This window comes from Phodopus roborovskii, unplaced genomic scaffold (assembly GCF_943737965.1).
Source record: "Phodopus roborovskii unplaced genomic scaffold, PHOROB, whole genome shotgun sequence".
Classification (NCBI taxonomy): domain Eukaryota; kingdom Metazoa; phylum Chordata; class Mammalia; order Rodentia; family Cricetidae; genus Phodopus; species Phodopus roborovskii.
The window spans coordinates 21,181,264-21,236,318 of record NW_026126448.1 but is presented as its reverse complement, the minus strand read 5'-3'; the positions used below and the strand labels follow the sequence as shown (position 1 = coordinate 21,236,318).

The 55,055-nt window shown below is 48.8% G+C and overlaps 4 protein-coding genes across 7 annotated transcripts in view; 3 read left to right on the top strand and 1 right to left on the bottom strand.

Moving 5' to 3' along the window:
* The first annotated feature begins 5,475 nt into the window (after positions 1-5,475).
* On the top strand, positions 5,476-17,347 carry Nudc (nuclear distribution C, dynein complex regulator). Its single transcript, XM_051189041.1, has 8 exons — positions 5,476-5,660; positions 9,401-9,478; positions 14,126-14,329; positions 14,421-14,486; positions 15,340-15,654; positions 16,363-16,446; positions 16,534-16,652; positions 17,086-17,347. Exons 1-8 carry the CDS (start codon positions 5,580-5,582, stop codon positions 17,135-17,137), a joined length of 999 nt encoding a protein of 332 aa, XP_051044998.1. The 5' UTR covers positions 5,476-5,579; the 3' UTR covers positions 17,138-17,347.
* Positions 17,348-19,441: 2,094 nt separating this feature from the next.
* Positions 19,442-29,622, bottom strand: Kdf1 (keratinocyte differentiation factor 1). Of its 4 annotated transcripts, none has more exons than XM_051189039.1 (4): positions 29,571-29,622; positions 20,973-22,040; positions 20,372-20,446; positions 19,442-19,952 (listed from the first exon to the last, which is right to left on the bottom strand). In XM_051189039.1, exons 2-4 carry the CDS (start codon positions 22,006-22,008, stop codon positions 19,867-19,869), a joined length of 1,197 nt encoding a protein of 398 aa, XP_051044996.1. In that variant the 5' UTR covers positions 22,009-22,040; positions 29,571-29,622; the 3' UTR covers positions 19,442-19,866. The 4 variants fall into 4 exon arrangements, with proteins under 4 accessions (XP_051044996.1, XP_051044995.1, XP_051044994.1 ...); XM_051189038.1 differs by having other exon boundaries at positions 29,513-29,574; XM_051189037.1 differs by having other exon boundaries at positions 20,973-22,250; positions 29,513-29,571.
* Positions 26,151-29,528, top strand: LOC127225098 (uncharacterized protein SPEM3-like). The gene is made up of 2 exons (XM_051188355.1): positions 26,151-26,221; positions 28,799-29,528. Exons 1-2 carry the CDS (start codon positions 26,151-26,153, stop codon positions 29,526-29,528), a joined length of 801 nt encoding a protein of 266 aa, XP_051044312.1.
* A 21,621-nt stretch (positions 29,623-51,243) lies between the features above and the next one.
* Trnp1 (TMF1 regulated nuclear protein 1) overlaps positions 51,244-55,055 on the top strand; it is a 6,234-nt gene continuing 2,422 nt past the window's right edge. The window contains exon 1 of the mRNA XM_051189042.1: positions 51,244-52,188. Coding sequence (XP_051044999.1) covers positions 51,357-52,040 — 684 coding nt within the window. The 5' untranslated portion in view covers positions 51,244-51,356 and the 3' untranslated portion in view covers positions 52,041-52,188. The remainder of the gene's footprint in view (positions 52,189-55,055) is intronic.

The window sequence follows — 55,055 nt, the reverse complement described above, 5'->3', positions numbered from 1 at the left end:
CAGTCACTCCAGCCGGAAGGGACAGAGCACAGATAAGTCTGGCCAGTCTGACCTCAAAGGCATCCTGGTTTGCCTTGTAGTCGTCACTGCCCACCCAACCAAATCAACTGTGCAGTTAAGTGCCATTCCCAGTTCATGTGGCTCGCAGCTGTTCCCGCCCCCACACCCCTATCCCCTGCCTGGTCTGCAGGAGTGCCCCACCTATGGTGCGATTGGGAACACATGTCTGCTGGTCCATGGCTTCTCTGTTCTGGATATTTGTCTTCAGTGGTTAGAGGTGAGGAATGAGGGAAATGGGAGGTCTTCGGTTGTGTCAGGTTCCTGACCTTGGCTGGCCCTGCCGAGCAGGTTTGCTGTCGCCACACTCTTGGGCAACCTGGTGCTCTGGATGAGGAGCCTTGGCATCTGGTCTTGGCTGCCTGCTTCCCAGTCACAGTGTGACTGTCAGCCCTCTCCAAGGTTCTGTGAGCCTTGGTGTCTTATCTGAGACGACCAGGCCTCCTGAGGTGTTGACTTGAGGACAGAGCGAGGTCCTGCACAGGCTTCAGAGCTGGCTGGCGTCCTGCTCTACCTTTGCAGACAGGCAGGTGTGCTGTTTTCACTGGAGTACTGGGCCTCAGCCCAGGCCTCCTTAGGAAAAGAGCAGACAATCAGGTATGGCAAGGAATGCGAGCATCGAGAAAGCAAACACAGATGGACTGACAGACTGGGTGAGGTGCTCCACACATGGTCCTCCATGTTACATTCAGGTCTCTTTCCTAGGAATGACACCAGAAGGATGGTGCCCCATTTCTTTTAATTTTTTGAAAGATTTATTATGCATGCCGTGTTCTGCCTGTATGTATGCCTGCAGACCAGAAGAGAGCGCCAGATCTTTAACGGGTGGTTGAGAGCCACCATGTAGGTGCTGGTGAACTCAGGACCTCTGGAAGAGCAGGCAGTGCTATTATCTTCTGAGCCATCTCTGCAGCTCTGATTCTCCATTCTTTTATTGTTTTATGCTGTTGCTCACTCTGTAGCCCAGGCTAGCCTTGAATTTGCCCTGTGTTGCCTTAGCTACCCAGCTGCTAGAATTACAAGTCTGAGCTACCACAGCAGCCAGCTGGATGCTGCTCCTTTTAAATTTAATTTATTGGATATGATGACTGTTGCAAAATAAAAAATAAAATAAATATTTGTGTGTGTATGAACTGGATTTAGTTCTACCTTCAAATTTATGTGGGTTCCAGAGATCAAACTCAGACAGCCAGGCTTGTCCAGGGGAACTGCTTTGATCTGCTGACCCATCTCATTCAACCATTTTTTTTAAAGGTTTATTTATTATGTGTACAGTGTTCTATCTGCATGTATTCCTGCAGGCTGGAAGAGGGCACCATTTACTCAACCATTTTTTCTTTTTCTTTTCTTTCTTTTTTTCTTTTTCTTTTTTCTTTTTTTTTTTTTTTTTTTTTTTTTTTTTGGTTTATTTGGCTTATACTTCCAGATTGCTGTTCATCATCAAAGGAAGTCAGGGCAGGATCCTGGACACAGGAGCTGATATAGAGGTCATGGAGGGGTGCTGCTTACTGGCTTGCTCAGGCTTTTTTTCTTTTGTTTTTTTCAGACAGGGTTTCTCTGTGTAACAGTCCTAGCTGTCCTGGAACTCACTCTATAGAGCAGGCTGGCCTCAGAACCTACAGAGATCCTCCTCCTCTGCCTCCTGAGTGCTGGGACTAAAGGCTTGTGCCACCATTGCCTGGCCTCACTCAACCATTTCTAAAATGCTTTTTATTTGGGACTGGAGAGATGGTGCACAGGTTAAGAGCACTTACTATTCTTCCAGAGGACTTGAGTTCAATTCCCAGCACCCACATGGTGGCTCACAGCCATCTGTAATGAGATCTGGCATCCTCTTCTGCCCTGTAGTCACAATGTAGGCAAAATACTATATACCTAATAAATCTTTAAAAAAAATTGCTGGGCAGTGGTGGCACACACCTTTAATCCCAGCACTCGAGAGACAGAGGTAGGCACATCTCTGTGAGGACAGCCTGGTCTACAGAGCTAGTTCCAGGACAGCTAAGACTGTTACACAGAGAAACCCTGTCTGGAAAAAACAAAACAAAACAAAAAAAAAAACCTATCAACCAACCAACCAAACAAACAAAAAAAGCCTGAGCAAGCCAGTAAGCAGTACCCCTCCATGACCTCTATATCAGCTCCTGTCTACAGGATCCTGCCCTGACTTCCTTTGATGATGAACAGCAATCTGGAAGTATAAGCCAAATAAACACTTTCCTCCCCAACTTAGACCCATTGTATGTTCTAGAAAGATCAAGAATCTATCCACCTCTGCCTCATAAGCATGTGCCACTGTGCTGAAAAAATATATATAGTATCATGCATATAGACATCAGAGGATAACTTCTGGGAGCTTATTTTCTTCTTCCATGTGTGGATCCTGGGGATTGAACTCACATCATTAGGCTTGTCGACAACTGCCTTTATTTGCTGAGCCATCTTGCTATCCCAATGTGTGCGTTTATATGGGTTTGAATTCATGGCCTCCCATCTAGTAGCTTATAAAGTGTTAATATCATTTATACTGTTGAACAGATGATTATATTATCACCAATTTGGAAATTTGCTGTGTGTATGTATGTATGTCATGGTGTCTATGTTCTTTTGATCTGCAACATTGTTCTGTGACTACGCCTCTGTCTGCTGTTATAACAAGACATCCGTCTTCCCAGTTCCTAGAATCAGCCAGTGTTCCAGTCTGACTCTGGCATGGGGGTATAGTTAATGGAGAGAGCTTGCCTACCATGTGCAAGGCCCTGGCTTCTGTAACATGAATTTATACAGATATTGGGGTTCAAACTTCAAGCTGGAGATCAGAGAAGCAAAGCAGCCAGCCACTAGCTCTTACCTCTACCTCAGGCAGAAAAGGCTGTCTTGTCTCTATGAATCTCCAGAGACAATGCTATCTCCATGAGTCCTCAGAGGCAAAAGCTCTGCGTTCCTATCTCCTCCTGCCTTTTATTCCTTTCTCTGCCCAGCCAGATCTTTCCTGTCTCCACCTCCCTAGTGCTGGGATCAAAGGAGTGAGCTCTCTGTTACTCTTCACTCTTGAGTAGGTCAGGGTGACCTTGAACTCAGAGACATCCATCTGCCTGTCTCCTGAGTCCTTTGATTAAAGGTGTGTGCCACCACTGCCTGACTCTATGGTTTGCTAATATGGCTGCTGGGATTAAAGGTGCCTATCACCATTGCCTGATCTCTATGGCTTGTGACTAGTTTTGCTTTCTGAACCCTCAGACAAGCTTTAATAAATCATAAATAATATATCACCATAGGCTTCTGTACTCAACCAGAGCAAGAGGGGTTAGAAAGAATGATCGAAATCTCAAGAGTGGGAGGTGGGAGGTATCAATGCAGAAAGAACAAAACCCAGAACAAATCCTATTATATTGGGTGGGAATTGGTGATAATCACCTTCATTCATTCATATACATATATACATATACATATGTATATGAATGAATGAAATATGTATGTATGTATATGAATGAATGAAATGAATGTAGAGGGTGAAGAGATGGTTCAGCAGCTACTGCACTCAATACTCTTCCAGAGCACCAGGGTTCAGTTCCCAGCACCCACATGGCAGCTCCCAACCACACATCAGTAACTCCAGTTGCAGGGGATCCAACACCACCAGTCACTGCACAAACATCGTGCACAGGCATCCATGCAGGCAAAACACTTATATACATAATATAAATCTAGAGCCAGGTGGTGGTGGCACATCCCTTTAATCTCAGCACTCAGAGGCAGAGGCAGGAGGATCTCTGTGAGTTCGAGGCTAGCCTGGTCTACAGAGCGAGTTCCAGGACAGCCAGGGCTTCAACAGTGCTCCCCTTGTTGTCTGTGGGGCTCAAAGCAGACTCGGTGCAGCTGGTGCACTACTCAGGCTCTCCCTGAAGGCTGGCATTCGTCACTCTTGCAGCTGTCACCCCTATTCTTTGGAAGAGGGAGCTGAGGAGGTAGAACCTCTGCCAGGCTGGAAGCTAGGTCCCTCTCACTGTGGGGAGCTGTATTTCCTCTGCCCTGGATCCGATTTAAGGCCAGATGTCATTTCCAGAGTCCCTGGACAGGGAGAGAAGGCTGTAGCTAGGATTGCTATAGGCCAGAGCCTGACTGGAGTCAGATGCTCAGAAAAGTTCAGAGCTTCTGTCCTAGGGTTTCTATTGCTGTGATGAAGCACCATGACCAAAAACAAATGTGGGAGGAAAGGGTTTAATTGGCTTACACTTCCACATCTAAGGAAGTCAGGACAGGAACTCAAGCATGGCAGATACCTGGGGGCAGGAGCTAATTTAGAGGCCATGGAGGGATGCCGCTTATTGGCTTGCTCCTCATGGCTTGCTCAGCCTGCTTTCTATAGAACTCAGAACTACCTCCCCAGGACGATACCACCCTCAATGGACTTGGCCCTTCCGCATCAATCACTAATTAAGAAAATGCCCTACAGGTCTACCTCTGTGGGATCTTGTGGAGGCATTTTCTCACCTGAGGCTCTCCTCTCTGAGGACTCTAGCTTGTGTCAAGTTTACATAAGACTAACCAGTACAGCTTCTAACTGCAGAGGGCACAGACCAGCCTTCAGAGACCCAAGTCTGACAGGGGAATTAAGTCCTGCTCTTTGCAAGTGTTTAGCTGAGGTTCAACCCTCTTCTGAGTCCCTATTCCTAGGAGAGAGATACAGCCGGTCTCTCAATAAGTGTTTGGTAATAATCTTCCAATAGTATAGCACTTCCAGGTTTACAAAGTTAAAAAATAAATGCGCACGCGGGGGTGGTGGAAGGCTCCTCAGCTGATACACATGGGCAATCTCATTGCTTGGAGATGAAGGCCGGTGGACCAGAAGTATAAGTTCGTCCTTGCCTCCTATAAACCGTCCCTGTCATAGCAGAACAAAGCAAGCCATCACCCCCACCCTCACCCCAAACCAAACAAAGAACAGAAAAGTTAAGAATTTCCAGACAGTAGGGGAAGAGCATTAATCCAAGTGCAAAGTTTTAAGGCTGGGGCTCTATATAAACTACAGTTTTGTATGCTTTCCCAAAAGCCTGGTCCAGTATGATGGAGTAGGTTTGGTGAGTGCTTTCTTCCTGGATCTCAACTGTCGCTCTTAGGGAAAAGAAAGCCGAAGGTACTGCTTGATCAAACTTAACTTCCAGCCCTATCAAGATGTGAGCTCAGAGCTTTCTAGAAGGCTCCCAGGTGTCTGGTGACCATAGCAACTCAAACCAAACTCTGCGGCCGCAGGCCCCGCCCACCACTTTAGGGTCGCGCCTGTTGATTTGCTCCTCCCGTTAGCCAATGACCGGTGAAGCAGGCTGTGTTCCGGGAGCACAATGGCCACCGACGGGCTGGAAGGCGGGAAGAGAGAAGGGAAGGGCGGACCCGGGCGGACGGGACCGTGCGTGTTTCCGGCTCCGCTGCGGAAGCCCAGCCGGGGAACCGTTGGGCCCGACGCGAACCGTGCCGAGCGCGGGCATCGCTGAGCGCGAGTGCGGAGCTCGGAGTGCAGCGCGATGGGCGGGGAACAGGAGGAGGAGCGCTTCGACGGCATGCTGCTGGCCATGGCGCAGCAGCACGAGGGCGGCGTGCAGGAGGTAAGCGGCGTGGCCCCGCGCCCTAGCCCTTCTCCGCCGTGGATCGCCGAGACCTCCCCCACCCCGGCCGCGCGGGTCCCCGAGGCCCCGCGGATTGTCCTCGCGCCCCAGCTTCGCCTCGCGCGAGCGGAGCCTCGCTCCACGCCATCAGCGCCCTGCACCTGGCCCCCAAGAGCAATTTTGTTGTTGCAGAGTGACCCCAGAGCTTCCGCATCCATTCTGTGGTCCACGCGGGCTTGTGCTTGCCTTTTCATAACTCCCTAGAGCATCTCTGGACCTACTCTCCCAGACGTGATTTCCATCTTAACCAAAAGCGGAGCCTACCTACCACCTATTGCATCCTGCGTGGGGTAATGAGAACCGGGGTGAGGTCAGCACGTGGCCTCTTCAGCGTGAATCGAGGAAGTGAACCGGAGACCTGTAGACTTCTCAGTTGCCTCCTCCTAGGTTTAGCGTCCCGCATGCTCTAGCTTTTGTGAGGTGAAATTTAGGAATGCCAGGTCTTGGGTTTTGCTTTTGTTTTTTGTATACCCCTGGCTTGCCCAGATCTTATTATATAGGCCAAGGTTGACTACCGATTTAGGGTCATCCTCCTGCCTCTGTCTTCCCAGTGCTGAGATTCAGGTGTACGCCTAGCTTTCTTGAGTTTTAGGAGGAAGTACTTAGAAGGGAAAGGCCAAGTTCATAATAATAAGGTTTGTTCATAAGTACTTGTCATTATCTTGTACCAGACACAGAAGACTGGATCCTGGGGATGCAGACCCAGACGGAGACCAGGCCTTGCCTTTAGGAAGTTACTGACATACAAAGAAAACTTCTTGTTTAAACACACACATAAATTATTTGGAGCCAGATGTGCCTTTAATCCAGCACTCAGAAGGCAGAGGCAGGCTGATCTCTGTGAATTAGAGGCCAGCCTGGTCTATGAAGCTACATAGAGAAACCCTGTCTTGAAAAGCCAAAAAAAGCACGTTGGGGAGGAGAGGATTTACTTCACTCAGTTCATTATCAAAATCAGTGAGAGCAGGGACCTGGAGGCAGGAGCTGAAGCAGAGGCCATGGAGGGGTGCTGCTCACTGTCTTGCTCCTGGTGGCTTGCTCAGCCTGCTTTATTATGGAATTCAGAACCACCAGGCCAGGGGTGGCACCACCCACAATGGCTGGGCCCTCCCACATCAGTCAGTATGCAGGCATTTTGTCAACAGAGGCTCCCTTCTCATATGACTTTAGCTTATGTCACTACACATCCAAGTCTTTTTCTCTAGGTGCTTGTGTTGGTCAAGGACTCCTGGTAGGGGGAGGGTGTGTCAAATGTGCAAGTGTGAGTGTGTCAAATGTACAAGTGTGAACAGCCTCCTTGTCTCCATTTCCCTAAACTGATGTAAAGTGGATTTGGGTGTGAGTTCACTTTCTGTTTCAGTAAACTTAAAGTGCCTAGAAGTAGGGATTGCACATAGTGGGCTAAATTCTCATGTCAAATTTAGAACCATAGAGGAACCTTGAAGACATTTGTGCTAAGTGAACTAAGTCATATAAGAAAAGGCAAACACTGCTGTGGGGGAGGTGTGTGGGGGGGGGGTGGCACACGTTTTTTAATCCCAGAACTCAGGAGGCAGAGGCAGGTGATCTCTGAGTTCGAAGCCAGCCTGATCTACAGAGTGAGTTCCAGGACAGCCAGGGCTACACAGAGAAACCACAACTTGGCCTTATAGTGCACTGCAGAGTATTGTCAGTTTGCTTTTGTGGTGGGATGTCGGGCTGGGAGCTGCCTCTGCTTGCCTAGGATTGCAGGACAACATCATCTGTACACACAGCCCGGCAGTGACCAAAGGGTTCAATTTCTACTCATTCGTGCTGCTGTTGTACCAAGGTGAAGTCTAAACTCTTAAGGTGCCTACCATCGTCAGCTGGTGCTGTCTGCTCTGAGCCATGGCTACTGAGTCTTATTTAGGAAGAGTCTACCATCCACTAGCTCATCTCTCTTTCTGTGCCAGACACTTGATACCAAGGGTTACTGTGTAAATAGAGAAAGTAAGCAGAGTCCCAGCATTCATTGTGCTCAGCTTTCCAAGGACACCATGTGACCATCTGCCCCAAGCTTCTGCTCCTGCTCTTCTATCTGTGATGGACTGTAAGCCAAAATAAACCCTTCCTCCCCTACAGTGATTTTCTGTGTCCTACCCCCTGTTTCTCTGTAACAGCCTTAGCTGTCCTGGAACTCATTTTGTAGATGATGGTGACCCTGAACTCACTGGAATTAGTCTGCTTTTGCTTCCCAAGTGCTGGGATCAAAGGCCTGTGTCACTGCCACCCAGCTCAGGTTTTCCTTTTTTTTTTTTTTTTTTTAAATATTTATTTTTATTTTATGTGCGTTGGTGTTTTGCCTGCAGGAATGTCTATGTGAAGGTATCAGAACTTGGAGTTACAGACAGTTGTGAGCTGCCATGTGGGTGCTGGGAATTGAACCCAGGTCCTCTGGAAGAGCAGTCAGTGCTCTTAGTCACTGGGCCATCTCTCCAGCCCCCAGGTTTTCCATTTTTGTTTTTAGTCACAGAAACAGGGAAAACCAGACAACACTGGGGAAATAAAATGACTCTCTGCTCTTTAGAGACAGAGTCTCAGTAGAGCGCTGAACCTGACCATAAGTAAACCCATGATCTTCCTGCCTCAGCCCCCTGAATATTGGACTTCTCTGCTATCATCCTTAGTTTATATTTTAATTTATTTGGGTGTGATGCTGCACACTTTTAACTCCAGCACTTGGGAGACAGAGGCAGGTGAATCTAGTTTGAGGCCAGCCAGGCCTATGTAATAAGACCATGTTTCAAAAACTGGTTAGAGAGATGGCTAAGTTAAGAGCACATACTGCTCTTCCAGAGGACCTGAGTTTGATTCCTGGTAGCTTATAACTGCCTGTAACTTCAGCTCCAAGGGATTCCTACTTTGGCCTTTGTGGGCATGTGGGTCTTTGAGCCAGATGCTCCTGAGGGCTTACTTTGTTGGTTTTTTAAAAGATTTCTTATTTTTACTGTATGTGTGTGAGTGTTTGCCTGCATGTGTGTATATGCACTATGTGTGTTTCTGGTGCCATGGACACTGGAAGAGGACATCAGATCTGGAGTTAACAGATGATTGTGAATGACCAGCTTGGGAGAAACTGAATCCAGGTCCTCTGCAAGAGCAAGAAGTGTTCTTGGTGGCTCAGTCATCTCTCCAGTCCCATCCTACAGGCTGATTTCTTAATTCTGAGTGCAGAGATTAAAGGTATCTGACACCATTGCCAGGCACATGTGTACACCACAGCGTGTGTATGGCAGTTAGACGACAACTTTCAGGAGTTGTTTCTTCTATTGTGGGTTATGGGCAATTTAACCCAGGTTGTTAGGTTTGCACAACAGAGGCCCTTACCCACTGAGCCATCCATCTCTCTTGACCTTTGGTCTAGTGATGAAGGCTTGGTTCAGGCATTTCAAGTCCCGGATGTAGAGGAAGTGTCTGGCTGGGTCCAGCACCACTGCAAAGATGGATGTGTACACATACACACAAGAAATAAGAGTTTGTGTTTCCCGTTGAAGGTCCTGGCAGCAGGAACTGAAGGGACTGGTGGGGTGGCTGGCTGTTAGGTGAGAGGTTCAGAGGTAAAGGCTCAAATTCAAATTCTCTCCTAAACTAGGACACTGTCTGCAGCTAAGGGCCCCCATCCTGAGCCCCAGGCTTCAGTCCCCTCTTCTGTCTTTCAGCTTGTGAACACCTTCTTCAGCTTCCTTCGACGCAAAACGGACTTTTTCATTGGAGGAGAAGAGGGGATGGCAGAGAAGGTCGGTGCTGGGGACCCTTTTCCTTGGGTGGGTCTGTTGCCAGGAAGGAAGGCTTGTCTGCCTTGTCTAGGCAGGATCAGGGTACTAGCAGGATGGGGACTGGGAAGGGGAATGAGCTGTCACTGAGGACTCCCTCCTGGACGTGTCCTTTGTTCATGAACTTCCTGTGGCTCTTGAGCAGTTTCACGGCGTCAACCCTCCCCATTTTAGGGGTGAGGAAGTTCACTCGGGGGTGTTTTACAGTCTGCAAATCCGGAGCTGAGCAGTAGAAACACCATGGAAACCATCTGCTGTACACTTGCCTTCTGTCTCTGAATCACCCTCCATCCCCACTGGGTTTTTATCAATTATCTGGCTGGGAGATGAGTGGACAGACATTACAATTTGAGGCCAGCCTGTGATACACAGTGAATTCAGATCTGTGGTATGAGTCGCCATCTCAAAAAAGAAAGCAAATTTACAAAATTTACACAGCAGCCTAGGCTTGTAATTTCAGCACTTAGGAGTTGGTGGCTCAGGTCCATCTTTGGCTACATAATCAACCTGGGCTATATCACTAGATCCTGTGTCAGACAGCTCTACTACTGCCAGTGAGCTCCTCATTCAAACAGCTTCCATCAGAAAGACAGAAAGCTGTGTGATGGAGCTACGCAAGGTTACTGTGGCAGCTGAGGCAGGAGGGTGGCTTGAGCCTGCAAGTTTGAGACTGGCTGGTATGTTTGAAAACTGACAAAGATGTGCAGAAGTTGGAATCACTGGACACAGCCAGTGGGTTGTCAAGTGCTTCATCTACTATGGCAAAGAGCCTGGCGGCACCTCGAGTATAAAAATAGAATCACTATGTCCAGCAGTTCCATTTCTGGGCAAGATGGGGAAGATTTGCTTGCACATGCCTCCGTTCCTGGTAACAAACATTCAGAATAAGCAGAAGGCGGGCGGGATCTGGAGAGAAAGCTCTGTGTAAGGGGGCTGGCTGCAGCTGCTCCCAGCACCCACATCAGACAACTGCATGTAGCAGCTTCATGGCATCTGACGCCCTCTCCTAGCCTTCTTGCCCATTTGAACTCAGATGCACATAATTAAGGTTTTTTTTTTTTTTTTTTTTTTTTAAACTTGTTTTTGTTTTTCAAGACAAGGTTTCTCTGTGTAGTCCTGGCTGTCCTGGAACTCGCCCTGTAGATCATCAGGTTGGCCTCGAACTCAGAGAGCTACCTGCCTTTGCCTCCAATTGCTGGGATTAAAGGTGTGCGCCACCATGCACTTCTCAAGTCCAGTACTTACCCAAGCTCAGGGGTTTGCTTATTAGACTGAGAGCTTGGGAAGAGTGCTTCTACTGACTATTTTATTATGAGAGATACCGGGAGGCACTCAGGTGGCAGAGGCAGGAGGATCTTTATGAGTTTGAGAGTAATAGTATTGAGTTCTAGGCCAGTTCTCTCTATTTCTTCTCCCCTCCCTCCCTCCCTCAGGAATAAGCCACACAGAAGCAGAGCATACGGCAGGGTTGAGGATATGGCATCTCCATACCCTCTCTGGGTTTGCCTTCTTCCCAGGATCTTCATGTTCAGCAACCAGGAATGGTCCTGACGCCTTGTTTCAGGATTTTATGTGTGAGCGTGATTGACTACCACGTCACTGGCTGTTGCTCCTTCAGTCTGCAGCTTTTCCTCATTGCCTTTCTCCACTAGGGAGTGGCTTGTAAGGTCCGGCCTCAGCTCTTGCTGAGTCTTCCTAGCAGCTAGCTGGTCCTGAGCTATGAGACGGGATTCGAACAGGGTTTCAGTCTAACAGAAGATGCATCCTTACGTGTCCATCCATCTGGAAATACCAAGGACTTAGGAGCTTTGTGTTGGGAACCTGGGACAAACACTTGGTTTCTTACTGTAGCTCACGTTCCCCTTGTGTGTTTCTTCTTCTTCCCTACAACTACACTGTGGATAGACAGGACGCACAAAGCATTGAGTGGGTTCTCTCTTGGCACTGGCAGCTGTTGGTCATGCCTGGACCTATCGTTAATGATGTTCTTCCTCTTTCCTTTGTTTGCAGAGGCTCCCATCACTAACTTTGCTTCTATGCAGGAAGAGCCCATACTCCTGCTTTCAGAATTACTAGTGCATTTCCAAGGTGACCCACGAGGTGGGTTTTTTCTCTCCTGTTAAAACTCATGGGCTTGAGTAAACATGTTCCAGGGTTGTTACAAGTCAATCAAGAGGGAAATCTGTGTCAAAGGACAAAGGCCAGTTTGGCTTTGCATACTAGCGTGAGACTCCATCCATATTAGCTTCTGTCCCCGGCCTCATGTAAACTGCTGCCAGCTTCCACCTCATCTTGGGAGCGTGTCATACTATTGTCATCTTGCTTTCCTGATTCCCTCTACCTAGCTTAGGTGAGCCTCCCCTGCTCCAATCAGTTCTTTGTCTTTGAATTACTTTTGTGTGCGGTACTGGGGACTAACCCTTGGGCTAGGTGCCATGCTAGGAAAGTTCTCACCCCACCCCCACCCCCAGTTAAAGTCTAGGTATGGAGGAGCACAATGGCCTCAAACTTGCTCTTCCCTCTCTGCCTCCCAGCGCTGGGGTTACAGGAGTGGGGCCACCATGCCTGGCAGCGCCATTGATTCTTTAAAAAAATTCTTTAAGTTCTGTAATTGTTTGAACAGATGTACATCCTAGTTAGCAGCTTAATAAGAGGTGTTTTGTACCGCCAGGCGGTGGTGGCGCACGCCTTTAATCCCAGCATCCAGGAGGCAGAGGCAGGTGGATCTCTGAGTTTGAGACCAGCCCGGTCTGCAAGAGCTAGTTCCAGGACAGGCTTCAAAGCTACAGGGAAACATCCCTGTCTCAAAAAAACCAAACCAAAAAAAAAAAAAAAGGAAAAAGGAAAAAAGGGTGTTTTGTAAAACACCTTCAGAAAAATAGTTGAGATGCTATAAAGAGAGTCAGGCAGGACCGGAGGGCACGAGCAGAGCCCTCATGGTGCCACTCAAGTGAGGAAGGTGCCGGCAGCACGGTCAGGTGCAGGTCAGGGGCCTTGTTCTTCACCCGACAGGGGACTTGGTGACAGGGGACTTGGCGAGAACAGAGAAGGTCGCTTGAGAGCTGCCTCAAACGGGCGGGGCTAGCCCTGGACCAAACGAGGCCGTCCCAAGTAAAGGAAAACAGCAAAAGCAGAGCTGCATGCAGGAGAAGCTGCATGGACACGCACATGCTTGCACGGGTCAGTGACTGAAGCCTGACTCCAGAGCTCCACAGCCTCTGCGGAGGCCACCTCTAGCCTGTCCTTTGGTGGGAGGGGACTGGGAAGGAGAGTCAGGGGCTGTTCTGGTTGGCTTTGACTCTGCCTGGTGGTGGCTCATCTCTGTCCTCTTTTAACCCCCCCAGTGGCTAGGAAGTGATAGGACAAGTGGATTGTGACATGATTTATGGGGCTGGAATAGGGGAGGGCCCTGTTCCTGTCCCTCCTTGGCCAGTGATTGTCAAATGGCTTGAGTTCAAGGTCCCCACGATTAGAAACTGGGGACAAGGCCCTTGGGACAGCCTCGGTTACAGTTGCTTCACCGTCTGTTGTTTCTCTCCACAGCAGCATGGCCTCTGAGTGCCAGTCATCATTCACTGGCTTTTATGTGTGTTGTTGTTTTGCCTGCATGTATGTCTGTATGTAGGTGCTGTTACAGACAGCTATGAGCTGTCATGTAGGTGCTGGGAATTGAACCTGGGTCCTTTAGAAGAGCAGCCAGTGCTCTTAACCACTGAACCATCTGTCTAACTCCCCATCATTACTCTTAAACTTGCTGGCACTGTGGTGTCTTCTATTCTTGCAGAGTCTGAAGCTGTCTCAGCGCTGCGAGGGGCTGGGGATTGGGAGGGACGGTCACAGATGAACCAGAGTCTGGGGGCATTTGATGGAACCTTGTGTGTGGGAGACATGGGTGACTGCACCCCCCTCCAGCTTAGCTGCAGAGGTGCTTGGAAGATGGTTTATTGAGTACGGATCACGGGGGTGGCTGCCGTGGAAGATCTTACCTAGGTGTGCACTTTGGAGTGTGGGTGGCCACAGTTGCATTAGGGTCTGCTCATTTCAGAGTCGGCTAGGTAAAACTGGGGACTGGCCAGTAGGACAAAGAGCTCATTCTAGGTGAGAACAGCGTTTGCCGAGGCTGTGTTTAGAGAGAGATAGGGATGACTCAGGGTCATTCTTCAGGCCTGTGGTAGGTGCCGGGGTAGCCCTGGGTGGCAGGGAGGGCATCTGTAGATGCAGGTCCTGCGGTTGAAGCATCATCGGAGACTTACTCAGTGGATATGAAAGGACTTGAAGATGGAAGCTCTCTGTTTAGGAAGGAAAATAGCCTCTTCTCGAGAGGGGAGGAGTCTACTTGCTGATTCTGGGTGTGACTTTAAGCGCTGCCATCTGCAGCTGTCTGCCCAAATGGATATAGGCAGGAAGAGGGAGAACCAGGGAACAGGAAGTGTAGACCTGGGTGCTAGAGGAGGCTGAGCCTGAGTTCTATTTGTAACAGAACCAGTACTAGCACCATCCTCACCAGTTCGCAGCTGTACCTGGCACCAGTTGTGAGGGAGAGGTGGGCAGGGCTTTGTCCCTGGGCCCTGAGACCCTGTCCCCTGCTCTGATGTTTCGTGCCCTCCGTAGCTCATCACACAGACCTTTAACCACCACAACCAGCTGGCACAGAAAGCCCGGAGAGAGAAGCGAGCTCGGCAGGAGACTGAGCGTCAGGAGAAGGCAGAGCGGGCAGCCAGGCTGGCCAAGGAGGCTAAGGCAGAGACCCCTGGGCCGCAGATCAAGGAGCTAACCGATGAGGAAGCAGAGAGACTGCAGCTGGAGATTGACCAGGTGAGGCTGGGGCGTCCCTCCTCTTCCCATCCCTGCCTGCATCAGTCCTGGGGAGTAGGGCTCTGTTCCAGCTGTGTACCCTTTGTCACAGAAAAAGAATGCAGAGAATCATGAGGTCCAGCTTAAGAATGGCAGCATTGACTCACCAGGAAAACAGGTAAGACAGACTAGCAGGGGGCTGGGCACAGCTTCCTCCCTTTAACAGAATTACCTCCTCACCCTCCCCTGGCCCCAGCCTTGAGGACTCTTCCCAAAGACATGGAAAACAGGGCTAGTGTGGTGGTCCACACCAGTTGTCTGAGCACTTAGGGAGCTGAGGCAGAAAAATGGATGTAAATTTGGGCTATATAGTGAGAACCTATTTCAAAAGAAATTGAAGTAATACTTTTTTCAACCCAGGCATACATAGTGGTACAGGCCTTTAATCTTAGTGCTCAGGAGGCAGGGGCAGGCCAGCCAGGGCTCTGTAGAGAGACGCTGTCAATGGTGATGATAATATTTTTGATAACTGCCCTTAAGACTGAGTGGGACAAGAAAACCCACAAGTGGGCTGAAAAGTGGTTAGGAGCACTTGTTGCTTTGCAAAGGTTCCAGGTTTAGTTCTCAGCACCCACATGGTGGCTCACAACCATCTCTAACTTGAGTTATATGCCCTCGTCTGTACTCTGGGGGTGCCAGGCACGAATATGGTGCACATACACACAGGCAGGCAAAACTCACAGACTTAAAATATTGCTTAAAATGCTCACAAGTCAGGGGGCACCATGAAGGGTGGGCTGAGGGGCGGGGCAGTGAGCTCACCACATCCTTCGTCACAGGATGCATTTGGAGCCCTTCTGGTGGGGATCGGGATCTGTTTTACCTTTGGTTCCCAGTGACCTGGGGTGTGTGGGTGTGTAATGCTTAGGTCTGCTCTCTTGTGGCTGTTGTGTCCAGTGGCAGTTCTGGGCCTGGCCTGGTGGAAGTCTGGTCTGTCAGGTAAGTCACTGAGCGCTTCTGACTATGAGCAGGATGCTGAGGAGGAGGACGAGGAGGAAGATGAGAAGGACAAAGGAAAGCTGAAGCCCAACCTAGGCAATGGGGCTGACCTGCCCAACTACCGCTGGACCCAGACCCTGTCAGAACTAGATCTGGCAGTACCCTTCCGAGTCAGCTTCCGGCTGAAGGGGAAGGACGTGGTGGTGGACATCCAGCGGCGGCACCTCCGGGTGGGCCTCAAGGGACAGCCACCGGTGATTGACGGAGAACTGTACAATGAAGTAAAGGTGGAGGAGAGCTCATGGCTCATCGAGGATGGCAAGGTGGTTACAGTGCACCTGGAGAAGGTACGGGAGGCCCAGCCTGGCCTGGGTGCTGACTCCACGACTGTGCAGCCTTGGGGACTCACTGTGCCCTTGCCTTCATCAGGAAATGCTTAGGGCAGGGCAGGCAGAGTCAGGTTGAGCAGTCTTACTTGTCGAACCTCTTCCTTTCCATCATGCTTGCACATGGGTTCAGTTCCACACATGCTTGAATACCTACTGTGTGCCAGGCATAGTTCTCAGGACTGGAGAACAGTGAACAAAGCGTAGAAGAATTTTCCCTCATAGAGTCCACTTTGTCTCCTACATTGCCTTCCTAGAGGTAGGGTATTTACTGGGTAAACAAAGGTGGTGTCTGCAAAGGGGCCGAGAGACCAAGCACAGCTTCCCCTGGCACAGAAGGTGACGCGGATGCCGCTCACTCACCTCCGCGCCCCTGTGCTTGGTTTCCCTCCCAGGACTTTTCCCTTCCTTATTTACTGCTCATACCTGTTACTCTAGCCTCTCTCCTCCACTCCGAGTGGCCACTGCATGCTGTCTTGCCCTGGTGCATTGATTTGTAACTGCTGGGTGGACGGAGGTCCAGCTTTTCTGTACCCCTGGCCTCAGCACAGGCCTTCATGGGGCTTGGACACAAGATATGGATGGGAGAGAGTTTGGTTCTAAAAGGGTTGAGGTGTAATTCCTGGGCCGTGGAGCTTTCTTTCCCCATGGATGTCTTCCCCCTCTCAGATCAATAAGATGGAATGGTGGAACCGCCTGGTTACCAGTGACCCCGAAATCAATACTAAGAAGATTAACCCTGAGAACTCCAAGGTGAGTCCTGGTTGGCTGGGAAGTTTGTTGTGGAGCTTGAGGGGCGGGCGGAGTGGTTCATTCATCCCTCTCCCTGCCTCTCTGTAGCTGTCAGACCTGGACAGTGAGACTCGCAGCATGGTGGAAAAAATGATGTATGACCAAAGGCAGAAGTCCATGGGCTTGCCCACCTCTGATGAACAGAAGAAACAGGAAATCCTGAAGAAGTAAGTAACTCAGGCAGGGAGGATTGCTCTGGGGACTTAGGCCTGGGTGATGACAGTGTGGTGATACCTTGCTTGTACAAATAAAGCCTGTCTGGGGGTCAGAGAAGCAAGATATCCTCACATGACAATGCCACTGAATGAGATTCTAGACTGCCCTGCCCCCTTCAGCACAAATCAGCCAAGTTCCTGGTTTTGTGGCCTTGGCTTGATTACCCTGACCACCTTCCAGGGTCACCAGGAAGCCATAGGTAAGAGGCAGTCATCGCCACCTACTGGGCCTCGAAGGGTCACACAGGCTTCATCTGTCTGAGCCCCATGTGGCTTGGCCCATGTTTTCAGGGTCCTGAGGAGATTAGGCCCAGTGTCAGGACGGGAAATAATAGGCTAGCTCAGAGTGGACAGCTCCCTTCACTCTTCTGCTTCTGCTTCCCAGGTTCATGGATCAGCACCCAGAGATGGATTTCTCCAAAGCCAAATTCAACTAGCTCCTGTGTTTGCCTTCCTGAACTCTTAGGATTGAGCCCCTAAACTTCCTTTCCCACCTTTTCCTGGGACCTTGGAACCTTAGGGCTGGGGCAGGCATGGGACCTCCCAGGCACGTGAGCTCTGGGGCTTTACCAGAGATGGGCTGGGTCTTGGGGGTCTTCTCCTCCCCATTTGGCCTGTTACACATTAAAGCTCTTTACCCTACTCTACTTGTGTCCTCCCTTTAGCCCCTCCCTGGCTGCTGTAGGAAGTTGGGGCTTTGGCTTCTAGCCCATATTCTGATGTGTAGAATTCTACCTACTAGGCCAGGTTCCGGGACTCTGCTCTTAACCCCCGCCTCTCCTCCCATGACAGGGAGGACTGTGACACAGGTTTTACGTATTATGAGATAGGGTTTCTCTGTATTCTGAGCTGTCCTGGAACTTACTTTGTAGATGAGGCTGGCCTCTAACTCTTAACACTTGCCTCTGCCTCCCCCGTGTTGGGATCCAAGGCATGCACCCCTCCACTTGACTGTTTTATTGTGTGTAGACATGCTACAGCACATGTGTGAAGTTCAGGGGACAACTTTGTGGGTCAGTTCTCTCTATGTTTATGTGGGATCCAGGGATGAAACTCAGATTGCCAGACTTTTGTGCCTTGCCACTCTGAGCCACCTCAGCCTGCCACATGTGTGGTTCTGGGAGAAGCTGATTCATTCTGGCCACAGATTCCCAAAGGGATCAAGACCCAACAAGATCTAAAGCAGCTATGCTTAGACATCATCAGGAGCCGAGTTCCAGAGTCAAGTATTCAGACTGGGCTGTGTGCAGAGGCAGAAGAGTAATGGAGCTGGGGTGGCATTGCCTGAGCGTGGGAGCTAGGAGGGTGGGGTGCAGTGGAGCCCCACCGTTTGTCTCTGACTAGCTCCTCCTCAGAGCCAGCACCTATACAGTAACAGGCCAAGGAGGGACGTCTGTCCAGATCCGGCTCCCCGCATCTTTCTCCTCCAAAGGGCGGGGATCACTGAGTGCAGGGGCTAAAGTCAGTACCCAGCTGTTTTGATAAACCTTTTCTAGGAATGCAGACAGTACTCCACGAAGCTGTTGGGAAATTGGCTTCTAGGTCAAGGCTAGAGTTTAGGGACTATTAACACTCTTACTCTGGTTTCCCCTGTCTGTAATCTTTTCCTAAAAAAAAAAAAAAAAAAAATACAGATTAACGTGAATGTTTTCATGTATGTATGTATGTTTATGCAGCACATACATGGCTGGTGCCTCTAGTGGTCAGAAGAGGGCATCAGATTATCTAGGACTGGAGCTAGGGATGGTTGTGAGCCACTGTGGGTGCTGTACCCCTTTTGAGGCAGAATCTTGGTATGTATCCCTGGTTAGCCTCGAACTCAGTGACCCTCTTGTCAGTTTCCTAGGTGGTGTTACAGGTGAACACATCCCCTTCCTCTTGCAGAGGTGGAGATCAAAGCCAGGATCCCTCACACATGCTTGGCAACACCAAGCTGCACCCCTACCTGGTTATTCTATTTATGCCTAAACCTGGATAACAGGCAGCTCCCCCAAAAAGGGCTAGTTTGATTGTTACAGCTCCACTGGGGTCCTGAGGTCACAGCCCCAGGGGACCATCTATTGTGTTTCTTTGGAAACTAAATAAGTGATAGTTACCACTTTCCAAAGGGTGTCCCCAACAGACAGCAAACAAGGTGGTTAAAGGAAGAAGCTGGGAAATTGCTCCCTTTGTTAGCTTGTGGTCACTGGAAGATGGGGCCTTACTCCATGGTAAGGAGTTGAACTGCCCAGGTTGACTTTAAACCCCTGTACTCATGGCCTGCCTCACCCTCTCAAGTAGCTGTGATTATAGGACTGCACCAGAGCTAGCGCCTGTCAAGAGCAGCTAAGGAAGGGACCTGGATGGAGCTAGCTAGCCCTGTGCCCAAACAAGGGGTGCCTACTTTTGACTCAGGGAGCTCAGCCCCCAGGTGTGCTAGTTGCTAGCTACAAGGATGTCTTTGAATGCCAGGCTCCCTCAAGTTGCCAGTAAGCAAGATAGGGTGAAAATCAGAGTGCTGTATTAGCTCCAGGGAGAATTGAGGGGTCACTGACATGTGATGAGGTACTTAAGACTGAGGGGTGGCCAGAAGCAATGGACTGGGGGAATGGCAGTCCAGACAAAGCCGCCAGAGTCTTTCCTTTTGGAAGTGAAGCTGTAGTCTGTCTTGCTCCAACCTTGCTTGTCTCCATAATGCTGAACAGTAGTTGGGGCTAGTGGCACAGGAGGACCATTACCTAACCCTGACGACCAGGCGTGTGTGTGCTTGCAACTATGGTCATGTTAACAATATAGAACAGCCAAGGTCCAGTAAGAACTGCTCAGCAATATAACAAGTGGGCACTGCCCAGATTATCACGTATAGAGGCCATGCTTTCCCCAACTCAACCTATGTAGTTCCCATAACTTCAGAGTGCCATGGGAATAGAACTGGGAGACGACTTCCCAAGGCTTTGCTTTCAGGCCACAGGAAGAAGCAGTCTCAGGAGGTCAGTCCAGCTGGAGAGGCAGAGGAGGGCACCATGGCCCTGTGAAATGGACGTGGTCTAAATCATTCAATGAAGACAGAAGCCAGAGGTCACTGTTTCTGGCTTCAGGATCTGGCCTCCACACAAAGGGGTCCTGGTTCTTCAACTCCGCTGGCTATGCTTCTTCCAAGGGGGCTGTGACTGCTGGGCCAGTGGGGTTAGCAGTACACCTGGAGCAGGGGTGCCCCTGAAGAGTCTGTGTCCGTGCCCTGGAAGGACGAGTCTTGGCTGGCTGAGTACCCTGCTCGAGGAGGAAGCAGAGGCTCAGAGAGGGGAAGGAGCTCAGCCAGGGCCTACAGCTAGGGAGAAGTCTGTGGACATGGGACAGAGCAGGGCTTGAGCCAGGTCAGCCGTTAACAGCCTTTACAACCTGCTCCTGATGTTCAAACCCCAGCAGTTGCTCCTAGGAAGGCCCAGAGGACAGCAGTAGAAACCATAAGCTGCAGGCTGGATGGCCTGTCCACCTTACTCCCCCATCACTTCTAGCTCTATTCTGGGAACCTTCTCGCTTCAAGCCAGCTTTGAAGGTTGCAGTGGGTATGTGGTTGCTGAGGCCTTTTTCCATTTCTGATCCCATCCTGACCCACCCCCAAAGGAAGCTGGAAGGTCATCTGAAGGGCCCCTAGTGTAGTTTCCCACTCTCTGGTAAAGTCAGGACCATACCTGGAGCTCCATATGGCCGCAGCTTCCTGGCGATGGCATCTGCTGTCGTCTCCTGGGATATCTGCACTGTCAGTTCTAGGGAGGGAGTATGAATAAGCAGTGGTCATTATTATATTTTATAAAGCTCAGTCCCTATTTCTTGTAGCTCAGTAAAGAGGGTGTTTACTGTACACAGGCTAGAGAAATGCTTAAAACAAGGGTGTGGGTAGGTGGCTGGGACTTTGGCTAGGCCAGGTCAGTGGTGCAAAATTTCTTGGTTTTATTTTTTGAAACAAGGTCTGTAGCCCAGGCTGGCTTGGAACACTTGGCAGACCTTTTTCTTTAGCCTCTAGAGTTCTGGGAATACAAGCATGAACTCCTATCACTAGCCTTTCTTGTTGAAGGCAGAGGTCCAAATTCTTGACTCTTGGGCCAGGCTTGGGAGCTGCTCTGTCAAGTAGTAATAGAGGGAAGAAGGAGCCTGATAAATGCAATAAGTAAGTAAAAAAATACTGGGGACAGTGCAATGGCCAAAATCTGCATGCGCCTCACAATTTTCAGCTGGCTAAGAACCCAGTTATACCCTTCTATATGCCAGAGCTTCCCTACTTGGCACACTTACCATCCTGGCTAAGGCCAGAGCACACCATGGTCTCATGGCCACTGTCGGGGGCTGTGGCAGGGGCTGTAGATCGGGCAGAGCGCCCCTCGGAGGTCTGTGGGCGAGAGCGGCTTTTGCGGGTACTGATGCGGATGATGCCACGCACCAAGCGGCCCTCGGCGTCTTGCTCATCCAGGTGGTAATCCTGTGTGATGCTGCTGATCAGGTCTGAGATCTTGCTGGTCTTCTCCAGGAACACTGTGTCCGATGTGCACTTGGCCAGCTCATCGATCTGGTGTACACTGAACAGCTCTGTCAGCTTCTTGAAAATAAGCACGTCGATCTCCCGGCTCGACATGGAGCCACTGCCCATCTCGGGCAGGTCCAGGTCCGACTCGTGGAAGGAGTAATACTCCTCGGAGTCGCGGGGACTGCTGGGGAGGGTGCTGGGCAGACTGTGCCGTGTTGGGGGAGGCTCGGGCAGGGGCTCCTTGCAGCAGGAGTCCGCATCAGGGACTGGAGAGGTGGCATGGCGGTAGGGGTAGACTGGAATGCCCTTGAGCTTAACGTCAGGGTAGCTGAAGCTGCTGCCCATGCTGGACTTGAGCCGTTGGCCATCTCGGCGGCTGGGGGGTGCACGGTCCGGGCTGGGTGGCACGCCATTGTGCTCCTTGACCCAGGTGGCTTCATCAGCTCTCTCAGTGGGGTCCCCAGCAGAGAAGCAGGGGCTACAGCCCCGTACACAAGCCCCACAGCGCTGCAGGCAATCCCTGCAGCGGCGAAAGCAGAAAGCAGCCCTGCACCAGTCCCACCCCCAAGGGCGCCAGAGGAGGCAGCAGGTTGGGGGCTCGGTTGCAGGTTCTGCAGAGCCTGAAATGAAGGTGATACTTTCTGGCCCGTGGTGGCCAGGGTCCTTGGGGTCTGGCCTGCGGGTACGGCGACCTGGTGGAGGCTGGGAGCGCTCATCATTGGTTTCCAGGCATAACTCTGTTGGCCTCTCCCAGGGACCCAACCGTGGAGGCCCAGACGATGGGCGAGGCTGTCCCGGCCTGGGCATGGCTCAGAGCATGGCTTGCTACAGCCAGGCACCTGCAGGGGAGAAGCCAGGAGGTCAGAAGCAAAGGTCAGGGACAAGCTTCTGGGCTGACCTGAAGAGCTTTAGACTTCTGGGAAGCCTGTGATGAGGACAGATGAAGCATCCCGTAAACATTTGAATGCTGAGCTCTTCTTGCCCCAAAGAGAAAGTTCTCTTTGTGGTCTAATTTAGGCTTTAAAATCTCTGGACTTCTCAATAAATGGCTATTATTGAAAACAAAACATAGAAAATTACAAGTGTCAGTGGGGATGCAGAGAAATCGGACCATTTGTGCTTTGCTAGTGAGGGTATGAAATGTTATAAGTATTGTGGGAAACAATGTTTCTTCAAAGCTTAAACACACGGGTAGGGAATGTAGCATGGATGGCCTATATAAATAACATGGAGGAGGACCCAAGTTCATCCCCAGTACAGCAAACAAAAAACATAAAAACTGGCTGGACAGATGGCTCAGCAGTTAAGAATGTGTTACCGCTTGACGGGTTCATAACCTTTCTTGTAACTCTAGCTCTAGGGTTGTAACACCCTTTTCTGTCTTCTGCCCACACGGCACTCACAGGGAACCTCTCCCTACACATAACACAAATAACTTTTAAAAAAATCTTTTTTTAGATGTGTTGTATGTGAACATTTTGCCTGTATATATGTGCGTGTACCATATGTGTCTGGTGCCCATGGAGGTCAGAAGATGGTTGTAGGAGCTCTTGGAACTGAGGTTATGGATGGTTGTGAGCTATGCCGTGGGTGCTAGGAATCGAATCTGGGTCCTGTGGAAGAGCAACCCCTGTTCTTACCCACTCAGCTATCTTTCCAGCCCCCCCCCCCAGGGTTTCTCTGTGTAACAGTTTCAGCTGTCCTGGAATTTGCTCTGTAGACCAGGCTGTCCTCAAACTCACAGATATCCACCTGCCTCTGCCTCCTGGGTGCTGGGATTAAAGGCTGCACCACCACCACCTGGCCCAGTCCTTATTTTTAAAAATTATGTGTATATGGGGCTGGAGAGATGGCTTGTGGTTAAGAGCATGAGCACTGGCAGCTTACGGTTCAATTCCTAGCATCGATATGGTAGCTCTTCTGCAAGTGCAGTCCAAAGGGATCTGCCATCCTCTTCTGGCTGTATGCACATGTAGTACAGACATACATACAGGCAAAATATGCACATCAAATAAAAATAAAGGTTTAAAAATTCAAAAGTACATCATTGGATGAATGGACTCATAAAAGTAAAACATTCTGGGGATATCATTTAGCCCTTAAAAAGAATGAAATTCTCTTTTGTTTTGACATGGATGAATTTTGAAGACATTCTAAATGAAATAAGCTACACATGAAAGAAAAAATATTCTATAGTATAGTTTATATGAAATATCTACAACTACAAATTTAACAGACATAGAAAATAGCATGGTGGATGCCAGGGGCTGAAGCAGAGGAGCATGGGAGAATTGTGTGGAATGGGTACAGAATTTCAGCTGGGAAGGTGTCACAGCTCTGGAAGGAGTGTGAATGTATGTATTTAATGCCACAGGATGGTGTGCTAAAAACAGCATGTGAAAGATTGAAATGGAAAATTTGATGTGCATTTTACCACGAAGAAGGAACAGGAACACTGGACAGGGACCTTGCTTCCTGAGAACTGGTCCCACTTTCCTGCCATCACTGAGCCTGGTGCAGAGCCTCTGCTCAGCAGACATCTTTCTGTCTTCCTGGCCATGATCATCACCACTATCCTTCCTTCCTTCATCCCAGACACTGGCATGAATGGGTCTCTCATTTTATTCAGATTTGCCCTCTGAGAAACATTTACCATCAAGGTCTCTATTCTTTTTGGAGAGGGAAGGGTTGGTTTTGTTAAGACAAGAGGGTCTCATGTAGCCAGTCTAGCCTCAAATTTGCTAGGGAGCTTAAACTGCTCTAAATTCCTGGCCTTCCACCTCTCTTCTCAAGTCCTAGGATTAAAGGAGTGTACTACCTTGACTGGCAACACAAAGCAATTTTGGTTCCTTGCCACAAAAATAATACTCATGGACTAGGGAGATGGCTCACCGGGTAAGAGCACTAACAACCAAAGAAGCCACATGGAAAACTGGATGCAGTGACAAACATCTGTAACCCCAGCACTCCTACAGTGAGATAGGAAAGAGAGAAAGAATCACCTGGAAGGTCACAGGCCGGCCAACATGGAGTATACAGCATATGGCAGCAGCAGAAATGAGAGACCCTGCTTCCACAAGGTGAAAAGTGAGGACCAACTCCTAAAAATTCTATGACTTCCACATGTGTACACCTTCAAAGAAAACAGCTCTGCCGTAAAATAGCACTGATCTTCATTTCTCTTTGGGTTTATTTGCTAGGTATCTCAGAACTACGACTGTTTTACTCATGAACACTTGCCTGGCCATGTGTCAGGCAAGGCAAAACCAAAGATAAGTGATCTTCATGGTTCAGTTTCTAGAAAAGCTTCTAAGACAAGCAGAGTGCAATAATACCTGTCTGAAAACCTAGCAAGCATTTGAGAGGTGAAGGCAGGACTAGTAGTAGTTCTGGGTCATCCTGGACTACAAAGTGAGTCCAGGTTAGCCAGCCTAGTACATGAGTCCTACCCAAAAAACAACAAACAAACAAACAAACAAAAATCCCCAAAATCAAAAACAACAAAAAACACCTAGCCAGGTATGGTGCTGTTTTTGTTTCTGTGTTTTTTTGCAAGACAGGGTTTGTCTGTGTAGCTCAGGCTGTCCTGGAACTTGAAGAGATTCACCTGCCTCTGCCTCAAGTGCTGGGATTAAAGGCGGGTGCTACTGGCATGGCACAGGTTCATGTGGAAACAAGTGATCTCTGTGAGTTTGAACACAACCTGGTCTATGTAGAGGGTCCTAGTCCAACCAGGGCTATATAGTAAGACTCTGTCTCAAAACAAACAAAACAACCAAAAACCTCCTAAGGACGAAGCATGTGGAACTGAGTAAATCACAAAGGTACCAAGGGATGATGGACTGCCATACTCAGGAGGGCCTTAACCACAGTTAAGGCTTTGCTGGGCAGTAACTGCCCTTAATCTGTATTTAGAGACACCATGTGTGCGCTAGGAATGTAACTCAGGACCTCTGGAAGAGCAGCCAGTGCCCTTAACCACTGAGCCACCTCTCCAGCCCTTAGCCTTTTTTGAGATGCTGACACTTATCCTTGTACCCCCTATTTAATTACTACCGAGTCCTAAGAGCTGGTAATATGAAAGGAACAAGAATATAGACATTAGCATCTCTGTCTTCTAATTCCCATCCTGGTCTTTATAAATTGTGTGCTTAGGGCTAGGCATAGAGGCACATGCCTTTAATCCTGCACTAGGGAGGCAGAGGCAGGCACATCTCTGTAAGTTTGAGGGCAGTCTGGCCTACAGAGCAAGTTCCAGGACAGCCAGGGCTACACAAGAGAAACAGGAATTATTTATTGTTTTTAGTCTCAAAAATCCAAAGACAAACAGATATTGCATGCCTTGGGCAAAACAGTGCCACCTCCCCAAACACCAAATGCCAACAGCACTTCTGTTCTGGCCTCTTCTATATGCTGCAGACAGTGACAATTTAAAACCCCACAAGGCTGGAGAGCCCTCCCAGGTGCTGCTTTAACCAAATGATCAAAGGCAATGTCACTGAAATGAAATGACATCAAATATAAGGAGGACACATTGTGAAGTATTCCAGCCTCAAACACAGAACTGGGATGTGACCTTGAGGAAAGGGCTGACAGCCAGCTTCAGAGACACGTCAACTAAATCCAGTGTGGGTCAGGGGTCAGAAGAACTGGGAACTTGGATAATGTGAATAATTAGTGAAAGCAGAAAACATCATATGTTTATATGCAGAGTATCTAATTTTATATTTATTTTGATTTTTCCAGTCAGGGTTTCTCCACATAGCTCTGGCTATCCTGGAACAAACTCACTCTAGATCAGGCTGGCCTCAGAGATCCATTAGCCTCTATCTATTTAGAGACAGAGTCTCACTATGTAGCCCTAGCAGTCCTTGCTAAGTTGACTAGGCTGGCCTTGAACTTACAGAGATCTGCCTGACTCTCCCTCCTGAGTGCTGGGATTAAAAGGGATGCCAGCTGAACCATCCAGCCCTACCAGATATATACATTTCTATGAGAAACAGAATAGCCTACTATCTTTGTTTGGGAAGTAGACTAAGGGACACATATCTGCAGTGTGATCATCAATGGTTTAAACCAGACAACTAGCAAATGCCTGGAGAGCTTGTGTATAGGCAGACAGAGAGGCAAGGAATATTCGTTGTGCTGGATGAGGACACAGAAGTTCTTTTTTCCTGAAGCTTTACAGCTTTCCTACTCAGCTCTCCTCCTCTAGGAGATATTGAAGACCTCTAGACAAATGGGAGCCCCTTCTGCTGATCTCTCTCTCTCTCTCTCTCTCTCTCTCTCTCTCTCTCTCTCTCTCTCTCTCTCTGAGACAGGGTTTCTCTGTAGCTTTGGAGCCTGTCCTGGAACTCACTCTTTAGACCAGGATGGACTTGAACTCAGAGATCCATCTGTTTCTGCTAGGATTAAAGGTATGAGCTCCCCTCCCCCCTCCCCTCCAGGCCTGCTGAGATCTCTTGATGATTGGGTCAGCCTTGTACCCACTGTTTCAGGATAAGCCTAATTCCCCAGGGACTTTGACCCTAACCGTCTGTCTCAAGGCCCAGAACTGGGTCAGTTTGGAAGGTGTTATCATGGCACAGACACATTCTGTGTGACTTTATGGTAGGGCCAAGACAATTGGAGGGAAAGAAAAGGACTTCGGCTTCAGGTAGACTAGAGCAAGAGTCAACACTCTTTGAGAATGGTGTGTACCAATGTGGGATCCCATCTTTGGAAGTCTATAAACTGAAGGAGGTATTTCCTCCTTGGAACACCTCCTACTCTACTGCTCTAAAAGAAAGAAAGGAAGGAAGGGAGGAAGAAAAGGGTATACAAACTGAAATGGTAATAAGTGACTTTAAAAGTTTTTCACAACTGAATGTGGTGGCCCACATCAGTCATCCTTGTATCAGGCAGGTTGAGGCAAGAGGGTCATGACTTTGAGACCAACATAGACTGGAGAGAAAGACCCCATCCCAACAAAACAAAGTGTTCTTCACAGTCCAGAGGGAGACAACTAAATGTCCTGATTTGATCAACACGAGGTTGGGCATGGATTCAGTCATTTAACTAGAACTGAGGACCTACTGTGCATCCTAAACTCCATGGACATAGTGGTAAAACAGACTAACTCCCTAGTCTCAGGAGCTTACATTCCAGTGAAAGTGATTACTGACAGCCTACAATAAGCATACTGCCTGTAATAAATCTATTAATTCTCAAGGCATCCTTAATATTATTCAACTATACTAAAGCAGAAAGGGAAGTAAGTATCCAAAGCCACACCTGTTTCTTGAGATAGACTTTTATGTATCCCAGGCTGGCCTTGAACTCATTGTACAGCTCGGGATGAGAGTGACCCACTGATTCTCCTGCCTTCATGTAGAGCTGGGGCTCTAACTCCGGGTCTCATGTATCCAAACTGCTCTACCAATAGAGCTATGCTCCCAGTTCACAAACACGCTTCAATTTGCACTCATTGGCCTGGCCTCAGAACCTCATCCACTCCTCATCCAAGTCCTCAAGAGGGTTCCTCCCCTACCCCATCCCATCTGTGGGCTTGAGAGGAAAGGGCCAGTTAAAGCTGCTAGCATGAGCTGGTACCCTTTAAGGGCTTGCATCTAGAGTCCCAACCCATCCACCCTCAGCAGCCACACATGTGAGAGTATCATGGTTATTGACATTGGGCTGGGTCACTGTCTCTTTCTCCCCCACCAAGGATTAAGGACTGACTACTATAGATTGTATTCGTGCTAACTACTGAGAAAACAGCAGTGAATGGGCCAGGAACAGGCTCTAGCCAGAGACCTTTCCCATTACTTAGTTCTTACAACTACCATGTGAATAATTTATCTTCACTCCACTGCCCAGGATTCTGAAGCTCAGAGAAGGGAGGGGATAGAGCAAGACAGCAAGCTGGGAAGAACAGGATTTGCTGTGGTGGGCTGGGCTCTTTGGCCCGGGCACCTTGCTCTGTGCCACATCTCCAGCCAGGGAGCAAAGCCTAGGAGAAGCTAGGTATGGTGGCTCATGCAGGTAATCCCAGCACTAGAGAGGCTGAGACAGGCAGATTTCCTTAAGTTCAAGATCAGCCTGGGCTATCAAGAGATTCCCTGTCTCAAAACCAAACATCCAACAATCAGCCTCCCTATCTGTGATAGGATAGTGTCTGGCCTCAGGGTCCCTTCAAACAGTCCATTCATTCCAGGCTAGTCTTCCTTTCCCTACCACGGTCCCTGCTCCTGCCCTCCTGCTAATCCAGTAACACTGGTCACTTAATTTAGTGAGACTAATTCTCACCTCTACTTTAGCTTGGAACAAGACTCTTGGTTCCAGCTTCCTCATCTTTAAGTAGGTTCACCTTAGATTAGTGAGGTGGCCCAAGTCCGTAATCCCAGCACAACACAGGATGATTAAGAGCCTGAGCCATATGAGACCCTGCCTCAAAAACCAAAAACTAAGTATATAATTTATTAATTAAATATAATTAAAAATAAATACACAAAAAATTAACCAAAGTGAAATAAATAACATTTCAAAACCTCATCTTCCCAAGCGGAAGAGATTAATGTCTTTATAGCTCTCCACTAGGGTATTGATTGGTGTTTAGCACAAGCCTGGGAACTTGGGCATTGGAAGTGATCACAAGGATGCTTCAGGGTTTGGTGGCTCCAGGACTTTCTGACTTCTCATTGCCTTTGCCTTTCCCCGCAAACACACACACACACGAACACACACACACGAACACACACACACACACACACACACACACACACACACACACACACACACACGACTTTCTGACTTCCCACTCTCGGGGCTCTCTATGGGCCCTCCTCTCTGCGTCCACAGAACGGGCCGGCTGCACCAGCCTCTGCCCAGGCAAGCTTCGGGTCACCAAGTGGTGGTCAGCTCATGTCGCACGGTGCATCCCCATTCCCCCAGGCCCAGCCTCAGCCGCCCTCCTCTGCAGGCACCGAGTCCAGGCGGCCCGGTACGCATTGCCGTCGGGGCGCGCACCGCCTCTTTCGCCGCGGCAAACGCCATTGCCTGTGAGTCCCGACGCGATTCCACTTACGGTTCCAGCCACGGCTCCGAGGCGCCCGCCCCGGCTCCTAGGTGCCTGGTCCCAGCTCCCAGGCCTCCCGGCCCGCCCAGCCCCGCGCCCATTCGGGCCGCCGCGGCCCGGCCCGCGCACCCCGGAAGTGGGCGTCGGATCCCGAGGAGCCAGGCCCGCGTCCCGCTGCCGTCCAGGAGCGGCCTCCAGGGTCACCCACTCGGGGCTGCACCGCTCCGCGCCCCCGCGGGTCCGCTCCGGACTTACCTGCCGCGCCAGGTGAGCCGCCTCCAGTCAGCCCTTCCCCCGCCCCCTCTGCACTCACCTGGATCGCAGGTGAGCGTCTCGCGGGAGCGCAGCACGGGTCGCCACTGGGGACACACTTCCTGGCTCCGCGAAGCGCCGCCGTGCACCTGGCCGAGGCCCCGCCCAGCCCCGGCCTAGGCCAGAGGAGTGAGGCCAGAAGGGCAGCCAGGCAGCAGTGCTCGGGTCCCTCCTGCTCTGTAGTCCTGTATCCTGGAAGTCCCTGTAAGGCCGTGGAGCGGAGCGCCTACCGGGCATCAAAACTACTCAAAGAGCATGGCTCCTGGGAAGTCGTCCCTGACCCTTGAGTCTCCAGCTCTGTTAGTGGAACAATTCTCTGTGTTCTTTATTACAGTCCCCAGCAGGTTGTTGCTTCCTCGCCTCCTCTTTTTAGTGTCTGACATGGGAGGTAAGGTCTGGTCTTGTTTCCTCCCTAGTACAGGGTCTGGCTTATACCAGATGCTCAGCAAATAATCTTCACCATTTGAATAGCTAGGGTATGATCAGTCATGGGTCTGTCTGTCTGTCAGTCTGTCTACATCCTCACTTATTTAGGTTTCTTTTTTACTTTAAACGTTTTTTCATATGTATGGGTTTCTTGCCTGCATGTACGTCTGTGCACCATTTGGATCCCTGGTGCTCGCAGGGGTGAGGAGCAGAAGCGGGTATGGGAGTTGCACACAGTACTTGAGAATCGTTCTTGGGTCCTTCAAACTTGGCAGAGCAACCATTGCTCTCAGTGGCTGAGCAGCCTTTCCAGCCCCGCTTATTTAGGTATCCCCATCCAACTATAACCAGATCCTATCCTGCTTAGCTTCGAGGTCAGACAGACCAGGCGTGTTCAGAAGGGTATGGCTGCAGACCGTTTAGTTTTCTGAGACGTTGTCTCCTGCGTCCCAGGCTAGCCTCCAACTCACTACGTAGCCAAGTACCCAAGGCTGGCCGTGAACAGTTGCCCCTCCTGCTGTCATCTGTGGAGTGCTGGGATTCCAGGCATGTACTGCCACACCCAACATGGGCTCTGCTTTCTTTCTTTGCTCTGGGACAGAGTTAGGGGCTCCCGGTTGGCTGGTCAGTTGTCTTCTCATCAGTGTGTGCAAATGTGCCACTGAAATAGGACCTCACTGCAGAGACCCTGTGCCCTGAGTAGAGTGAAGAAGTTGGTCAGGCTGTGTGGCCCTGAGAGACACATGGGAGGTCAGTAGAGACCAAAAACCACAGTGACGGCTGCTTTCCCCAGAAAGGCCCCATAAGAGGCGACAGTATTGGGTGGCAAGAAGCCGAGGCTTACTCTATACCCTGACTACCTGCTCTCCATAACTGGGCCACAGTGCTGATAGACATGACCATTAAGGAGGATCTTTAAGGACCACGCTAAACCTCTCACTTGCATCGTATTGTTCAATCTTCTCACTTATTTTCGAGATAGAAATCTTGTTCACGGTAGCTCCAAACTAGAACCACACAAATACCACTGACATGAGGAAAAGGAGTGTGGGAAGTAGCTGTGAGTGAGACACACACACACACACACATACACACCATTGATGATGTAGAAACTTAATGCAGAGAAGGGAGACACTGATCAGACATTGGTATGAACTGTTTGACATGGGAGTAAGACACTTACTGTCTTTCAATTTCCTCTCTGTAGATGATTGGCGGTGCATTCCTGTAATCCCAGCACTTGGGAAGAGAGAGGCAGAAGAATCATGAGTTTTCATGGGATGGATGCATAGCAAGGCCTTGTTACAAAAACCAGACCAAAACCAAGACATAAGAAGGTATGCCTGCAACCTCTGTGCAGGACATAGTGGTGCATGCCTTTGGTGCCCCAGCACTCCAGAGGCAGAGAGAGTTGGATATCTGTGTGTTCCAGGTCAGCCTGGTCTATGTAGTGAGTTCCAGGATAGGCAGGGCTATGTAGAGAGACCCTGTCTCAAACAAACAAACAAACAAACAAATAAATAAGGCTGTGGTGGCTCATCCCTTTAATCCCACACTCTAGAGGCAGAGGCCAGCCTGAGCAAGTTCCAGGACAGCCAGGACTGTTACACAGAACCACCTCCCCCACCCCCACCCCCAAAAAAGAAAAGAAAAAGAAAGAAGAGAACTTCCGTTAAGTAGGGAGGATGAAAAAAGATGACAGACATGAAGGAGATAACAGATTCAGGAGGAGATCACTGGGGCAAATACACACAGGTGTGCTGCTCCCGCCAGACCTGAAAGCACGCCTTCCCACCACAGCTCCTCCACATTTCCCTCTGGGGCAAGGGGCACACTGTATTCTCATTTGGAGCTAAGAAAATGAGTCCCTCGGTGTATATGGTACTTCTGTGTACTCTAAGACCAGTAAGGCCAGTTCTAGCTCACTTTCACAAGAAGCCCTTGCAGTGCTATGCCAGGAGGAAGTGTACAATGTCTGGTAGAAACTGTCCAGCGTGTCCGGTGCTGGTGGTGCAGCCTTTAATACCAGCACTTGGGAGGTGTATCACTCTGTGGGTTCAAGGCCAGCCTGGTGTACAGAGTGAGTTCCAGGACAGCCAGGGCTGTTACACAGAGAAAACCTGTCTCAAAAAAGTAGCCAACAAACAAAACACAAACACACACACACACACACACACACACACACACAAAGGAAAGGAAAGGACTGTTCAAAAAGATATACTGCTACAGCCTGTCATTCCAGCAAGAAGATCAGGCATTCAAAGGCATTCTGGGCTACAAGGAACTATCTCAAAAACCAAACCAACCAACCAACCGAACAAAAAACTTTGTTCCTGGCAGCCTCAAAAATGGAAATACAAACACCACTGACAGGAGATAAGGAAATGCAGAGAAATCTTTACAGAGACCGGAGGCATGCGCCAGTGTGAGCCTAACAGGTCAGTCCTAGCTGACTCCTTATGAGAGTGGTTCTTTTCATGTGGTCCAAAAACAACCAGAATCACTTGGTTTAGGCATAATATTAGGCTTAATCATATGACGTTGCTGTTATCTGGGCTATTTTGATTTAAAAAATTGAAAAATTCATATAGTCCAGCCTATTTTATAAATCAACAAAACAAACAAGAGCCATGGGATAGATGAGCTGGCTCAGTGGGTAATGGTGCTTGCAGCCAAGCCTGATGACCTGAGTTCCAATTACAGGAAGAAAACCATGGAAGTATGTTGTTCTCCACTACTACATATGCTCATGGCATCCCCTTAAATGAATAAACCAATAGGTAAATGAATTTTTTGGTGGTGGTTTAAAAAATTTAAAGGTGTTTTTAATTATGTGTGTGTGTGCATCTGTGTGTGTGTGTGTGTGTGTGTGTGTGTGTGTGTGAATGCAGATGCCCACAAAGGCCAGCTGAATTGGATTCTGCTGAAGCTGTAGTTACAGGCAGTGTGAGCTGCCTGACCTGGGTGTAGGTCCTCTGGAAGAGCAGTATGTGCTCTTAACTCAGCCATCTCTCCAACCCCTGTTTTGTTTTGTTTAAAACTTTTTTTTTTAACTTTATGAGCATTTTGCTTGCTTGTATGTCTGTGTGAGGGTGTCAGATCACCTGGGACTGGAATTACAAACATTTGTAAGCTGCCATGTGGATGCTGGGAATTGAGCCTGGGTCCTCTGAAAGAACAGCCAATGTTCTTAACCTCTGAGTTGTCTCTCCAGCCCCCTGCTGTTATTTTTGAGACAGGGTCTTACTATGTAGTCCTGGCTAGCCTCAAACTCTCAGAGTTCCATCTGCCTCTGCCTGTTTGGATTAAAAGTGTGTATTGCCATGCCCAGCTAAGTAAATAATTTTTCAAATGGGAAATTACTGAGTGTGGTAGCACACACCTATAACCCCAGTACTAGGTAGGGCAAAGCAGGAGGATCATGGGTTTATGGTCAGCTTTCTAGTGAGACAAAAAGAACAGGGAGTGATTTTATTTCCCTCACAGAGTGCTGTTTCAATAATTTTTCCTGTTGCTGTGATTAAAAACCAAAGCAACAAATAAACCAGAAAAGCAACATAAGGGAGGAAGGGTTCATTATATACTCCTGGTTACAGCCCATCACAGTGATGCTATGGAAGCAAAAACTTGAGGCAGACAGAGACACTGCCTGAGAGCTCAGCCCTCTTTCTCCATTGGAAATCCAGCCAGGGGACAGTGCCACCCACAGAGGGCAGGTGCCGCCCCCAAGGAGATTGACCGTCACAAGTGTTATGTGGAGCCTGGCAATGGCATATGCCTTTGATCCCAGCCCTCAGGAGGCAGAGGCAGTGGATCTTTGAGTTCAAAACCAGCCTGGACTACAAATTGAGTTCCAGGACAACCAGAGTTGCTACACAGAGAAACCCTGTCTTGAAAAGCTGAGAGAGAGAGCGAGAGAGAGAGAGAGCGAGAGAGAGAGAGAGAGAGAGAGAGAGAAAGAGAAACACTATGTTTCTACTAATGTAAACACTGTATGTTTCCACTAACATGAAATATTGACGTCTAGGTATATAACTCAGTGGTAGAGTGTTTGTTCAAAGTGTTTCAGGCCTTGTGTTCAATTCCTAGTATTGCATAAAATAAAATAAAATTGAAATGTGAAATATTAAGAATAGTCAGATTCACAGAGGCAGAAAGATTAGATGTGACTCCCTGCTGGATTGGAGGTCACGAGCAACGATTGCCTCATAGGTACAGAGTTCTTCTTGAATGATGAAAACATTTTTGAAATAGAGATTGTGTAATACTATAGATGTAATTATTGCAGTTAAATTGATGCTTCAAAGTGTTTTAAGGGGTCTGGGGTGGTGCTCAGTGGGTAAGAGCACTTGTTGCACAAGTCTGAGAGCCTAAGTTCAAATCTCCTCTGGCTTCTGCACACAAACATATGCAAGCTTACATGCATGCGTGGGCACGTGCGCTCACACGCGCGCGCACGCGCACACACACACACATATGCAAGCTCACACACACACATATGCAAGTTCACACATATATGCAAGCTCACACACACACACACACACTAATGCAAGCTCACACACACATATGCAAGCTCACACACACATATATGCAAGCTCACACACATACACATGACAAAATGACTAAAATGGTCTGAGCCAGGTGTGTGGAAAGCTGGAAGCGGGAGGATTTCAAGTCTGAGAGCAGCTCGAGCTGCACGGTAAGCTCAAGGCCAGCCTGAGGTATACAATGAGACCCTGTCTCCAAAACTACAGAAAATGAGAATAAACAAACAACAACTAAAAGAATATGTACAGTTTCTGCTTCTCATTAAAGCAAACAAACAAAAGAGGACAGTCTGAAAACAAAACAGTGTCTCATTGGCCTAGAATTCAACAAGACGAAGAAAAGAACAGGCTTCTGGGGGAAGGTCCCACATGAACACTGTTTCTCCTGGAGTGTTTTTTTTTTCTAATGATTTATTTTATTTATTTTTATTTTATGTGCTTTGGTGTTTTGCCTGCATATATATGTTGTGTGAGGGTGTCAGATCCTGTTTAATTGAAGTTACAGACAATTATGAGCTGCCCTGTGGATGCTGGGAATTGGACCAAACTCCCCTGGAAGAGCAGTCAGTGCTCTTAACCACTGAGCCATCACTTTAGCCCCAAGTGTTTTATAGTTGATAAAACAAACACCATTTTTTGGTTTTGTTTTGTTGTTGTTTTTTTGAGACAGAATCCCATGTACCCTAAGCTGGCCTCAAACTCCTATTGGTTGAGGATGACCTTGAACTTCTGATCACCCTGAGTGGCCAGATTAAAGACCCACCTGTAGTATGAGGTGCTGGCGTTAGGTAGTGCTCACCTTCAGGTATGTAGGTGAGCACTACCTAACAAAAGCATCGTTTCTGTTTTAATTAGAAGAATTTTTCCTAGTATTAGAGACTAAATCCTGGGCCTTGCACATGCTTGGTGAGCGCTCTGCACCACAACACGGAGATCGCTTTTCTTTTTTTCTTCACGGTGTCAGAAACGGAATTCAGAGCCTTGTGTGTTCTGGGTACATCCTGGACCTGCCTGGTCACTCACATCCCATCCAGCCTCGGAGCACTGGCTTTGTAAGCAGGGCCCGCGACCTCCTTTGGTCTGATGGCCTTGACCTGAGGCTATTACCCTGACCCTCTGTTTCCACCATTGTTGCTCTGCTACGCTTTTCCGGTCACCCTCTCTAGTCTCTACTTCAGGGTTTGGGCAACTGGATGGATAGAGCTTCAGGTGTAACGATGCTAATAACTTAGATTGTACCTGTTGGGTTTCAGGGTGGTCGTGAGGCAGTCAAGCACCTTACAGCTGTACACACGGATGACTGTTTTAAAGCTGACACACAGCAACTTTGGGGCTCAGGGGACTGGATGACTGACTGTATAGGCATCATAATCAGGCGCTCTGAGCCTACCTGCCTCCTTCCCTTGAGGGCGGACTGCTTCTGCTGTACTCCTTCCATAGGAGCACTAGGGGGCAGCACAGAACAGTGGAAACGCCCAGACTGGACTCAGGCTCTGAGTTGGAATTGTAGTTGTGCACCTACACAGCTACTGTGTGAACACAGACTTTGAACCTCGGTTCTTCTCATATCAGTTGGGCTCATCCTCGGCTACAGTGTGAATTCTGAAGCCAGAGGGCTGTGTTCCTTAATGGATTTGTGAATTTGGTTAAATCACGGAACCTTTAGGTGCTTCTGATGTATCTGTAAAGTGGTAGCACACCAGCCTTTCCCGGCTTGCGGCTTCATTTTATACAACTTCAGTTACCTGTGGTCAATTATGATATTACAGAGAAAGTTTAGAAATAAAGCCCTGTATGGTGGCGGACACCTGTAATCCCAGAATACCCGAGAGGCCGGCTGCCAGTGGAAGCCCAGCCTTATTGTCTTCATTCCAGATTAGCCAGGGTTAAATAATGAGAGCTTGTTTAAAACAAAACAAAACAATAAACAACAACAAAAAATACCCAAAACACTCATACACAAAACAAACAAACAAACAAAAACAAATAAAAACAAAACAAATTCTAGAAATAAACATTCCATGGGTGTTTTAAAATGATATTTTAAAATGTTCGGACTGGAGAGATGGTTCAATGGTTCAGAGCTCTGGTTGCTCTTGCAGAGGACCCAGGTTTAGTTCCCAGTGCCCACGTGGTTTTACAACCCTTCATAACTCCAGTTCCAGGGAATCTTATGCTTTTTTTTTTTTTTTAACTTTCATGAGCACAATGCACGGAGCACATAGGTACATACATACGTTTGGGCAAAACATGCATACACATAAAATTAAATAGTATTTTTAAGGTCTGGAGAGATGGCTCAGTGGTTAAGAGCACTGGCTGTTGTTCCAGAGGACCTGGTTTCAATTCCCAACACCCATATGGCAGCTCACAGCTGTCTGTAATTCCAAAGCCCTCTGCTGGGCACATGGTACACAGATGCACATGTAAGCAAAGCACTATGCACCCAAATAAATTTTAAGAAACTTTAAAAAAATCAAAATAATAACTATTCTTTAAAAGATAAAAAAATTTAAATAGTGTGTATATATGTGTGTGTGGGTATGTGTATGTGTGAGTGCAGTTGCTTATGGAGACCAGAAGAGGGCACTGAATACCCTAGAGCTTGACTTACAGGTGTTTTTGAGTCACCAACCAACATGGGTGCTGGGAACTGAATTGTGGTCTTCTGCAAGAGCATTATACATCCTTAACCACTGAGCCATCTCTCCAGTAAATTCATGACTTTAAGTGTTATAGAATAACTTTTGTACATCACCCAAATTGGTTTAATATAAAGCTGAACAGCCAATAACTAGGAAGGTTTTTCAGCCACAGAGGATGCTGGGAAGAAGGATGGAGATGCAGAGATTTGCCAGCCAGGAAGCAGCATGGGCAATACAGACTAAAGGTAATAAAGCCATGAGACAGAATGTAAATTTATAGAAATGGGTTCATTTAAATTATAAAAGCTAGTTAGAAACAAGCCTAAGCTAGTGGCTGCTCTTTTATAATTAATAACAAGCCTAAGCTAGTGGCTGCTCTTTTATAATTAATAACAAGTCTCTGTGTGGTTATTTGGGAGCTGGCAGGCAGGACAGAAAAAAGTCCACCTACATGTAAGTTAGGTACTGTTTTGAGTGGCATGCTTTGTTCTGGCCCTTAGACACCGAGTATATGCTACCCTCTCAGTAGTCACTCGGCAGCCTCTCTTTTTGTTCACACAGGTTTCTTGTATGCCAGAATGACCTTCAACTCATTGTGTAGCTGAGGATGATCTTGAACTTCTGATCTTCCTGCTTCCACTTACTGAGTGTTGGGATTAGAAGTGTATATTACAACTTTTTGTGTTGGGGCTCAAACTCAGGGCCTTGAGCAATTAAGATATACCCTGGCCCCATTTGTCCTGGTTTTGATACCTGTGTCTTTCTATTTGGAGAATCTACCTCTCCTGACATACTTGTATATGCTTTGTTTTTGTTTTTTGAGACAGGGTTTCCTGTGTAGCTTTGTAGACCAGGCTGGCCTCCAACTCACAGAGATCCACCTACGTCTGCCTCCCCAGTGCTGGGATTAAAGGCATGTGCCACTACCACCTGGCTTGTTTTTTGTTTGGTTGGTTTGGTTTGTTTGTTTTTTTTGTGGGGGGGTCAACTAAAGTCCATCTTCAGGAATGAGCTTATCATCCTGTCCTGGCCAATGAAGCTATACAAAGATGTTTTCTGGAACTCATGAGCAAGAGAAACTCTCTGCCTAGGGGCTGCTGACTAAATGGATTATAAACTAGCTACATGCTCTATGCACCCCTGGGTACAAGGGAGGTGTCTGCATTCGCCCATCGGCAAGGATTGCTGAGAAACCTGCTGGATGCTGTAGCAAAGTGGCTTGAGCACCTCACGCCAGCTGTACCTTGATATTGAGTTCCCCTCGAGCTCTTCATGTGGGTTAGTGAATCAATTCTCTTATTTTTCCTTAAGCCTTAGGTTTTTAAAAACACACTCATTTATTTTGCATGTATGTGAGTGTGTGCATGTGTGTATATGTGTGATGACACACATGTCATAGTCAAAAGAGAACTTTTGCAGGCTGGAGAGATGCCTCAGTAGTTAAGAGCACTTGCTGCTCTTCCCAGAGGACCCAGGTTCGGTTCCCAGCACCCACATCAAATGGTTCACAATCACCTACAACCCCAGTCTATTGTGGAATAATCTTTTTGTACACTGTGAAGATGTGTCTTTGCCAAGGTGCCTTCTGAATGTTGGTTTTTTTTTTTTTTTTTTTTTTTTTTTTTTTTTTGCTTGCTTTTCAAGACAGGGTTTCCCTGTGACTTTGGAGACTGTCCTGGAACTAGCCTTGTAGACCAGGCTGGCCTCAAACTCACAGAGATCCACCTGCCTCTGCCTTCCAAGTGCTGGCATGTTCCATCCATGCCTGGTCTGAATGATTTAATAAAGAGCTGAATGGTCAATAGCTAGACAGGAAGAGGTTAAGTGGGACTTCTGGCAGACAGAGGAGAGGAGAATCTAGGTGTGAGAGAGATGCCAGAGGAGATGGAGAGAAAAACCGGATATGCAGGAGGAGAGGAAAAAGCCATGAGCCTCATGGCAACACTTAGATGAACAGAAATGGGTTAATTTAAGTTATAAGAGCTAGTTAGAAACAAGCCTAAGCTAATGCTGAGCTTTCATAATTAGTAATAAGTCTCTGTGTGTTTTTTTGTTTTTGTGAGCTGGTGCTCTCTGACCACTGAAGACATGCATGGCACATGGTACTCATAAACTCTCTCTCTCTCTCTCACACACACACACAAATTTAAAAAGTGAAAAATAGTTTAACAAATAAATAAGCAACCTATTTTGCTGTCTCAGCTGAAAAAAAAAAAATCTAGGCCAGGCATGATGGCACAAGTCTATAATTCTAACATGTGAGAAGCAGAGGGAAGAGAATCTGGAGTTCAAGGTCATCCTTGCCAACCTGAGACTGTTTCCAGAACTAAAATAATGGATAAACCATACAGTTATCTTTGTAAGACACAGATAACTACCTAGTAAGGGAAGTGTGGGCTTGAGACGTTGCATAGTGGTAGAGCATCTGCCTAGAACAGGTGAGGCCTTGGGCTGTATCCCCAGCACTGTATAAAACAACAAAACAAAGAAAGGACTAGACTGGACTGCAAGTGTGTGTATGCCTATCTTTGCCTTCTATCACGTTTGAGGCAGGATCTCTTTGTGGTCTGCTATGTGCCCACCAGGCTGGCTGTCCTGTAAGCCTCGGGGACTCCCTTGTCCCTACTTCTCCTCTCCCCACAGGAGTGAGGGAGAGAGGGACAGTGATGTCTTCCTCTCAGAAGACCTTGCAAGAAGAAATGGCAGGAAGGCAGAGGTATGAGTGAGTATCTAAACAGAAGCTGCAGGGGTAAGGGATGACCCAGGTCCTTATAAAGCTCATCTTAGAGTGTATTTAGCAGACTCCCAGGTAAGGTCCCCTCCCATGCCAGAGGGTGCTGTTTGCACTTGAAGATGTCCTTTCAATTTCTCCCAGAAGTTCTGTGTCCATCCCATGGTTAGTCTTCTAGACAGCCACCAGCAACTCCTTTACAGGAGCATGGGGTTACAGGCATGTACTAGCACACTCTGCTTTATATGGGTTCTGGAGATTCAAATTCAAGTCTTTGTGCTTGCAGGATGGGTGTTTTATCCACTGAGCCATCTCCCTGGCCTCACTCTTGCTTCAGAACCATTCAGTCAGGGATGGTGACACACACCTTTAATCCCAGCGCTTGGGAGGCAGAGGCAACCAGATCTCTGAGAGTTCAAGGCCAGCCTGGTCAACATAGCAATCTGGGGCAGCCAGGGCTACCTAGTGAGACCCTAATAAAACAGAAAGAAAATTTCACTTGAGTTATTTTACCCAATCGATCCCATGGGGTATCAAGGCACTCCTAGAGGCAGCATTTCACTTGAGCCACCAGAAGCCCTAAGGCACAGTTCACAGCCTGTACTGTCCTTTCCCACAGCCCTCCATTAGCTCGCCACCATCACTGGAGGCCTGCAGCCACATAAGCAAAGAGGATGTGCAGAGTGTGGTCTCTGCGCCCTTGTCACAATGGAGCCTGAATCAGCATCAGATGTCAAGAAAAGCTAGCTCAGCCAGTCTCAGAGGAGGCCTCAAGTGCCAGACCTAAAAGCAGATGGCTGGGGTAGAGCTGGGGGCTGGCACCATCATCAGCTGCCTGTCGAAGCATTTCAGGCAGATGGCAAGGCCTAGAATGCAGAAGCCGATCCAAAGTCACTGGCCAAAGTGTCACAGTTGGTGTCTTACTGATGATGGGTCCTCACAGGGTACATGTAAGAAAAGAGAAGGAGAGTAATTAGGGGACACACAGAGCAACTCTGGGGGTGACTTGGCCAAGCTGGATCCCAGCTTGATGGGTGGGGAGGATAGAGTGAACCCAGGCCAACTGAAAGGGTTACAGGGTCTGACATTATTTGTCTTGCCCAGGAGAGCCTGGAGCTAAGCGAATGGAATTTTCTGGCCTTTCATCTTGTTAGTCAGTCAGATAAAGCTTTAGATCCAATGTCACCCCAAGGAGGCTCCTCATGGCTGTCTTCAGAGGACAGCAACTGGTGCCATCTACAAGCCACTCTGGTCTATTTCCTTAGCTGGCTTGTTTTCCTAGCCATCACTGTTTCCACAGCTGAGGGACAGACATAGTGCTTTGCATAGATTGACCCATTGATGGAAGAAGAGCTACTTGGGTTTTTCTGTAAGGTGGTGGTGGTAGAGGTGGTGGCAGTGTGGGTGGGGGTGGTGTGTGTGTGTGTGTGTGTATGATATGTGTGTGTGCACACGTGCCCACATGCAGTGCAGTGGCGCCCATAATGTCAGGGGACGCCTTCAGGTGTCATTTCTCTTCTCCCTCTAGGTAGGGTCTGGAGATTGAACTCAGGGAGTCAAGCTTGGTTGGAGACAATGACCCTTATCCACTGAGCCATCTGGCTGGCCCCAACCAATCTGTACACCTACCTGTCAGTCTGTCATCTGCGTAACATGAATTTCTAGCTGGGGCTTTCAAAGGTCTTCCCACAGGCTCCTCGATCCTTGTGCAGAGCCTAGCTGCAAATGCGTTTTCTTCTCTTCTCTCTCTCTCTCCCTCTCTTTTTCTTTTTTCTTCTTCTTCTTTTACTTCCAAGACAGGCTGTTCTGGAACTCTTTCTATAGACCAAGTTGTCCTTGAACTCACAGAGATCCACCTGCCTCTGCCTCCTGAGTGCTGGGATTAAAGGGGGTGCCCCACCACTGCCAGGTGTGGAATATTATTTTAAGATGTGTTACATTTGTTCATTCTGTGAAAGATTAATGATGTGAAGATGTGTTTCATTTTTTTATATTGCATTTGATAACTCTGTGAAGCTGTTACTCTACCTGTGTGAAACACCTGATTGGTCTAATAAAAAGCTGAATGGCCAATAGCAAGGTAGGAGAAAGGATAGGTGGGTCTGCCAGGCAGAGAGAATAAACAGAAGAATCTGGGAAGAAAACATAAAGGATAGAGAGAAGAAGGGGCCAGCCACCCAGCAACACGGCCAGCTACAGAGTAAGAAGAAAGACATACAGAAATAGAAAAAGGTAAAAGCCCAGAGGTCAAAAGGCTGAGGGGATAATTTAAATTAAGAAAAGCTGGCAAGAACAAGCCAAGTTGCAGGGCATTGGTGGCACAACCTTTAATCCCAGTACTGGGGAGGGAGAAGCAGGCGGATCTCTGTGAGTTTGAGCCTGGTCTACAGAGCAAGTGCCAGGACAGGCTCCAAAGCAATACAGAGAGACCCTGTCTCCAGAGAGAGAGAGAGAGAGAGAGAGAGAGAGAGAGAGAGAGAGAGAGAGAGAGAGAGAGAGAGAGAGAATGAAACAAGCCAAGCTAAAGCCAGACATTCATAAGTAAGAATAAATCCCCTCCTTGTGTATTTGTTTGGAAACTGGATGGCGGGCTGCTAAAGAGTCAGAAGAGTAAAGAAAACCCCTACACTAACCTGTGCTGGTTGTCTCAGGTGTAACGGTGCTGGGATTGCAGTGTGAGCCTCATGCTAGCCCCTTCTGCACAGCTCTGTGCTGCTTCCTACTCCAGAACTCCACATGCTTAGATCTTTGACACAGACTACTCACCCCCTGCCAGGGACAGGGTCATGCAGGGCACATGTCCGTGTGGAGGTCAGAGGTCAGTCACAGGGTTGGTTCTTTGCTTCCACCTTCACACGGGTTCCGGGGGGTTGAACTTGGGTCCTAAGGCTTGCGTAGCAGCAGGCACTTTTACTTGTGGAACCATGTCATCAGCCAGCTGTAACATAAACCTTGGCCTTGATTTCTCACCAAACCTGCTCCCCCCACCGCTGAGAACACCATAATCCATCTGCTGTATTCAGGCAAAACAGGAGGCCATGCCCCCACTCCCACCCCCACTAATCCGTTCCAAGTCCTCTCTTTCCAAATTGAACCCTAACCCATCCGCTTCCAGCCCTTGCCATTAGGTCTGGTGCTGTCCTCTCCCATGGATTACTGCAGTAATCTTCCCCCTCCCTCGCAGCCCTCCCATGCCTTCTTCCAGCCCAGTCTCGCCACCCTACCTAGCAAAAAGCTTCATCTATTAGAAATGAATCAGATTACATCAATCCCCAGCCTGTCGGCTCTGCCCATACAGAGTCACATCTGAAGCACAGGCTCCATCTCAGAGCTCAGGGGCCCTCCCATTTTCTGGCAGGCTCACCAGATAAATACGCACACTAACCTTCCTGCCCCAGGGTCATCGCACTTTCTATTACTTTTTCCTGAGAAATTTCTCTCCTCCGTTTGCCCATCATCATCCTTCAGGTCTCAGGCTAACTGTCACCTTTGTAGGGGAAGCCCTCGCCTACTCCCTTTTCTGGAGTCTCTAGTTTCTTCCCTGATTTCCCTGGGAAGCACGGAGAACAAGATGACCTGGAGTTGGCTCCAATACTCATCACTCCCCCATGTCCTTCTGTCGCTTTACTATAGAGTGCCACTGACAACAGCATCTCCAGGAGCCATTCCTGGCACAAAAGGAACATTCTGGAAATATGGTCAGATACTTCATTACCCTTTAAGGCACATTTCCTAGGATTTTTTCTTTTCCTTCTGAGACATGAGATTTGTCAAAAAGGGATCTCTATCATCACACAGTGGCTGTTCATATAGGAGGTGTTTAATTGGGTTGTTGAATTAATACACGATAGGAGGCATTTAATTGCCCCTATTGTCCTGTTTATCTTTCAACACCGGACTGTTTTAGTGATGTGAAAACTGGAACTCTGCCTGGAGATGTAGCTCAGTGTCTGCCTAGCATGCAGGGGGCCTACGTTAGATGCCCGGCACTGCAAAACAAAAAGATGATTAAAAAAAAAGATGCCCGCCACAGAAAAAAGAAAGGAAGGAAGGAAGGAAAGAAGGAAGGAAGGAAAAAGAAAAAAAGCAAAAAATCTGAGGTCCTACTGGGGGATCTGAGTGCCTGGAGAGGGAAGGAACATCATTTCTACTTGTCAGAAATGTGACAAGATATCAAAAGCATGTGACACCTGCTGCCTATTGTGAACAGTCACACCCTTTTATTCCAGGAAAAATAAGTAGGGCAGAATTTCCATCACATAAGAGATTAAAAACAAAGAAAGCCTGAGCTCTCTGGATGCAGCAGCAGGCAGATTGCCGGCTGTGGGCTACATGACATTGGCAGTGTACTTGTGGCTTGCTGGGGAAGACATCCAGTCTCCTGTCCAAGTGCCATCCTCCCCACCCCCATCCCCTTAGGAACCGAAGGCCTCACATTACCAGTGCTGGAACAGAGGCCCAAGAGAAGGGCCATGCTTAAGCAAATGTGAATGAAACCCAAGGCAGTATTCCTTTAAGCCTTAATGGAGTCCAAGGCTCTTTATATGAAATGGAAAGACAGAGCAGGTGAGGGAAGGGAGGGAGGGAGGGGGAGGAGGATGAAGCATCCACTGGCAGCTGGGGGTGCTGACAGGTGTGTGGGGCAACCAGAGACCCTGGGGACATACACAGGAAAGGGGATCTGGAGGCTGGGGCCTGGCTGCCTTATTTTCAGAACTGCTATCTTTGTCTACATCTGCTAAATTATTAAACTGCCATCACATCCTGGAGGGTGTCAGGCCAGCTTGCCAGGAAGATGCAAAAGGTGGGGTGGGGTGGGGTTGGAGCTTTGTGCTGGGGCTGGAATCTTCTAGGCTGGAATAGAAGTGGACTCCTCAGGCCTTGATGCCTTGTCCGATCCCATGCTCGGCTGATTGAGGGACCTGGCTGGGGCCACAGGCATTCTTGCTACTCCCCTTAGGGGGCGCGCGCGCGTGCACACACACACACACACACACACACACACACACACACTAAATAAGTAAGTAAATAAAAATTTACCTCCTAGAACTTAAAAAAAATAAATTAAAAGTAGGAAGGGAGAGGGAACTGGGATCGACATGTAAAATAATAAACTAAATAAAAAATATTATAAGTTATTTTTTCAGGTTGGGCATGGTGGCACACGCCTTTAATCCCAGCCTTAGGGAGGCAGAGGCAGACAGATCTTCGGGAGTTCAAGGCTAGCTTGCCAGTCTACATAGTAAATTCCAGGCCACCAGAGTTGCATGGTGAGACATTTTTCTTGTCAAAAAAAGGTGTTGACCTAATTTGAATTACCTCCTGGCTTGTTGGGCCAGGAGAGTACTAACAGGTGGTTAGCCATGGGCCCTGTCCACGCCTGCGCATGTAGAGTCAGACAAGATGGCAAGAACATGGGCAGCTTCCACCCTCCCTCTGCTGGTGTGCACGTGGATCCCTGCCCCCACCGCATCACATGTCCGTGTTATTCACATTGACTCATCTTGCAGTTCTCAGTATCAATACCACCTCCTGCACCTCATCTTCCTAGCTGGCCGCATTAAGCAATGTGTTCCTGGAGTCTGTGTTTCTCCCATACAGGTACAAATGGTACTGAACTGCCATCCAATCACCTGTCTGTGTGTTCTGTCCCCTGCAGGGCTCATCCCTTTATGGCTGTACCTCCTATCCCATCAGTCAGCTCAGCAGAGGGAGAGAAAAGAAAATGAATGAATGAATGAGTGAGTGAATGAGCACAGAGGGGATGTCCCGGTTCTGATGGTGCCTGCTTCCATCGTTCCCCAATTCAAGCAAATGTTTACTAGGACTGTGGTGTATCTCTGTGGTAAAACTCTTATCTAAAGTGCACAATGCCCCAAGTTTCATATCTAGCAACACACACACACTCACACACTCACACACACTTACACACGAGTACTTTTGGATCCAAGTACTCTACTAAATTTCAAAGGATTCCAGCAATAAGGAAAATAGTATAAAACTAGTATAGAGGAGAGTCTCATCAATAATGAAAAAACAAATATATATATATATATATGTATATACACACACGTGTGTGATGTGTGTGTATGGTGTGTGTGCATGTGATGTGTGTGTGTGATGTGCATATTATGTGTGTGATATGTGTGTGAGTATGTGTGATATGTGTGTGAGTGTGTGTGTATGGTGTGTGTGCATGTGATGTGTGTGTGATGTGTGTGTGATATGTGTGTGAGTATGTGTGTAATGTGTGTGATGAGTGTAGCATACAGGGAGGTCTCAGGAGTTGGTTCTCTTATTCCGCCGTGGGTTCTAGGGCTTGAACTCATTGTCAGGCTTGTGCTGCAAGTGCTTTTAGCTGATGAGTCATCTGGTGGCCCTGGTCCGCACGCTATACACTAGAATGGCTAGAACTCAGTATGTTGCCCAGACTGGCCTCTGACCCATGGCATTCTTAGTGCCTAAGCCTCTTGAACCCTGGGATTATAGCTGTGAGCCACCACACCCAGCTCAATTAGGGGACTTTGAGGGGCTTTGGCTTCCTTTCAGCAAGAAAAGTCTGCTGACCTCCATGTCATAGATGATTCATAGAGACAGAGAACACTGACTCATTCAGTGAACATCTACCTGTCTATCTTCATCCATCCATCCATCCATCCATCCATCCATCCATCCATCATCTGTGAGTTAGCTAGTTTTTTGGATTTTGAGAGGCTCCTGTAGCTCAGGCTGGCCTGGTACTTGCTGTGTGGCAGACGATGACCTTACACTCCTCTTGACCACGTGTGTCATCAGAGCTGGCTTATTGTTTTCATTTTTATGTGGTACGAGGATTGAACTCAGCCTGACTGCTGAGTCACATTTCCAGCCCCTACTAGATATGGTTTGATCATGTCCTTCTTAGAAAGACCAATGCCCAAGGTCTCTGGAAGGAAGTATGTGCAAGTTTTGAACCAAGATCTGAGAGGTTCCCTGGATCTGACCAACGCTGGGGTTCAGCTTTGCTCCCCAAATATACACCGGCTCTTTTCCTTAAAATAGAAGTTACATTTTTATCATACTTTCGCTTATTCTGTGTGCCCGAATCTATGTGTCACTGCACACATGGAGGTCAGAGGAGAACTTAGTGGGGTTAGTTCTCTCTGTCCATCATATAGCTCTCAGGCATGGAACTCACACAGTCAGGCTTGGAAATGGTGCCTTTATCTGTGTAGCCATCTCAGCAGCCCCCAAGGCAGGTTCTTATCAGTCTAATACTCAAAATGTATTTTTAAAAATAGTATATTTTGGGGGCTGGAGAGATGGCTCAGCAGTTAAGAGCACTGACTATTCTTCCAGAGGACCTGGGTTCAATTCTCAGCGCCCACATGGCAGCTTACAACTGTTTGTAACTCTAGTTCCAGAGGATCTGATACCTTCACCCCAATGCATATAAAATAAAGGTTAAATAAATTATTAAAAATACTATATTTTGAAGGGGTGGGATGGGGTGTTGGTGGGGGAATGGGAGGATGGGAGAGAGATGGAACAGGGATTGCTATGTAAAATAAGATTGTTTTAAATTTAAATAAAAATTAATAAAAATTATGTTTTGAAATTAAAATATAATTACATCATTTCTCTCCTTCCCTTTCCTCCCTTTGACACTTCCCATGAATTGCCTTTGCTCTCAAATCACGACCTCTTTTTCTTGAATTATATATATATATATATATATATATATATCATTTATAATATAATATATTTCATTATAAATATGTATTTATAATACACATATACATATGTTTTTACAAATATAAATACAACCTGTTCAGTTTGTATATGGTGCTTGTGTATTGGGGAGGTTTTCTCTGGGGAAGTCTATTTCTCTTTGGGTTCCTTAGTTGCCTAGGGTTGGGATCCTGTGAGATTTCTTACCATGTTAGTGTCTACCAGTGACATCCTTGTTCTGGTCTTGTTTAGGCAGCCATGTTGTTGAGACTTCATGAGTGTAGTTTCCCTGACATCTCTAGGGGACACAATCTCATAGACTTCCTGTTATTCGCTCTTATAATCATTCTACCCTCTCTTCCTAGATGGTCCCTGAGCCTTAGGTGCAGGGGTTGAGTTGTAGATGGATCATTTGGAGTACCACCACATGATCACTTGTCCTCTGCAGTTTGATCAGCTGTGCTTTTCTATAATGGTCTCTGTCTGTCAAAGTTTCTTTGATGAAGAGTGAGAGCTACACTTATCTGTGGGAGTAAGGATAAACATTGAGAATATGCAGTTAGAAATTGTGCTGGTTTTAGTGAAATGGCAGTTATAGATTCTCCTCCAAGATCTATCACCTCACTACTTTGAGGTAGTTGGCTGGGCTTCCAGAAAGCTATTGGTTACTGCCAAGATATGTGTGCCACTACTACACCCTTAGTGTTACAGTTCACAGGCATCATAGTTGGATAGGACTAATGGCTGCTTCCCTTCCGGGAGCTTGCATGCAACCTTCTGGTCCCATGAAAGGTAGTCCTCAGCGAGCAGGATTTCTGGTCAGATTTAGCTTGGATACTTTGGGTCCTGTGTCCAAAGTGTATAGTGCCTTCAGCAATGGTGACTTACCTTCAGTCCCTGGAAGCAACCAAGGACAATGGCTGTTGAGAACTGAGACTGGGTCTGTGATCAGTTGGAACAAACCTTGGCTGAACTCTGGCTGTTTCTCTTGGCTGTACATTTAGAGCCTTCAGTTACACCATAAAGATTTGATGATTTAGTAACTAGCCCTATTTAGTAAGATCAGCCTAGCATAGAACCACTAGCCCCATTACTATAGTAACCCTTCTTGTTTGATCTTTCCACCCTGCCAACATCCATTCTTTGGGATTTTCTATATTCTGCTTGCAAGAACACCTGGTCCTCAATCATTCTTCTTAATCCCCCTCCTCCGCCCCCTTTCCTACATCCTTGCTCTACCAACTATATAAGCTCTGGGTAGAAAAATAAAATTTGCCACTTGGTCACAATCCTGTCTTGTGGTAAATCTCTGCATCTCTTGTCTCCATCCCCCTCCCTTGGGTCTTTGGGTTCTAGGTTGAAGTCTCTCGGGTCAAGGCAAATGGCCATAGCCTACAATGTTTTAGGAGTCTTTTGGACTACTCTGACCAGCAATCCCAAAGGGTCTTCTTAAACTTTATATTGGGGCTTTGTTAGATAGTGTGGTAGCACTGTCAGACCAGGTGGGACATTTTTATTTAAACTATGTATATATGTGTATACACATAGACATATATATTATATGTAATTTTAGGTAATGATTCCTTGTTACTATTTTTTTAGATAGCCTTACCATTATTGTACCCTCCTCACTCTCCCTCCATCTTTATTGTTTGTTTACTTGTTTGTTTGAGATAGAGTTTCTCTATTTTGTTCTGATTGCCCTGGAGTTCACTCTGTAAACCAGGCTGGCCTCCAACTCACAGAGATTCTTCTGCCTCTGCCTGACAAGTGCTGGGAGGAAGGGCATGGGCTGCCATTCCTGGCCTTTCTCTCTTTAGCCAGGGTTTCGTGTAGCTGAGGTTTGCCTTCATCTCTTGATCCTCCTGCCTCCCCTTTGGAAGTGCTAGAAATACCGGCTTGTGCCCCCATAAAGGAGTGAGAGGAATATTGGGACTTGGGGAGCAGGGTTTATCTGGGGAGTTGGCAGCAGTTTTTACTTGATACAGAAAACACCAGTTGAGCTTCTCTGGGTGAGATGCTTTTGCACTGAGAGACCCCAAGTTGTTCTCAAAAACTGGCCCGTCCATATTTAGGATGCCACCATGGGGGAGGGAGGGCACTCGTTCTAATTGCAGACAACCTGGCAATTCCTGAGCCTCCCTCATTCCCTTTGAACCCTCTGACTCTCTGAGTTCCCATGCCCTTTCTCCGCTTTGCCGTGTTGCCCCACCCCCAGTCTCTATACCAACCCTCCCCCGCATCCCTGGAGTCTTTATACCTAGGCATCGATTAACTGGCAGCCTGGCCCTGGGTCCTGTTACTGAACTGAGCTCACTGAGCTGACAGGCCCCTTCCTCTTCTTCTTCCTGTTGTGGAGTCATCGCCCCAGTCTGTCTCTCCTCTGAGAACTACTCCAGTCCCCTTTTCTACCTTTGAGTCGTCTCTCTTCCCTGAATCTAACTGATTCCTCCCTGGCTGGGGAGCTGCCTCTCTGGAGACTTGTTGTCATGCCCACAAGTCCGCAGTAACTCAATCAAAAGGCGCCTGTAAGCACTTAGGGGAGGGTCAGCGGGAAGGAGAGACCCAGACTTCCCTTCTCTCCTAGCCAGACTCCTCTTTAGATTCTTTGAGATTCAGGGCGCTGGCCATACCTTTGGCAGGTCCTCTGAAACACGGGGACCGATGCAGTCCTTCCTAATGGGGTTCAAAGCTGCTTTCCCGTCCTTCGGATCTTGCCTTCTCCCACCACGGACCCCTCCCATCTTTAATGTCACATTCAAATAGATACATTGGAGTCTGGGACAATGTGAGAACAGGAGGGCTACTTTTGCTGTGGGGAAAGAAATTAGATAGAGCCAGGATGATTAAAATCCTAGATACAGAGTCGAGCGCCTGGGGGAGGGGAGGAATTCAAGTATCTTAAAGGGCTCTGATGGAATGGTTGAGCTTATTCATTTCCGTCCACTATCCTGCAATGTGACCTTGAGCAAGGCATCGCGGCTTCTTCGGAATTTTCCCCTCCACATAAAAGGCACAGTGCTGGCAGGTGCACACACAGGCAGGGCTGGAGCTGAAAAATAATTTTGCACACTTTGGAGTTCTCTAAGGGTCCCACGAAGGTTGGAGGACCCAGCAACAGTGGCTGTGGTATTTGTTTTGCAAGCCAAGTGCCTTCCTGGTGTGCAAACAATCCGATCATGTTCAACCTTCTAAGGACGCCAATTGTCCTGCCTTAATCACTCTCCCAACCCCAGAATGATGGAGGAGGGAGTCCTATCGAGCCTTGTGGCCCAGGAGATCCTGAGCGTGGAGTTCTATGCCAGGCTCTCACTGTCATGCAGAGAGGGAAAGGAGGCAGGGGTGATGTTCCTCGCTCCTCTGGGTGGAGACTGAAATGTATGACATTTAAGCATCACTTGGAAGTTTACTGCTATGAGAGTCCAGGCGAGGAAAGTGGCTGCCACTTATCTACCCAAAATTTGGGGTGATGCCCAAATAAGGGCCAACCTGGGAGAAGGTCTGGGAACCTCAGGCGCTTGGGGACCCGCTTCTTGGTGAAGGGCAGAGCCGATTGAGGACATGCAATTCTCGATTGGCTGTTCTGCCCATCGCTCCACCCCATGTGCTATAAGTTGCGGGGCGGTGCATGCTCTGGGTGTGGGCTCTGCAGTCGCCTCTCCCTCATCTCGTGCCCCGCGTCTCTCCTCCCAGCGTACCGACAGCCGGGGACCGCCGCGGGGCGGGGGATGCCGGGCTGCCGCATCAGCGCCTGTGGCCCAGGGGCCCAGGAAGGGACGGCAGAACCGGGGTCCCCCCCGCCGCCACCCCGGGAGCCCCTGCCGTCCCTCCAGCCCCCGCCCCCATCGCCGACCTCGACCCAGACACCCACTCAGTCACCGCCGTTGCCCGAGGCGACCGAGACCCGGGCGGAGGGGCAGGAGCTGCAGCGCTGGCGCCAGGGTTCTAGTGGGGGCCCGGGGGGCGCGGGCTCGGCGGGGGGCGCGGGCGGGGGAGCGGGCGCGGCGGCAGGAGCGGGGGGCCGCGCGCTGGAGCTGGCAGAAGCGCGGCGGCGACTGCTGGAAGTGGAGGGCCGCCGGCGCCTGGTGTCGGAGCTGGAGAGCCGGGTGCTGCAGCTGCACCGAGTCTTCCTGGCTGCTGAGCTGCGCCTGGCGCATCGCGCCGAGAGCCTGAGCCGCCTGAGCGGCGGAGTGGCCCAGGCCGAGCTCTACCTGGCGGCGCACGGGTCGCGTCTCAAGAAGGGTGCGCGCCGCGGCCGCCGGGGTCGTCCGCCCGCGCTGCTGGCATCCGCCCTCGGCCTGGGAAGCTGCGTGCCCTGGGGCGCCGGGAGGCTGCGGCGCGGTCACTGCCCCGAGCCCGACTCGCCCTTCCGCCGCAGCCCGCCCCGCGGCCCCGCCTCCCCCCAGCGCTGACCTCAGAACCCTGGACCCCTGGTTTCCCAAGACGGGCGGAAGGACGACGGACGGACCGACGGACGGGTCCGGGTGCTGGCTAGATGGATGGCATCATCTACTCGGTGGAGACAATCGGGGGCCACGGGACCTTGAACGTGAGACTGAGGTGAGGTGTTGTTGACTGGTGCTTTCTGGGGTGCGGTGCCCGGGATCTCCCATCTCTGGGGCGTCTGACATCTGTGGGGCCCTAATAGAACCGTTTGTTTTTGTTTTCCCTGTGGTTTCTTCTCTCATGCTGGGTTAGATGGCAGTGCCAAGTCCCCTTACAGAGCAGAATTAGTGGAGGGTGTTAGGCTTCAGGAAGGGATTTGGTGGCAAACTTTAATTAGCTGGAGCCTGCTGCAATAAAATTATAGTACCTGGGACCCTCACCTGCGCAAGTGTGGCCTCTCCTGCGTCCCTTGGGACTGTAAGTATCTGGCACCTTCACCTGCGCAAGTGTGGCCTCTCCTGCGTCCCTTGGGACTGTAAGTAAAGTCCTGCCCTTGAAACTGCTGGTTTCTCCACAGCCCAGCTCCATCTCTTGGGGAGGAAGAAAATGGTCCCAGGATGGAAGGAGGGCTGCCCCAGGGCTGTATGACCCGGTTCTCCTCCTCTGAGCTCCTGTTTCCCGTTAGGGGAGGCAGAATCCCATAGAGGTTGAAGATCTGTCCCCATGGCACTTAGGCCTCTCTGTTTATAGGAGACAGTTTTTCTCCTACTCCTAATAATTTTGTTACCTGTGTTTGTAGCCTGATGGGGATGACCCGAATGGAATGTTTATCACCTACTCAACTAGCAGCCCTCCCCAAGTATCTCTAAGATGGCTCTGCCAGGGATGGAGCCAGGTGATACTCTTTAACAGCCCCAAGGGGGCAGGCATGGCATCAGTTTCCAGAAAGGGGGCCTTAAAGGGCCAGACTGGAAATGCCACCTGCTTCTTCCTGACAGATGCCCTTCAGGCGCCCATTCTTCTGTCCCCACTTAGTGGCTGATGGCATCCACTGTCAGCGGTAAAGTGAGCACATCTACCTCTCAGGAGGGCTGTGGGGAGGCTAAGGTGGGGTGAAGGGTTCCTTTTCCCACTGTAAATCATGGTAGGATATTTTACTCATTTAAATCACACCTAGAGATGGGTGCTGGCTTGTCTCAGGAGCCAGGAGCTGATTTAAAGTCCTCATTTTATAGAATGGAAAAGGGACTTCTCAAGGTCACATGCCAGAGGAGCGAGGGAGAACATGGTCCTAGGCCTGTGCACGCCCTTTCCACTGTATCCCAGTTAGGGGGAGCTGACCTCTGGACCCTGTCTCCAGTGACCCTGAACAATACTGCCCCCTCTCTGAGTCACATCTTTTCTCAATAGTGTCCTTCCTGTCAGGCTTGAGGAAGAGGAAGATGTCAGAGTGACAGCCATGCTGTTGTCCTGGAGGTAGTCAGGTATACTGTGATAGGCAGGGTTCCGCAGCTGACTCCACCCCCTCCAGGCCTTCCCCTCCACAGACTTACTGGCGGGTTCTCAGAAGGCCTTCCTGAAACCTGCTTAGCTAGAGAGCTCAGAGCTTCTGAGGAAGCCACGGGACCAGGCCATGAGGCCGAGGCCCAGAGAACACAGGACTTCCTTGAGGTGACCTAGCTGGCATTCAGGCTGGGCTGCTGCCAGGACTGCCTGCCTGATGTCAGGTTTGCAGTGATGACACTGGATCTGGACCACACTAAGGACATAAAGTACTTTCTACCATCGCAGCTAGGGTGGACTCTGGGACTCCTTGTAATCAGCTTTGACCTGATTTAGAGGTGGGGTGGGTGGAGACATAGAGATGACACTTGCTGGAGAAGGGTGGGTGGGCCCCTCCCCCAACCCCCTTTTCAGATGCTAAGATGTCCTCCTCGCCCCCAAAGAAAGTCTGGACCAAGGCACACAGAGCTCACTGACTTGAACCTCAGGTTATGTTAGTGTGCTCTGTGACTTTCAACCAACTGAAGCCACCTGCTCACCCTGCCTGGCCCTCCTAGGATCCTGTGTAGGGTTCCCAGATTTGGCCCCATTCTGTCTTCACCCAGCAGACACCGATTTCCATTTACTCCTTGATTCAGGAGGAAACATGCACTGGAGGGTCTCCACCTTGAATGGCTTGCTTTCCAGACCTCTTCCAGCTAGCTTTCCCCGGATGTCACCTCCCAGGAGACCTAACTGGGGCCCAGATTATTTTCTCAGTTTGTTTTTTGAGGCAGGTTTGCCTTAACCTCCATAAATAGCAGAGGATGACTTTGAACTTTTTTTTTTTTTAACGTTCATTACTTATTCATGAGTGGGTGAGCAGCATGCATGTTCTGAAGTGCTGTGTTGTAGTCAGGTGAACACTTACAGGAATCCATTCTCTCTTCCACCACGTGGATCCCAGAGGTTGAGCTCAGGTGGGTAGGCCTGGCAGAGGCATCTTCACCTGCTGAATTACCTGTCTGGCCCCAACTGTGAACTTCTGGTCTCTTGCCTCTGCCTCCCAAATCAGGGGGTTTCTGGTGAACACCCCACCATGCTGTGTTTATGTAGTGTTGTTGTTGGACCCAGGGCCTAATCCATGTTTGGCAGGCACTGTATCAACTTAGCTACATCCCAAGCAAATTACGTCTTAGGGTTTTTGTTTGTTTGTTGATTTTTTTTTCTTTTTTGAGACAGGATTTCTCTGTAGCTTTGGAGCCTGCCCTGGAACTCCACCTATAGACCAGGCTGGCCTCAAACTCCAGAGATCTGTCTGCTTCTGCCTCTGCCTGGGATTAAAGGCGTGGGCCACTGCCGCCCAGTGGAAATTACGTTTTAGACTGGCTAACATTACTGTACCCCTGAACCTACATGACTTCCTGATGTAGCTCTGGCTGAATACTTTCTTGATGGCCCCTAGCCTGCAGCCTGGGCAAGTTCAGGGACCCTGGGGAATCTGTGCAAAGAAGGCATTATGTCAACCAGTAGATCTGGGTGGTCAGTAAACAGAAAGA

Bases quoted from the DNA above. Each gene is read 5' to 3' on its own strand.
- Nudc (XM_051189041.1), top strand. From the start codon at position 5,580: ATGGGCGGGGAACAGGAGGAGGAGCGCTTCGACGGCATGCTGCTGGCC. The intron at 15,655-16,362 runs GTACGGGAGGCC...TCCCCCTCTCAG, and splicing joins TTACAGTGCACCTGGAGAAG to ATCAATAAGATGGAATGGTG. The intron at 16,447-16,533 runs GTGAGTCCTGGT...GCCTCTCTGTAG, and splicing joins TTAACCCTGAGAACTCCAAG to CTGTCAGACCTGGACAGTGA.
- Kdf1 (XM_051189039.1), bottom strand. From the start codon at position 22,008: ATGCCCAGGCCGGGACAGCCTCGCCCATCGTCTGGGCCTCCACGGTTG. The intron at 20,447-20,972 runs GTAAGTGTGCCA...CTCCCTCCCTAG, and splicing joins CTCTGGCCTTAGCCAGGATG to AACTGACAGTGCAGATATCC. The intron at 19,953-20,371 runs GTATGGTCCTGA...TTCCTCCTCGAG, and splicing joins GCGGCCATATGGAGCTCCAG to CAGGGTACTCAGCCAGCCAA.
- LOC127225098 (XM_051188355.1), top strand. From the start codon at position 26,151: ATGCCAGCTGAACCATCCAGCCCTACCAGATATATACATTTCTATGAG. The intron at 26,222-28,798 runs GTTTGGGAAGTA...ATTGGTGTTTAG, and splicing joins CAGAATAGCCTACTATCTTT to CACAAGCCTGGGAACTTGGG.